Consider the following 71,149-nt stretch of genomic DNA (forward strand, 5'->3'; position numbering starts at 1 on the left):
CCTCCCGCGGCTCGCCACATTTGCATTCTGACAGAGATCAGGGAAAGTGCTGTCTTGCTGGAGCTGCTATAGGGAGAGTGTTAGGAGTTATTGTAGGCTTCAAGAACCCCAATGGTCCTTCTTAGGGCCACATCTAACCGTGTGCAGTAGTGTGGAGACTGCTTTTTGCAGTGTTGCACTTTTTTTTTTTTTTTGTATATCGGCCGTGCAGAGCATTGCGTCCTGCAGTAATTTTACATAGTTCAGGGCCAGTAGTGGTGAGGCAGGGACAGAAGACATATTTAGTGTATATAGGCAGTGGGCCTTTCCAAAAACATTTGGGGAAAAAAATCTATTTGGGCTGCCTGTGACCGTCCTCAGTGTACTGGGTCTCTGCTGGGGGTAGTTGTCCTAATTCATACGCAGCCAGCTAAGTGTTACAGCAGGCTTGCGCAAAATTCTTTCCTGGCTCTGTGTTGGCTGTTACATCACCGCTGTATTCCTGTCCACAGTGCAACAGTCTGCAGTAATTTTACATAGTCCAGGGCCAGTAGTGGTGAGGCAGGGACAGAAGACATATTTAGTGTATATAGGCAGTGGGCCTTTCCAAAAACATTTGGGGAAAAAAATCTATTTGGGCTGCCTGTGACCGTCCTCAGTGTACTGGGTCTCTGCTGGGGGTAGTTGTCCTAATTCATACGCAGCCAGCTAAGTGTTACAGCAGGCTTGCACAAAATTCTTTCCTGGCTCTGTGTTGCCTGTTACATCACCGCTGTATTCCTGTCCACAGTGATACTGTCTGACTCTGCAGTAATTTTACATAGTCCAGGGACAGTAGTGGTGAGGCAGGGACAGAAGACATATTTAGTGTATATAGGCAGTGGGCCTTTCCAAAAACATTTGGTAGAAAAAAACTATTTGGGCTGCCTGTGACCGTCCTCAGTGTACTGGGTCTCTGCTGGGGGTAGTTGTCCTAATTCATACGCAGCCAGCTAAGTGTTACAGCAGGCTTGCGCAAAATTCTTTCCTGGCTCTGTTGTGCGTTCCGTAAGCAAAGTCAGCCTCCAACCACAGGCCAATAAGCGGCACATTTAATTACAGCGTTCTGTTTCTGCACTACTGGTAATACAGCATGCTGAGGGGTAGGGGTAGGCCTAGGGGACGTGGACGCGGGCGAGGACGCGGAGGCCCAAGTCAGGGTGTGGGCACAGGCCGAGCCAGTGCAGTAGCCAGGGGTAGAGGCAGGGCCAGACCGAATAATCCACCAACGGTTTCCCAAAGCGCCCCCTCGCGCCATGTCACCCTGCAGAGGCCAAGGTGCTCTACGGTGTGGCAGTTTTTCACAGAGACGCCTGACGACCGACGAACAGTGGTGTGCAACCTTTGTCGCGCCAAGATCAGCTGGGGAGCCACCACCACCAGCATGCGCAGGCATATGATGGCCAAGCACCCCACAAGGTGGGACGAAGGCCGTTCACCGCCTCCGGTTTGCACCACTGCCTCTCCCCCTGTGCCCCAACCTGCCACTGAGATCCAACCCCCCTCTGCGGACACAGGCACTACCGTCTCCTGGCCTGCACCCACACCCTCACCTCCGCTGTCCTCGGCCCCATCCAGCAATGTCTCTCAGCGCAGCGTCCAGACGTCGCTAGCGCAACTGTTTGAGCGCAAGCGCAAGTACGCCGCCACGCACCAGCACGCTCAAGCGTTAAACGTGCACATAGCCAAATTGATCAGCCTGGAGATGCTGCCGTATAGGCTTGTGGAAACGGAGGCTTTCAAAAGCATGATGGCGGCCCCACGCTACTCGGTTCCCAGTTGCCACTACTTTTCCCGATGTGCCGTCCCAGCCCTGCATGACCACGTCTCCCGCAACATTGTATGCGCCCTCACCAACGCGGTTACTGCCAAGGTCCACTTAACAACGGACACGTGGACAAGCACAGGCGGGCAGGGCCACTATATCTCCCTGACGGCACATTGGGTGAATTTAGTGGAGGCTGGGACCGAGTCAGAGCCTGGGACCGCTCACATCCTACCCACCCCCAGAATTGCGGTCCCCAGCTCGGTGGTGGTATCTGCGGCGGTGTATGCTTCCTCCACTAAACCACCCTCCTCCTCCTCCTCCTCCTCCAACGCAACCTCTGTCTCGCAATCAAGATGTGTCAGCAGCAGCACGTCGCCAGCAGTCGGTGTCGCGCGGCGTGGCAGCACAGCGGTGGGCAAGCGTCAGCAGGCCGTGCTGAAACTACTCAGCTTAGGAGAGAAGAGGCACACGGCCCACGAACTGCTGCAGGGTCTGACAGAGCAGACCGACCGCTGGCTTTCGCCGCTGAGCCTCCAACCGGGCATGGTCGTGTGTGACAATGGCCGTAACCTGGTGGCGGCTCTGCAGCTCGGCAGCCTCACGCATGTGCCATGCCTGGCCCATGTCTTTAATTTGGTGGTTCAGCGCTTTCTGAAAAGCTACCCACACTTGTCATACCTGCTCCTAAAGGTGCGCCGGGTCAGCGCACATTTCCGCAAGTCCAAGACAGACGCTGCCACCCTGCGGACCCTGCAACATCGGTTTAATCTGCCAGTGCACCGAGTGCTGTGCGACGTGCCCACACAGTGGAACTCTACGCTCCACATCTTGGCCAAACTCTATGAGCAGCGTAGAGCTATAGTGGAATACCAACTCCAACATGGGCGGCGTAGTGGGAGTCAGCCTCCTCAATTCTTTACAGAAGAGTGGGCCTGGTTGGCAGCCATCTGCCAGGTCCTTGGAAACTTTGAGGAGTCAACCCAGATGGTGAGCGGGGATGCTGCAATCATTAGCGTCACCATTCCTCTGCTATGCCTCTTGAGAAGTTCCCTGCAAATCATAAAGGCAGACGCTTTGCACTCGGAAACGGAGGTAGGGGAAGACAGTATGTCGCTGGATAGTCAGAGCACCCTCATGTCTATATCTCAGCGCGTTGAGGAGGAGGAGGAGGAGGGGGAGGAGCATGAGGAGGAGGGGGAAGAGACAGCTTGGCCCACTGCTGAGGGTACCCATGCTGCTTGCCTGTCATCCTTTCAGCGTGTATGGCCTGAGGAGGAGGAGGAGGAGGATCCTGAAAGTGATCTTCCTAGTGAGGACAGCCATGTGTTGCGTACAGGTACCCTGGCACACATGGCTGACTTCATGTTAGGATGCCTTTCTCGAGACCCTTGCGTTACACGCATTCTGGCCACTACGGATTACTGGGTGTACACACTGCTCGACCCACGCTATAAGGAGAACCTTTCCACTCTCATACCCGAAGAGGAAAGGGGTTCGAGAGTGATGCTATACCACAGGACCCGGGCGGACAAACTGATAGTAACATTCCCATCCGACAGCGCTAGTGGCAGAAGGCGCAGTTCCGAGGGCCAGGTAGCAGGGGAGGCGCAGAGATCAGGCAGCATGTACAGCGCAGGCAGGGGAACATTCTCCAAGGCCTTTGCCAGCTTTATGGATCCCCAGCAAGACTGTGTCACCGCTCCCCAGTCAAGGCTGAGTTGGCGGGAGCACTGTAAAAGGATGGTGAGGGAGTACGTAGCCGATCGCACGACCGTCCTCGGTGACGCCTCTGCCCCCTACAACTACTGGGTGTCGAAGCTGGACACGTGGCCTGAACTCGCGCTGTATGCCCTGGAGGTGCTTGCTTGTCCTGCGGCTAGCGTCTTGTCAGAGAGGGTGTTTAGTGCGGCTGGGGGAATCATCACGGATAAGCGTACCCGCCTGTCAACCGACAGTGCCGAAAGGCTTACACTCATCAAGATGAACAAAGCCTGGATTTCCCCAGACTTCTCTTCTCCACCAGCGGACAGCAGCGATACCTAAGCAATACGTAGGCTGCACCCGCGGATGGAAGCATCATTCTCTATCACCATCAAAAACGGGGACCTTTTTGCTTCATGAATCTGTGTATTCTATTCATCCTCCTCCTGCTCCTCCTCCTGAAACCTCACGTAATCACGCCGAACGGGCAATTTTTCTTAGGCCCACAAGGCTCAGTCATATAATTTTTGTAAACAATTTTTATACGTTTCAATGCTCATTAAAGCGTTGAAACTTGCACCTGAACCAATTTTTATTTTAACTGGGCTGCCTCCAGGCCTAGTTACAAATTAAGCCACATTAACCAAAGCGATTAATGGGTTTCACCTGCCCTCTAGGTTGGGCATGGGCAATTTTTCTGAGGTACATTAGTACTGTTGGTACACCAATTTTTTGGGGCCCTCGCCTACAGTGTAATCCAATTAATTTTTTGCCCACCTGCATTAAAGCTGACGTTACCTCAGCTGTGCTGGGCACTGCAATGGGATATATTTATGTACCACCGGTGGCTTACTGGTACCCACCCATGCTGTCGGTCCACACGGAGTTGTAACTGCATGTGTCCACATCTAAATAACCCCAGTCTGACTGGGGCATGCAGTGTGGGCCGAAGCCCACCTGCATTAAACCTGACATTACCTCAGCTGTGATGGGCAATGCAATGGGATATATTTATGTACCGCCGGTGGGTTCCAGGGAGCTACCCATGCTGTCGGTCCACACGGAGTTGTAACTGCATGTGTCCACTTCTAAAGAACCCCAGTCTGACTGGGGCATGCAGTGTGGGCCGAAGCTCACCTGCATTAAACCTGATATTACCTCAGCTGTGATGGGCACTGCAATGGGATATATTTATGTACCGCCGGTGGGTTCCAGGGAGCCACCCATGCTGTCGGTCCACACGGAGTTGTAACTGCATGTGTCCACTTCTAAAGAACCCCAGTCTGACTGGGGCATGCAGTGTGGGCCGAAGCCCACCTGCATTAAACCTGACATTACCTCAGCTGTGATGGGCACTGCAATGGGATATATTTATGTACCACCGGTGGGTTTCAGGGAGCCACCCATGCTGTCGGTCCACACAGAGTTGTAACTGCATGTGTCCACTTCTAAAGAACCCCAGTCTGACTGGGGCATGCAGTGTGGGCCGAATCCCACCTGCATTAAACATGACATTACCTCAGCTGCGATGGGCAATGCAATGGGATATATTTATGTGCCGCCGGTGGCTTCCTGGCACCCACCCATGCTGTCGGTCCACAGGGACTTCACAATAGGGAGTTGTACCTGCCTGTGTCTATGAATTAAAAACCCCGGTCAGGTTGGGGCATGTAGTGTGGGCCGAAGTCCACCTGCATTTAATCTGACGTTAGCTCTGCTGTCCAGGGCACTGCAATGGGATACATTTATGTACAGTCGGTGGGTTCCAGGGAGCCACCCATGCTGTGGGTGCACACGGAATTTCCATTGCAGAGTTGTACCTGCCTGTGACTATTTATAAAAAACCGCGGTCTGACTGGGGCATGCAGACACCTTGACAGAATGAATAGTGTGTGGCACATAGGTTCCCCATTGCTATGCCCACGTGTGCAGCTCCTGATGGCGGTGGCACACGATTATATTTCTCATTGCTTCTGTACAGCATTGTGGGCTATCGTCCTGCCCCTTTTAAAGAGGGTCGCTGTCTAGCCGTGCCAACCCTCTGCAGTGTGTGCCTGTGGTTCCTCCTCATGGCAGACGCACTTATAAATAGACATGAGGGTGGTGTGGCATCAGGGCAGCTGAAGGCTGCGCAGGGACACTTTGGTGTGCGCTGTGGACACTGGGTCGTGCGGGGGGGGGGGCGGTTGGGCAGCATGTAACCCAGGAAAAGTGGCAGCGGAGTGTCAAGCAGGCAGTGATTGTGCTTTGTTGGATGTAGTGTGGTGCTTAGCTAAGGTATGCCTTGCTAATGAGGGCTTTTCAGAAGTAAAAATTGTTGGGAGGGGGGGGGCACTCTTGCCGCTATTGTGGCTTAATAGTGGGACCTGGGAACTTGAGATGCAGCCCAACATGTAGCCCCTCGCCTGCCCTATCCGTTGCTGTGTCGTTCCCATCACTTTCTTGAATTGCCCAGATTTTCACAAATGGAAACCTTAGCGAGCATCGGCAATATACAAAAATGCTCGGGTCACCCATTGACTTCAATGGGGTTCGTTATTCGAAACGAACCCTCGAGCATCGCGAAATTTTCGTCCCGAGTAACGAGCACCCGAGCATTTTGGTGCTCGCTCATCTCTAATGGCACGTCAAACACGTGATGGTGCGTTCTAGTATGGCATGATTACGGCATCCTATATATCACATGACTCAAATGTCTGTTCCAAATAGCAGCACTCCTTTCTTTCGGAACTGATAGGAGCTTCACCTGATATAAAAACTGTGATTCATTAAAATAGTTATTTAAATATGGAATTTTTTACACACTCTTTATCTTGCGAGGCAAAAAGCATTAAAAAAACAACCTAAAAAAATCCTTTCTTCTCCTTGATTACTACTTAGTTGACTGTAATCTATATTTAGAGGACAAATATCTTACTGTGTAAAGGCACATTTAGACACAACAATTATTGCTCAAAATTCGCTCAAAAGCCGTCTTTTGAGCGATAATCGTTGTGTCTAACTGCACCGACATCATACAGTTTTCGTTATGCCATCGCTTATCGTTGTCTTTCAGTGTGCTGAAAGACAACGATGAGTCTTATCAGGGATTTACAGTGGGATACAGCTGATACTATTGTTTCAGCTGTATCCTGCTCCCTGATCACAGGCTGGGTATGAAGACCAGAGCAGTCCAGCTCTGTTCTCCATACCCCACATGGAGCGCTCGGCTGTATAACAGTCGGGCGCTCCATGCAGAAAATAGTGGGGACACCCCGCTTGTCTTCTGCATTCTCCGCCCCGAGTGCCTGGCTGTACAACAGCCGGGCGCTCCGAGCGGAGAACAGCTGGATGCAGCAGACAAGCGGGGACACCCCGCTTGTCTTCTGCATCCTCCTCTGTTATACAGCCGGGCGCTCAGAGCGGGGAACAGCTAGATGCAGAAGACAAGCGGGGACACGTAATTGTGCAATGCGAATTTAACATTATGTCAACCATTCAGTTCAATTTATTTGAAGTACTGAACGGTATGGATTTTCTGCTGTGGAAAATTCGCACTAAATCCACCAAGTATGAAAGCAACCTATTAGAATTTAAATCAGCCAGAGCATACTAATAAAGTAAAGGATGTGATAATTAGGAAATAGGGGATATAAAAATAAGCAGACTGCTGCAATTCTGTATTATAGACATATTGTATTACTTAATACTGTATACAACACAAAGTAACAAAAGACACAAAGTAAATACAATCATGGTCTGTTCCTGGAAATTAACCAGTGATTTAGGCCCCCGTCCACGGCAGTGATTCGCTGGCGGTTTACCGACGGCGAATCACGCCGTGTGAAGCTTTCCATAGCATTGCTATGGAAAGCGCCGGCACACTGTCCACGAGCGGAGAATCACTGCGATTCACCGCTCGCGGCGGGCAATTCGCAGCATGCTGTGAATTGCCTCGATTCACCGCGGTCAGCCTGACCGGCGGAGATTCGGCGGCGGCTCCCGCAACGCCCATGGACAGGGGGCCTTACCCTCCACTATCTGCAGCTGGTAAATCAGTATCACACTCCGGACCTATCACATGTAATTACTGGATGTTGGTCAGAAGGACAACAAAACCCTCTACTGAAAGCAAACCTAGACCCCAAGTATGGTAGACAGGGGAGCGGCTGCTGGACCACCAGCAACATGGTGAAAACAGTATAATGCATGTCTGACCCCAAGTATGGTAGACAGGGAAGCAACCGCTGAAACACCAGCAACATGGTGAAAACTGTAGAATCCATGACTGACTCCAAGTATGGTAGACAGGGGAGCGACCGCTGGACTACAAGCACATGGTGAAAACTGTAGAATCCATGACTGACCCCAAGTATGGTAGGCAGACGAGTGACTGCGGGACCACCAGCATCATGGTGAAAACAGTAGAATCCATGTCTAATATCTGACGGATGTCATTGAGAAGAATAATAGGTATACATATTAACCCACTCATGTCTGAGAGCGCGCTCACATCCTTCTAAAAGAGGCAAATTTGCTGTGAGCTGACTTTGCACCGCAGAAATGTGGAACCGGATGAGAATTAAAAGAGGCTCCCGAACTCCACGTTACCTAAACTAGAAGCCCCTGAAGTTAGGTGATGCTTATAGGGGATAACAGATTCCCTTGAAGCGTTCTGGCGCTGAATGACATGCTAACACCTGCTACATAACAGCTTGTCTACCTCCCCACCCCCTATAACGTCACATTGTACATTTACAACACAAATGGATTTACTGGAAAAGGATGGAAAGGAAAGAAGTGATCACAACTGAAGAAGACACAAGATAGAAGAAGAGGACAGAAGATAGGAGGTAATAAAGGACACAACAGGAGCTGCACATAGAGCAGACTTACCACAACTCCAAATACAACCCTCAACAGAATATTGGTGCTGCAGCTCCTTATATAACCTATGAGATGTCACAATGTGATAATGAGTGGGGGAGGGGCGAACAGCCACAACATTCCGTGACATCACACGCTGTAGCCAAGCAGCCAATCAGCTACTGCCCTGCATTGCCTTATCGCTTATACAGCGATCTCAGGCACTGGCAAGACGGGACGCCAGTGTCTGGCGTCCTGTTGCCATGGCGTCAGGCCGGGCTCTCGCGATAACATCGTGAAAGCCGGCCGAAGGCACAGAGGGAGCATGCTCCCCCTGTGAACTCCTTCCCTGCCGCAATCTACTTAGATCGCGGCAGGGAAGGGGTTAACAGCGGGGGGCGCGCATCTCCGATGCCCCCCCGCTGTTGCAGCAGGACACCGGCTGTGACTGACAGCCGGCTCCCGCTGCGGGATAGCGCGGGATCATTTGTGATCTCGCGCTATCCCCAGGACGTTAGTTTACGCCCTGTTGCGGGAAGGGTTAATGCTACGTGTTTCGGCACTTAAAACGAATGTACCTTTATCAAGCAAACATCCAATATAGAACAGTTACAGGTATTTAAATAAAACACTCACATGTAGGCGTCCATCATGTGTTCCAGTCAGAACATTCTGATGTAATCGGAATGCGGGTGGAATCTCCTCCCTTTGCGTAAAACAATCATGTGATCTGTCCCTGGAGCACAACGTGCGTTCCAAATTTTCAATCAAACTTTATTTATCCATTCTTCTTGGAAAAGAACGTTCATGCATATGTGTATGATGTGGAGTGATTTTTAGAAGCTCCTAGTTATAATTAGTGAAAAATTCTAAAAATCCAATAAATGTCTAATATCCTACAGCCAATTAACCCTTTCCAATCCTGCTTACTCTTTTTCTGCCATTATACAACAGCGCTATATGCTGGCTAAAGCCAGTACTGCATGAGGTGACACGTTGGATAGGCTCCAACAGCAGAGAGGCTGGCAATATACAGTAAGAGAACCCTGACGGATGTCTTCCAACATCGGAGCTGTACAGCCTTAAAGGGGTGGTCTCGCGAAACCAAGTGGGGGTATACACTTCCGTATGGCCATATTAATGCACTTTGTAATATACATCGTGCATTAAATATGAGCCATACAGAAGTTATTCCACTTACCTGCTCCGTTGCTAGCGTCCTCGTCTCCATGGTTCCGTCTAAATTCGCTGGCAGCTTGCTTTTTTAGACGCGCTTGCGCAGTCCGGTCTTCTCCTTTCAGCACGAGCCGCTTCAGTGTGCTCCCCGCTACAGCTCTTCTGCGCATGCGCAGTTGAGCTGTCACTGCTCGGGAGCGCGCTGGAGCGGCCATTCTGTACCTTCCTCTGTTAGAGGAAGGTGCAGAGCCGCCCAGCTGTCCGGAGAAGCCGCCCAGCTGTCCTGCCGTCCAGCTGTCCTGCCGTCCAGGTAAGTGATGGGCCGGGGGGAGGCTGCCGCTGCGCCGGGGGGGGGGGGGCTGTCGTCGCTGTCGCTGCGATGGGGGGGGGGGCTGCGATGGGGTGGCTGTCGCTAGGCCGGGGGGGCTGTCGCTAGGCCGGGGGGGGCTGTCGCTAGGCCGGGGGAACTAGCGCTGGGCCAGGGGGGTAAGTGATGGGTCGGGGGTGATGTTCACTGACAGGTGAAGGCCCCGGAGCCCAGCGCTGGGCTCCGGGGCCTTCACCTGGGCTCCGGAACCTAGCGCTGGGCTCCGGAACCTAGCGCTGGGCTCCGGGGCCTTCACCTGGGCTGAGGGTCTAGCGCTGGGGAGCCGGGAGCGTAGCGCTGGGGAGCCGGGGGCTAGCGCCGGTTACCTGCTGCCTGGCGGTGGGTGACTGGTCGGCGGCTGCGGGGCGTCTGGTCGGCGGCTGCGGGGCGTCTGGTCGGCGGCTGCGGGGCGTCTGGTCGGCGGCTGCGGGGCGTCCGGTTGCCATGGAGACACAGCTGGCAGCGTCTCGGGAGCGCGCACGTCGGGCTGCAGCGAGCGACGGGGAAAGAGCCGGCGGCCATCTTGGGGAAACTTTTATAAGTTGCTGGAACGGTAAGTACAAACCAGCTAGGAAAGTCATTTACAGGGGGGCTTAGTAATGTATGTTTAATTAGGGGGACTGGGCAAAAAAAAAAAATCACTGCTTCCTCGAGACATCTCCTTTAAATCATAATGTCTTTAGACGTCAGACAGTGGATTGGAAAGGGTTAATCATAGTACAGTAAATGTAACTAAAATATATAATATAAATTCATTAGATATATAAAACGTAAACTAATAAAGAAGGACGCATTCATAATCATGGCAAAATAATATCCATTCCATAAAAATATATATACAGGTACACATTCATAAACACGGCAAACTATCCATCAGATGAAATATGAATACCTAGAATGTTAAATGTGTGATACAATGATATAATATATACCAATAGTCGGGTGACTAAAAAGACAATATAAAAGGGACGACTATTTATTATAGTGATTCATATAATACTATTTATAGGATCAATAGCTGGATACATATTAGATCTTTTCTAGGACTTCGTTGAGTCTATAAGATGCCAAGGTCTTGGGACAAAAAATCCAGGTCTCCTTTTTATGTAGTTCGGAGATCGACCTGGATGTCAGTTTCTCCAATGGTGTGATTTTTAAGCCTTTGTATTGACAGTTATGCATCTCACTAAAATGTCTGAATAAACTATGATGTAGGAAATTATTTTTAATATTAAATCTATGTTTATTGAATCTAACTCGTAGTTTATTTTTGGTTCTCCCTATATATTTAAGCCCACAAGGGCACTCTGTTAACCCCTTAATGACCAGGCCAAATTTAGAAAATCTGACATGTGTCACTTTAACATAGAATAGCTCCGTAAAGGTTTTGCATATCCAAGTGATTCTGATATAGTTTTTTCACTGTTTGAATAGATATCTATATATATAAAGCTGAAAGCCCTCACTAACTCACTCACTGACTGACTGACTGACTGACTGACTGACTCGCCAAAAGTTCTCCAACTTCCCGATGTCGTAGAAACATGAAATTTGGCGCGAGCATAGATTATCTCCAAAATAGGAAAAGAAATTGGGTCCCAACTCGATTATTCAATTTTAGCGCAAAAGAATTGGCGTCGAAATTTAATGTACATAATCTAAATCACTCACTTCCCAATGTCATCGAAACGGAAAATTTGGCAGGAGCATTGATTATGTCATAAATAGGAAAAGTTAATGGGTCCCAACTCGATTATTCAATTCTATGCGCAAAAGAATTGGCGTCAAAATTTTACGTACATAATCTAAATCTCTCACTTCCCAATGTCATAGAAACGTGAAATTTGGCAGGAGCATTGATTATGTCATAAAAAGGAAAAGCTAATGGATCCCAACTCGATTATTCAATTCTATGCGCAAAAGAATTAGCATCCAAATTTTACGTGCGGAATGTAATTTTCTCACTTTCCGGTGTCATAGAAACGTGAAATTTGGCACGAGCATTGATTATGTCATAAATAGGAAAAGCGAATGGGTCCCAACTCGATTATTCAATTCTATGCGCAAAAGAATTAGCGTCCAAATTTTACGTACGGAATCTAATTTTCTCACTTTCTGGTGTCATAGAAACATGAAATTTGGCACGAGCATTGATTATGTCATAAATAGGAAAAGTTAATAGATCCCAACTTGATTATTCAATTGTAGCGCAAAAGAATTGGCGTCGAAATTTTACGTGCGGAATGTAATTTCTTCACTTTCCAGTGTCATAGAAACAGGAAATTTGGCACGAGCATTGATTATGTCATAAATAGGAAAAGCTAATGGGTCCCAACTCGATTATTCAATTCTAGCGCAAAAGATTTAGCGTCCAAATTTTACGTGCGGAATGTAATTTTCTCACTTTCAGGTGTCATAGAAACGTGAAATTTGGCACGAGCATTGATTATGTCATAAGTAGGAAAAGCTAATGGGTCCCAACTCGATTATTCAATTCTATGCGCAAAAGAATTAGCATCCAAATTTTACGTGCGGAATGTAATTTTCTCACTTTCCGGTGTCATAGAAACTCGAAATTTAGCACGAGCATTGATTATGTCATAAATAGGAAAAGCTAATGGGTCCCAACTCCATTATTCAATTCTGGCGCAAAAGAATTAGCGTCCAAATTTTACGTGCGGAATGTAATTTTCTCACTTTCCGGTGTCATAGAAACGTGAAATTTGGCACGAGCATTGATTATGTCATAAATAGGAAAAGCTAATGGGTCCCAACTCGATTATTCAATTCTATGCGCAAAAGAATTAGCGTCCAAATTTTACGTGCGGAATGTAATTTTCTCACTTTCTGGTGTCATAGAAACGGGAAATTTGGCACGAGCATTGATTATGTCATAAATAGGGAAAGCTAATGGGTCCCAACTCCATTTTTCAATTCTATGCGCAAAAGAAATAGCGTCCAAATTTTACGTACGTAATCTAATTCTCTCACTTCCTGATGTCATTTTATATGAAGGAAACGTCGCATGGTTACCTCCATGTGGTGTTTTCTGGGTAACGCAGAGAACTATGCAAAATGGTGAACATATGTTTTTCCTCAGTATCTCGAAAGTAACAACGACTTCATAAGATTTTCCGTGTGAACACCAGATAAACACCAGTACCAAATTAACTCGGGCGAAGCCGGGTATATCAGCTAGTTTCATAATGAATCCCAATAAAAAGTTTGAAGAAAAATATAGAGAGTTTAATCCTAATGATCCAATAGAGACAGAACTAAAACCGATCAGTAGATCTTATCAGGTAGAATTGAAGGGTCCACGATTTGGAGCGCTGTTTGCTCTATTTTGCCAGTTATAGCGCACATCATCAATGATGGCATGCGCTAAAACTCAGTATGGACCAAAAACGAAAGTAAAATTGCGGCAAAACACTGCAGTCGAATGCAGCATTCTACCGTGATTTTGAGCAGTATTGTATAGCGCTCCACACATTTTTTACGCACCCCATCATTATAATGGGCGATGAGGTGTGTTAAGTGCTTAAACACATAAAAATAGAGCAGACAGCTCTTGAAAATCACGGTGTTAGAAACGCATTATTCAAACGTCAGTCTGCGAAGCCACATTGAAATCAATGGAGGCATTGTACAGCGTTTACCGTAGTGTTTAAAACGCCGCGCTAAACACTGTAAAAAAGCGTTGTGTGTGAGAGTGGCCTAAGGGTATGTTCCCAAGTATGGAAAATGGTGCAGATTATCCTCAGCAGAGAATTCACAGCAAGTTCTGCATCAAAACCAGATCGGAAAAAAATGTCAAAATCCAGGCCATTGGTGAAGGCTTCGACGCAGATTTTTACGCATATCCACAGCAGATTTCACCCTTTCAATTTTCTTTTGTGGTTATGATGCGAAATTTTGTGTGGATCGTTGGAAGCAAACATGAGCTGTTTTCCACTACTTGGGAACATACCCATAAGGCCAGTTTCACATGGGCAGTAATGCAGAATTATGAAGCCCATGCTTTTCAATGGTTTCCTTCACATTTGTGATGTTTTCACTCATGCGATGTTGCATGGAAAAAAAGCAATGCATGCTCTATCTTTCTGCATTCTGCTCTTTTTTTTATCGACCATGTTTCCCTATGGAGCCTTCGTTTTATCGCATCGCACGAACTTGTGACTTTCGTGCAATGTGATTTTTAACATTAGAAACTTCTATTGTCTTTCTCGCAAGAAAACTGCAAGCGGCAGCGATGTTTTTGCGAAAAAAAGCATCACTTATGCTCAGACATCTCCATGAGAAAAATTGCAATATTGCCACAGTTTTACGATCACATGTAAAACTAGCCTAGGGGCATGGGTTCCAGGCAGAACTTTTGCACCTGAGCCCTTGAGCCTCAGTTATGCCACTGTTGTCTTCTATGCTGCATGAATATGATGTGTATTGCATAGCTGCGGCACTGGATGGGTTAAATGTCTGGTTTGTGTGATGTCTGAAAAATGTATCTTGTTGTATGTCATGTGATCATACTTTGTATATATATATTGCAAGGATTCTGTGCAGGTGTTAGGGCTCCTGTGCATGGCTAGATTGGAGCCTGAATGCAGAGTCCCACAGCAGAGTTCGACCCTGTGCCAGGCCAGTGAGCCCTGCGTACCTGTCTGGCATCTTCTCCCCTGTGCTGCGGATGTGCCAGCCTGCACTTTGGCATGCATGCACAGTGCAGAGGACTCCGCGAAATAGCCGCTGGACGAACTGCTTCCATTAACTTCGCATGCTGCAATTTCTTCTCTGTGAGCGGAAAATTGCAATCGATTTCCATTTGTGGGCTGGAAATCGCGTTTTTACATTGAATGCTATAGGCTGGATTTGCTGCAGAGTTAGAATCCTGCTCCGGACATCGCAATGCAAATCTGCCCATATTAAGGAGCCCTCAGTGAGAGATTCCAGCTAGCCTTGCAAGAGGGAAGTCTGTTTTGGAGTTTATGCAAGTGAGGCAAACATGGACAGTGGCTGGCAAGAGAGAGGACTTGCATTGATTAGGAGAAATTGTGCCTTGTCTTACAAGGAACCCCAGGATGGAAGAGGCTAAGCAAATGCCTTGTGTGTGCCCTGGGCCCAATAACCCAGGCCTTCATGCTACTAATCAGGAGGACTGAGAGTATTAGAAGAGCCGCCATGCAGCGTTGAGTGCCCGTCTTACAAATGTGAGTGTTGACCGGTAGAGAGCTGGAGAGAGTGAAAGAGAGTGGCCAGGAACAAAACCCCACAGATAACCGGGACTGTGGGTTCTTCTGACATCCTGTGATTTCCTTTCTGTTGCACAACTTTGTGTTCTGCACCATTTTCCTGCTGGCGTGTGTATACTGTTTTTGGACTGTAAATTATTCTACAAGTAGATATGCAGCTATTGCAGCTGCATCCAAAAATTGTGACGATCTGAAGGATTGGATTCCAATGCATTCAGATGAGCGATTTTCACATCGGGAAAAATAGTACATTGGCAACCAATTTTATACAGTGCGTAAAAAGATAGGTCTTGCACTATCTTTTGCTGAGATACGCTGACGGCTCGCATAGACTTCTATGGGAGTTGAAAAAAAGGGAGGGGAAGGGAGTTTAGCAGCGCAACTTCTAAACTCCCTCCCTCTTCTCGCCTCCCCTCCGGCTGATTCTGATGGGAGGGGGCGGGATGGGGGCAGAGCTAAGTGCTCATACATAGGAGCCCATACAGCAGCCGACATATTACGGCCCAAAAGATAGTTCCAGGACTATCTTTTGGGCCCGACATAAAAACACCTGGTGCTATTTTGGCTAGCCAGGCGTGGTTACATCACAGGAATACGGCCATGTGATCTGATGCATTGGAATACAATGCATAGAATCATAGAATGTTAGACTTGGAAGGGACCTCTGGGGTACAGGATTTACTAAATAATCCCAAACAGATATTTGTCCAGCCTTTGTTTGAACACTTCCATTGAAGGAGAACTCCGCATTAACTGGATCATATTTTCCTCCAGCAGGTTTCAGGGTATTCTGTAGCTTCCTAATTATATAGTGTGCACACATAATGAAAGAAACCAATCAGACACAATTCATCAGCCTTGAATCTCAACCAGCTCCTCTGGGCTTACCATCGCAGAGCCTCAGGTTTTATTGAAACACATTTACCTGCCCTTTATGGGCATTCAACAGATTACATCAGTAACATATACATATTCTTATTCGCTGGGTCATATAGAATTCCCCGCCTCCCTGCCCACCTTTCTCTCAAGTCCAGTGTATGTGTGGACTTTGTCCTCTCAGCATGCGGTCTCAGTGTACGTGGCAGTCTTTGTTTAAGAAGTTTCAGTGTTGTTGAAGAAGTTTCTGTGTGGGGGCAGGGCTGGGGAAACATCCAAAATGAATACAAGCAATACATATAGTATTGTGATTTAACTCTTAGAGGCTGCTGGGAAACTTTGTATCAGGCTGAAGTTATAAAACACACATCTTTCACCATGCCATTGTCCAGCAATTACCATAATGAGATTATGCAGCCATTAGCCTCTATAGAGTTAAATCACTACAGCTGCGTAATACTTCTAGTTTTATTACAAATCAATAGACATTTTATGCTAACTAACCATCATGTTGCGATAGACATGATGATTAGTTAGTATAAAATGTCTATTGATTTGTATAAACCAAATGTATTATGCTATTGTAATGACTTTTAACTTAGAGGAGGGTAATGGCCACGCAATCTCATCATGGTATTCACTAGACAATGGCATGATGAAAGATGTGTGGTGTAATGTTAGCTGAGTACATAAAGTTGCACAAACAGCCTCTAAGAGTTAAAGGTCATAGTGTTATATGTATACTTGTCCAATACTGAGTGTTTACCTAGCCCTCTTCCACCACCCCCCCATACTGAAGTTAATTAAATAATGAGTTGACACGCACACAGAAATGCCTTCAGCTAGGACAAAGCCCACGCTACATCAAGACTTGAGGAAGGGTGGGCAGAGAGGCGGGAGATTCTATATGATCCGACAAATGAGAATCTTATATGTTACTGATGTAATCTGTTGCACGCCCATTAAAGGGCGGTTATCATGTGTTATAATAAAAAGCCTGAGCCTCTACACAGTGTAGAGACTCTCCCGGTTTTAGACCAGCATTTGTGTCTGATCTGGTCGATGATGTGTGCACACTATACAATTTGGAAGCTACAAAATACCCCGAAACCTGCTGGAGAAAACCATAATCCAGATCAGTGGCGTCTCTGGGTGAGCCGAGTAGAGATTTTGATTTCTTTCATTCTGGAAAAATACAGAGATCGGCAGATAGCACGCAGAACTCAGGGGCCCGAAAATCTACAGAACACGGTAAGATTGCTTTATGTAAAATCTACCGATGTGAGCTGATTTCTGACTGCTAATCTGCCTGTTTCGGATCCAGAGTGATAAATCAATGAAAGGCAGGTAATATAGTTCTTTCTACTCGGAAAAAGCCACCGTTTTAACCTGCCTAAGGGGTATTTTGTATGCTGTGTATATTAAGTCTGAGACGGTTAAAAATTGTGTATACAAGACCAAGAGACAAATTCTGTGAGGGTTAATGTGTCAGAAGGGCGGACTCGGCTGTTTAAGTCTGAGGGAACACGCCAGAGAGACACTTACTCCTAGGTAAACTAGTGTGATGTTAGGAAAATTTATGATACGCATATTTACCTGTATGATTGAGCATATTATGTTCTCATATGTGGAAAGGTATATACGCGGAGAATTATAGCCGTGCTTTGTGACGGCCGACGTCTCCAGGATATTGTTGAGGTTTTGGTCATTGAAAATAATCGTCAATCTCTGTGTATAGCTAAATGTCCTGTCCAGACTGTGTGCAGGGAGTGCTGTTGGGGATTACTAGTAGAGGGTGAGATATATACCTTGAGCCGTTGTGGGTATTCTCCAGTAATCCTGTCTGTTCGGTATTATAGAAAGAATGTGCAGTGTTTATTATTGGGGGAGGGTTGCTGATAAGAGAGTGGACTGAAGTTAAGCCACTGAAAGCATTTCTCAATTAACCCTTCTGTTCCCTTTGTCTTGTGTTTTGTAGCGTTAATGTGCATTGTGATCTGAGTGGGAAAGAGAGGTTATATTGGAAGGATTTGAAGGAAGCAGATTTTACAAGAGGAGTTTTACTGTGTCTAGAAAGTTCAAATAGGATAGAATAAGCAGGCAGAATAGAATGAGGGATCAGTACAGGATGTTTTGGAATATGCAAAACATGTAGAAACTTTTTACAAGGAAAAGGATCAGGAAAAGTTGCAGAAAGAAATGTCAGGTTATAGACAGATAAGCAGAAATGAGTATGGTAAGATAGACTGTAGAAAGTTTTCAGAAGATGAGCAGGAAGCCCAGCAGAAAGAAAGGCGTTTTAGCTAGGTTTTTGGTATAACGTAGTTAAGAGATTCAAGAGGGGAAAGCATGTAGTGGGGTATGTGTATTGCTTATGAACAATGTAATGCCTTTGTGTTGACTACAGCCCCTCCCTGTAATGGCGGCCACACTTGCAGTGTTTAAAACCCCACATAGTGTGACTCTGCGGCAAATGTGGTGAGCCCTGCCCCCACCCTGAAGTTACTTCCCCCCATGTGCTCACTTTCAGGGTGTGTGATGTTACTTCCGGTCCCTCCCTATCCGGGACCGGACCTGGCCCCGCCCCTTCCTTCTCCAGCGGCCATTTTGCCTCACCTGGAAGTGCTGCCGCCCCTCGCCACGCCCCTTCCTCCGGCAGCCATCTTGCCTTACCTGGGAGATTTGTAGCCCCGCCCCTTTCTGCCTCTGGCAGCCATTTTGCTGCAATTGAGAGGCCTATATTCCCCAATGCCACTGTATCCAGTGCTAACCTCATGGTTGTCTGAAGTAAGGTTTTGTTTGACCGGACTTTGTTACACTCCAAGATGTGGCCACTTTGGATGTGTGATAAGTTCAGGGAAACAAACCTTTGTGAAGATGCAACTTGGGACATAGTAGATGACTAAGCTGGTTTATAGTGTATGGAAGATTGGAGTTGATGCATGGGGGACAGAGGCCAGGAATACATGACAGGGGACGCTCTCTCATGTTCCCAGGGGCTCTGTTTTCCACTGCCCGCTTCTCCAATGGATGCTCAGACAGATGATGTTATGGAAGGCTCCTACAGATGGAATAATTTCCCTATAATCACCCAGCAAACTTTTTCACGCAATTTGATGAAGTAATTTTACTTTTTATGTGAAGAAAGAGGGACTGAATTGCCCAGAGTAGGATGTTAATTCATCCGTATTCTTTAGTTTTTCCTTAAAGGGGTTGTCCCGCGCCGAAACGGGTTTTGTTTTTTTTCAACAGCCCCCCCGTTCGGCGCGAGACAACCCCGATGCAGGGGTTAAACAAGAACACCGGACAGCGCTTACCTGAATCCCCGCGCTCCGGTGACTTCTTACTTACCTGCTGAAGATGGCCGCCGGGATCTTCTCCCTCGGTGGACCGCAGGGCTTCTGTGCGGTCCATTGCCGATTCCAGCCTCCTGATTGGCTGGAATCGGCACGTGACAGGGCGGAGCTACACGGAGTCGCTCTCCGGCACGAGCGGCCCCATTGAGAAAAGAAGAAGACCCGGACTGCGCAAGCGCGTCTAATCTAGCGATTAGACGCTGAAAATTAGACGGCTCCATGGAAACGAGGACGCTAGCAACGGAACAGGTAAGTGAAAAATTTCTTATAACTTCTGTATGGCTCATAATTAATGCACAATGTACATTACAAAGTGCATTAATATGGCCATACAGAAGTGTATAGACCCACTTGCTTTCGCGGGACAACCCCTTTAAGTCTTTTGTATATTCTAGTGTCAGTCTACACTGAAGCTATAATTATATTCCGACAGGAGAATGAAAGTTAAACGCTGGACATTCCCTGAAATACTATTACACTGGGTGACGTAAAATTTTACTTGTGCTGCGCCCGCTTGTGTTAAAAAATGCTAATTGTGACCTGAAGAAAAAAAAAAATCTAAAGGATATTTTCGCTCAGACTTCGCTGCATACAATGTCACCTTGACCTACAAAGTGCTTGTTTTTGTGCCTCTTGGTTTCCTTTTTCAACTTGTACTAGTTTGAACGCAATTACTCTTTTTTATTGAGTATTCTGGTTCAAAAGGGGGGAGGCATAGGTGATCTGGGTCATAGATGATATAGGTGTTGTAGATCAGCTATTCGGTTTAAAAAAAATAAAATAAAATAAATGATTTTGTGCTACAAGATTCCGAGCCATGTGGAATAGAACATCAGCACGATTATTTAGTACTAATACAGTAAGAAACTGCAGGTATGCAAGCAGTTACCGGAACCTCTGTTGATAATGCATTTGTTGAGCTTTTTGCAGATGGTGCCAGGGTGAGGATTGATGACTCCACATCGGATATGTAGTGGTCACACAACAAGCTGTCCTAGAAGCAGAAGCTCTGCCTCCGCATGTCTCAGCAAAAGAAGCGGAATTGAAGGCCATCACTGAGGCGAGTAGAGTGGCGAGAGGTAAGACGGCAATCCTTTACACTGACTCCTGGTATGCATTTGGCATAGCTCATGATTACGGCCCAATATGAAAGGCCAGATAGTTTTTTACCTTAAAGGGGTTGTCTCGAGGAAGCAGTGAATTTCTTTTTTGCCCAGTCCCGCTAATTAACCATACATTACTAAGCCCCCCTGTAAATGACTTTTCTAGCTGATTTCTACTTACTGTACCCGCGTTTCAGCAACTTATAAAAGTTTCCCCAAGATGGCCGCCGGCTCTTTTCCCTTCGCTTGCAGCAGGCCGACGTGCGCGCTCCCGAGACGCTACCAGCTGTGTCTCCCTGACAACCAGATGCCCCCCAGCCGCCGACCGGACCCCGGGATTGAACGCCGCCGACCAGTCACCCACCGCCAGGCAGCAGGTAACCGGCGCTAGCCCCCGGCTCCCCCGCGCTAGCCCCCGGCTCCCCAGCGCTATGCCCCGGCTCCCCAGCGCTACGCCCCGGCCCCCCCGCGCTAGACCCTGACAACAGACGAAGGCCCCTCGGCCCAGCGGTAGGCCCCGGAGCCCAGCGCTAGGCTCCGGAGCCCAGCGCTAGGCTCCGGAACCTAGTGCTGGGCTCCGGGGCCTACCGCTGTGGCCCGGGACCTTCACCTGTTAGTGACACATCACCCCCGACCCATCACTTACCTGGGCGGCTTCTCGGGACGGCTGGGCGGCTTCTCGGCACTGCTGGGCGGCTCCAGTTTCTGCACCTTCCTCTAACAGAGGATGGTACAGAATGGCCGCTCCAGCGCGCTCCCGAGCAGTGACAGCTCGTCTGCGCATGCGCAGAAGAGCTGTAGCGGGGAGCACACTGAAGCGGCTCGTGCTGAAAGGAGGAGACCGGACTGCGCAAGCGCGTCTAAAAAAGCAAGCTGCCAGCGAATTTAGACGGAACCATGGAGACGAGGACGCTAGCAACGGAGCAGGTAAGTGAATAACTTCTGTATGGCTCATATTTAATGCACGATGTATATTACAAAGTGCATTAATATGGCCATACAGAAGTGTATAACCCCACTTGATTTCGCGAGACAACCCCTTTGGGCAGGACAACCAATTGAGAATGGTGCAGCGGTGCAGAGTCTCATAGAAGGCCCTACTTCTACCTGACAAAGTTGAGAGTTCGCACCGATTCCTACACTGGAGAGGCGAGAGACGACACCCTCGCCGACAGCATAGCAAAGGCAGCGGCCCTCAAGCCGTGGAAGAAAGAAGAAAAGATACTGACAGCATGAGTCAGTGGTAAGAACTTTGGACATTGACAAAAATTTGGACTTTGATATGCTAAAGACTTTTACAGTTACAAGCCAGCAAGGAAGGAAAGAATAAATGGACTAATATGGGAGCAGCAGAAACAGGACCGTGTATGGTGAACAGTCAACAGCACTTGCCCACCACAGTTCCTGTATCCCATGATGGCCCAGCTGATGGACGGAAAGACCCACCTAGTAAAGCAGCAATGACGACGACGCTTGAAAGAGGATGGGCGACTTCTGGGTTCTCTGTAGCTGCTGCATCATTTGTCCAGTTTAGTATGATCTATGCCATGGGTGAGACAGGGGAGAAGTAAATTTGCCACATCACACTTGCCGGGACCACTCTACCCATTTCAGGGATTGCAAATTGACTATGTTCAGCTCCCACTTGTTGGGAAGTATGAATACGTGCTTGTTGTTGTTGATGTCTTTGCAGGTTGGAGGCTGACCCTGTTACCAAGGCAAACAAGTAGGTAACCACAAAGAAGCTCATGAACGAGGTAAACTGTGAATATGGGGTACCAGAAGTGATTCAGAGTTAGACAGAGGTATAAACTTCGCAGGTAAATGTAACATGTCATGTCTGCTCTGGATGTATCCCAGGCCTTTTACATACTCTACCACCTTTAGAGTAGTGGAAAGGTGGAGAGACTTAGTGGCACGCTAAAAAGTAAGATACTTAAAAATGACGCCACTTTGGGAAGACTGTCATCCAATAGCCTTATACAGTGTTAGATATGAACCCAAGGGGGGATCATACATTATCTCCCTACGAGATTGTTTGGGCTAGCCCCAAGGCTAAGTTGTTAGTATCCTCAGTAGTTACAATTACAATCTGATGTGTTGACTAAGTATGTGATTTCCGTTGTTAAAGAACTAACCAAAGCCTATGCACAGGTGTTCTCTTCCAGACTTAGAGGCAGACACTGGGACACATATCTTGCAGCCTGGGGATTGGGTGTGCGTCAAGAAGTTCCTCAGGAAGCACCCTCTTGAGCCCCGATTTGATGGCCCCTACCAGGTGCTTCTGACTACTGCCACAGCTGTGAGACTAGCCGAAAGACTTACATGGATCCATGCTTCATACTGTAAGAAAGCTTCAGATCCGGGAGACCAGTCTTAGTTTTGCCAAAGACATTATTCTGGTTAGGGCTAGTGAGAGAGGGGGGTGGCAACTGGAATCCTTAGTCAGAAGAATATGAGGGTATGGTTACCTTCTGGTATAACTCGTTCAATGCTCAAGTAGCCGCATATTCCTTCGACTATTGTGCTGTGGTCCCGTGTCTAGGCGCAAGATCCCACCGCAGGCCAGATTTAGCTCAGTCCAGCTGGTTATATGACTTACATACCCGGGGAATACAATATGTTTGCGCCACTGATAACGTCTGGGGAGAAGACTGCCGTTATTGGGGATTAGTGGGATGTAACTAATTAGGAAAATCCCTAATTAGTCGTATAACCCTCCTTGAGAATAATAAGGACAGCAGGTGTTGGAAGGCTGAACTTAGTATGTTGCTTGGTTTTAATGCGGTTGTTACACTAACCATGGGAGATCCAAGCCCGGGGGACAGGGGGGGACTTACAGTCTGGGGACATACCGGTACGGGGAGACAGATCCCTTAGGGAAGTTTAAAATAAGGGGTATGGTAGATGCACCCGAATGGAAGCCTTCACTTAGTCCCTTGCCCATAATTAACCCCCTCCGCCGTAAGATAAAGACCTTGACGAACATGATGATCATAGCCGACCCTACCTTTTGAGGACACCTTGACAGTAGCGACTGGCTACTCTGACCAGAATCTCTGGTTGGAGTTGATGAGGTACAATGCTAACAGGAGCAACAAGTCTAACTGTTGCGTGTGCGGTAGTGCCCGACCACACTCGGGGATGGTCCCCCTAAATCTCCCTGTAGATGCTGAAGAGTGGTTTTTTAGTCTCTTCACGAACATTTCCGCTAATTACACTGTCCGTGAGAAGTGGAAGAAGGAATACTCTATAACTACTTAAGTGTTTTGCATCGGAGAGAGTATTACTGACTACCCTGGAAACTACACCTGCCAGGCAAATGGGCAGGGTGGAGGGAGATTTTGGGGAACTCACTAACGGGTATTGCTCCTCCTACGGTACGATAGAAGGGGAATGGATCCAGAATCAGGTCCAGTCCTCAGGAGACGTTTACTGGCTTTGTGGAGACATGAGGTAGAGGACACGCCTGGAGGGTAATTGGACAGGGGAGTGTGCCTTAGTAAAGCCCTTATGCTCCTCCACATCCTGTCAGACAGCATTGAGGATAATGAGGTTACCCCCAATAGTTAATTTATCTCGATCCAACTCAGTCTGTGTTTTGTGGTTATCCTGTCATGTTGGTCTATCCTTGTTTTCCGCATAGGTACGGCGGTTCCTTCCAGTCTTGTCACTAGGTAGTGTAGGGTCAGTGCAGGCGGCCTGAACGTGTTCACCATCCAGACTATCTCCAGGAGGGACATTGGTGTGGGTGAAGATTAGGGGGTCCTAGGCCGTGCGTACCTGTGCACACTACTAGTATTGTAATATTATACTAGAGCGAGAAGAGAGACCCCTGGTGGTAGTTTTGATCTACACGTGTACATTGACGTCATAGGATAGCCAAGGGGGTACCTGACGAGTTTTAAAAAAATAGAGACCAAGTTAAAACTAGATTCGAGTCCATTTTGCTGATCATTATGGTAAATAAACGTTGACTGGATTAATTATGTTTATTATAATTAGCAGCGGTTTATAAATTATACTAGAGACGCCTTACAGGGACTAGCTGACCAATTAGGACCTGCCTCGACTATGACTTTTCAAAATAGAATGGCCTTAGATATGACTTTAGCTAAAAAGGGGAGTGTCTGTAAGATGATAGAGCTATCAGCAAAACACAAAAATTTCTGCGCTCAATAAATAGTGTGAAACCACAAATGGTAATTAGTCAAAGAAAGTATAGGAGTTACACTTACTGGGGAGGAGGGGGGTATGATGACCATGGTAAGCTCCTCCCCAGTAAGTGTAACTCCTATACTTTCTTTGACTAATTACCATTTGTGGTTTCACACTATTTATTGAGCGCAGAAATTTTTGTGTTTTGCTGATAGCTCTTTTGTATTTCATTTCTTTGGGATCACTCTCTTATGAGAGACCCCAGTTATTTCTGCAGCTCTCCCCCGGGTATTGGAGGATCAAAATAGTGTTGATTACCACTGCATGTCAACCTTGAGGCGCTATCTGGTTTACCTTCTCGTGTAAGATGATAGGGGAGACTTGTTGTACCTACATCCCAGACGACACGTGACCCGCAGGTAAAGACGCAGTTGCCATTAAGAAGCTGACCGCACTAACTAAAAAGAGCTAACCTTTGGCACCAGCACTCGCCATGCATGAGCGGTTGGTAAAGGATCCTGGCACAGACGGGCGTCGCTGTTGTATGTGAACTGATGATTACCTTTTCTGTTCTAGTCTGCTGTGTTATCCCCTGTGACAGAGAGACCTGTGAAACGGATGCTGGAAAAGCTACTCCCACAATGAGTTCGCTGGATGCATCCCCAGAAGGAGTGGACAAGTCCTACACCCCCTTGAAGAGTCTAAAACGAACCTTCAACGCGCTCCGATTATAGGCTCATGCGCAGAGAACTGTAAAAATTAGATAGAGTGTTAGAGGATAGACATTTTAAGGGGGGATTGTGATAGACATGATGATTAGTTAGTATAAAATGTCTATTGATTTGTATAAACCAAATGTATTATGCTATTGTAATGACTTTTAACTTAGAGGAGGGTAATGGCCACGCAATCTCATCATGGTATTCACTAGACAATGGCATGATGAAAGATGTGTGGTGTAATGTTAGCTGAGTACATAAAGTTGCACAAACAGCCTCTAAGAGTTAAAGGTCATAGTGTTATATGTATACTTGTCCAATACTGAGTGTTTACCTAGCCCTCTTCCACCCCCCCATACTGAAGTTAGTTAAATAATGAGTTGACACGCACACAGAAATGCCTTCAGCTAGGACAAAGTCCACGCTACATCAAGACTTGAGGAAGGGTGGGCAGAGAGGCGGGAGATACTATATGATCCGACAAATGAGAATCTTATATGTTACTGATGTAATCTGTTGCACGCCCATTAAAGGGCGGTTATCATGTGTTATAATAAAAAGCCTGAGCCTCTACACAGTGTAGAGACTCTCCCGGTTTTAGACCAGCATTTGTGTCTGATCTGGTCGATGATGTGTGCACACTATACAATTTGGAAGCTACAAAATATCCCGAAACCTGCTGGAGAAAACCATAATCCAGATCAATGTCTACTACAGCATCTCCCGTGGTAACCTGTTCCACTCATTGATCACCCTCACTGTCAGAAAGTTTTTTCTAATATCTAATTTGTGTCTCCTGCCTTTCAGTTTTATCCCATTGCTTCTGGTCTTTCCTTGTGCAAATGAGAATAAGGCTGATCCCTCTGCACTGCGACAACCCTTCAGATATTTGTAGACAGCTACTAAGTCTCCTCTCAGCTTTCTTTTTTGCAAGCTAAACATTCCTAGACCCTTTAACTGTTGTTCATAGGACATGATTTGCAGACCGCTCACCATCTTAGTAACTCCTCTCTGAACTTGCTCCAGTTTGTCTGTCTTTTTTAAAGTGGGGTGCCCAGAACTGGACACAGTATTCCAGATGAGGTCTGACTAAGGAAGAGTAGAGAGGGATAGTGACCTTACGTGATCTAGACTTTAGGCTTCTCTTAATACATCCCAGAATTGTGTTTGCCTTTTTGGCTGCGGCATCACATTGTTGACTCATGTTCAGTCTATGATCTATTAGTATGCCCGAGTCTTTTTCACATGTGCTGCTGCTTAGCTCAAATCCTCCCATTCTGTATGTGCTTCTTTCATTTTTCTTGCCCAGATGTAGGACTTTGCATTTCTCCTTGTTAAATACTATTCTGTTAGTCGCTGCCCACTGTTCAAGCTTTTCTAGATCTTTTTGAATACTTCCTCTCTCTTCCCTAGTGTTGGCTATCCCTCCTAGCTTTGTGCCATCAGCAAATTTGATCAGTTTCCCATCAATTCCCTCCTCCAGATCATTTATAAAAGTGTTGAAGAACACTGGGCCAAGGACAGAGCCTTGTGGTACCCCACTTGATACATTCTTCCACTTGGATGTGCAGTTATTTATGACCACTCTTTGAGTACGATCACTCAGCCAGTCGTGAATCCACCTAACAGTTGCCTTGTCAACCCCATATTTAGTCATTTTTTCAATAAGTATGGTATGAGATACTTTGTTAAATGCTTTACTAAGGTCAAGATAAACTATATCTACCACATTTTCCCAATCAACCCAGTCGTGATACGGTCATAGAAGGAAATGAGATTAGTATGGCATGACTTGTTTGTTACAAACCCATGCTGCTTCTGGTTAATTACTCCATCCTTATCCAAGTACTTGCATACATGCTGTTTAATAATTTGTTCAAAGATCTTTCCCGGTATAGAAGTCAGGCTCACAGGCTTGTAGTTTCCTAGATCCACCTTCTTCCCTTTTTTTGAAGATAGGGACAACATTTTCCCTTTTCCAATCTTCTGGGACTTCGCGTGTTCTCCAGGAATTTTTAAAGATTATGGCGAGTGTTTAGCAAGTGGTTCCTGCATTAGATCACAGCGCATATCGGCCGACCGTGAAAACGGTGGCCCGCATGTAATGTCAACTGTGGGTCAGACGGGAAGCAGTCTATGAAGAACTGTGGTTCAATGGAAACAGTCCATGCAGAATCCGCAGGAAAACAGAGCATGATGCGATTTTTCATTTGTGAGCGGAAACCGCAATTAATTTCTGCTTGTGTGCATAAAGAATCAGTTTTGCATTGCATGCTATGGACGGAATATGGTGCAGAATTCTGCAATTCAAATCTGCCCATGTGCTGGAAGCCTTATTGGAAGAAAGAGGGTCACAGGATTTGGACAGTTGCTTGACTGTTTTTGTTCGGCCCGATCCAAGGGATTTACAGAAAAAGGCAAACAAGCAGCTCAGCTACTACTGACTTCTATGGGTATTATAATATTCTGCAGCAACTGATGTATGTTTTATGAAGTTCTGCAGCAGCTGAGATATATATAATAAGGTTCTGCAGCAGCTGAGATGTATCTAATAAGGTTCTGCAGCAGCTGAGATGTATCTAATAAGGTTCTGCAGCAGCTGAGATGTATATAATAAGGTTCTGCAGCAGATGAGATGTATATAAAAAGGTTCTGCAGCAGATGAGATGCATATAATAAGGTTCTGCAGCGGGTGAGATGTATATAATAAGGTTATGCAACAGCTTAGATGTATATAATAAGGTTCTGCAGCAGCTGAAGTGTATATAATAAGGTTCTGCTGCAGACGAGGTGTATATAATAAGGTTCTGCAGCAGATGAGGTATATATAATAAGGTTCTGCAACAGCTATGATGTATATAATAAGGTCTGCAACTGCTAGGATGTATATAATGAGGTTCTGCAGCAGCTGAGATGTATATACTCAGGTTCTGCAGCAGATAAGATGTATATAAAAAGGTTCTGCAGCAGATGAGCTGTATATAATAAGGTCCTGCAGCAGATGGTGTATATAATAAAGTTCTGCAGCAGATGAGATGCATATAATAAGGTTCTGCAGCAGCTAGGATATATATAATAAGGTTCTGCAGCAGCTAGGACGTATATAATAAGGTTCTGCAGCAGCTGAGATTTATATAATAAGGTTCTGCAGCAGCGAAGGTGTATATAATAAGGTTCTGCAGCAGATGAGATGCATATAATAAGGTTCTGCAGCAGATGAGCTGTATGTAATAAGGTCCTGCAGCAGATGAGCTGTATATAATAAAGTCCTGTAGCAGATGAGGTGTATATAATAAGGTGTTCTGGATCAAAATTTCTCCAGCAGGGTCTGGGGTATTTTGTAGCCTCCTGATTGTAAACTCTCATTTATGTGCACGCAAAGAAATAATTCATACAATTCAGTCTGAAGTCTAAAGAACTCTGCTCCTTTATTATGCATGAAGCTCCTTTTATCTAAACACATAATACCTGCCCTTTATGGGCGTATAAGGTATGACATACATGGTGTATATTCATTGTTATAGGTTAAGCTATATAGAACCTTCTAAGTGAATGTGTTTGCCGGTGGAGAGCGAGTTTGCCGGGAGAGGAATGTTACAGATTTACAACTTGGACTGTGGGCTATACAAATGCCCCAGAATCTTCCCGGTTGCACAACTTTGACTTATTGTTTCTGTACCAAGACTGTTTGTTTGGAGCTGAGTTCAAGAGTTTACAGAAAGTGAGCAAAACCAACCATTTCCGCTTCTTGTTTAGATAGTTGCCCTATATGTGGATTACTTTATTACATCTGAAAGATCCGCCGCAGAGGACAGAACGGTGGTGTCACGCGTGACAACTGGACTTAAGATAACCCCCGGTTACTGCCTCATGATCTCCCCCATAGGTAACGTGGTCGGTTCCTAAGCTACCCCCAGGGGAGTAGATGGTAGAGCTCTAGGACAAGGCCTTTCTCTACCCTACTGTCTCCTCGGCTGAGGGCCCGCTCCTCAGATGCTGCACTTATATTTCCATTGTCCGGCTATATCAAAGGAACCAAACAGCAAAATTCACAGAAGTGCCAAATCTGGCACAAAACTGACCTGAACGGTGCTGATATCGGAGCTAATATCGGAGCGATATCTTACGTTCACTGCGTGGGCCAAATTGGATATTCAGAAGTTTGTGCACAAAAGGTAACAGATTGAGACAATGCTCTGTATCAGGCCTGTACGCTTCTGACTTATTCAAAGGAATACAATCGCTTTTACGGACAAGCGTTACATCACAAACTAGGAGTATACAAAAATAATTATTGTGCTCATACAGGATTGGTTAGTCCCAGGATATGGTAATTCACGTTAGTAAAGTATCAAAAGTGAAAGAATTTGGAGGAAACATATAGCGTTATCAGTAAATGAGAAGCTTATCCAATCAGAATGTACAACTGCTCTGTGAGAAACATGAGTGGGAGGAAGATACAAGGGCCTAAGACATTCTGAACAAGTTTGTAGATGAACACGTTTAACTGCTAACCTTTAGGAGAGTAGATATAACAGTATATATATATTTGCCTAAGCTAATATAAGAAACACAAGACAAGACAATAAATGATGTATAGCATACAAATATCATTACTATAACAGTGCCCAAAAGACTCATTCACTCTACTGGAACCCGCTGGGTTTCTGCCATGCTGCCAGGCATTTTACTGGATTTTATTTGGGCCTTCCGCACACATATATGCTGTCCCATCCTCCTAACTGTACAGTATATCTCCATAGCCCCTACCTATATACGGGTGTCAGCGCTGTATCTGTACTATTTATCCTGAGGCCGGCTGTGCGGTACGGGTCAGTACTAAAGAAGTGATCACTGACTGCGATTAAAGTCGGATATGGTCTTCCTGTGGGAGCAAATAATTTGCAGGCCTGGTTTGGCGCTGAGAGAGGGGGAGCCCGGTGGAGGCGAAGCTAACAGTTCTAGCTCTGCTGAGAACAAGTCGAGAGCATGTCAATTGGCCTAGCATGTCTGTAGGCGATACTAAACTATCTCAGGCTCGGCCTCCCTCTCTCACCTTTTTCTATGAAATTCCTCTCCTTGCAAACTTTCTCTCTCTACCGGTCAACACTCAATCTCAATTTTTCTTCTTCTCGCCAAAAAGTGGTTTGTCTTTCTCTCAGCACTCAGCAGAAGCACTAAGATCTCCTGGGTAGAAAGGGCCCAGGCTGAGTGTAAAGAAGTCACTCGGCTTCCTCCATATTTCTCCACTCATCTGCCGATCTAACGGACTCTCTGGCAGATTTTTTCCACTAACGGTCTAACTAGCCTAACCAACTGACTGACTTAGGCCCCCTGTCCCCTGTCTGCTAGCGATATTCCGCCGCTAGAGAGCAGGGAAGATAACTGTCAGTTCTCTGTAGTGAGCCTATCTGACAGAAAGGCTCCGCACCGAGAATCGTGGCAAAATTGCAGCATGCTGCGATTTGAGTCCTGCGAGCAGAGAATCGCTATGGAAAGTGTGCACTGTGTTATTCGCGGCCGGATTATTGCTGCGAGTAACGCGATGCAAAATTGCCCATGGACAGGAGCCCTTACTGACTTACTTTGCATTCTTGCAAACACATATACATAGCATGATCACATGACCACAAATGATACTGTGATAGACATGATGATTAGTTAGCGTAAAATGTCTATTGATTTGTAATAAACTAGATGTATTACGCAGCTGTAGTGATTTGACTCTATAGAGGCTAATGACTGCATAATTTCATTATGGTAGTGGCTGGACAATGGCATGGTGAAAGATGTGTGTTTTGTGACTTCAGCCTAATGTGGAACTCTGCTACATAAGGAAAGAGTTAAATCACAATACTATATGTATTGCTTGTGTTCATCTTGGAACTTTCCCCAGCCCTGCCCCCCACACAGAAACTTCTTAAATAACGCTGAAACTTCTACAACAAAGGAAATTCCTTCAGCCTGAGCACATGTTGATAAGACAAAGACTTGCTTATACACTGGACTTGAGAGAAGGTGGGCAGGAAGGAGGGGGGATTCTATATGATCCGACAAATGAGAATCCTATATGTTACTGATGTAATCTGTTGCACGCCCAAAAAAGGGCAGGTATCATGTGTTACAATAAAGCCTGAGGCTCTACACATTGTAGGGCAGACTCAGCTTAGACCCGCACTTGTGTCTGATCTGCTCGATGATGTGTGCACACTATACAATTTGGAAGCTACAGAATACCCTGAAGCCTGCTGGAGGAAAATATTATCCAGTTCAATACAAACAAAATGATATATTTACCAGACAGGACTAGACATACCAGACATTTTAACCCTCTCAGTCCTGCAAACATTCAATACACATAAATCAAATGCATGCCACAGACAAGACACTGAGAAGACATTGACACGAGACAGACATAGAACATTATAGAGGGGACCCTACTAAGGCCCCCTGCACACGGGCGGAAATTCCGCAGAATTTCCGCCCGTGCCCGCCTGCATAGGATTGCATTAGATAACGCAATCCTAGGCAGACGGACGCGATTTGTGAAAACACACGCGGAAAACAAATTGCGGCATGTTGTATTTCTGTGCAGGTCTCGCAGAGGCCCGCACAGAAATGTCAGTGGTGACGGGCCGGCTCCTTTCTGCGCATGCGCCGGCTGGCCGGCAGCTGGCACACAGCGCAGAGCGGAGATGCCGGGAGCGGGTGAGCCGCAGGGCTGTGCAGGGGCATGGGTCCGCATCCCACTGTGAGAATTCTTGCAGTGCGATCCAATCCGGCCGTCTGCAGGCGGCCTAACTCTGGGCCACTACATACACACTGCCGGCAGTGATTACTGGCCAGGGAGCAGCAGCAATGCATTGGTAATCATTATACTGGTGACCCGGTGAGCAGGACTATCAGCTCTTTGCTGGGAGCAGGATAATCAGCTGTTTGCTGGGAGCAGGACCCAGGACGATCAGCTGTCTGCTGTCCAAGGACACATGACGATCAGCTGTTTGCTGGGAGGATGATCAGCTGTTTGCTGAGAGCATGATGCAGGATGATCAGCTGTTTGCTGAGAGCAGGACACAGTATAATCAGCTGTTTGCTGGGAGCGGGACCCAGGACGATCAGCTGTCTGCTGGGAGCAGAACTCAGGTGTATGACAGCTGATGCTGCCTGGAAAACCCCTTTAGGACATGGCCAGTTGATGAAAAGTTTTTTCAAAGTTGCACAACCTCTTAAACAATTCATTAGCCAGCTGCACGGAACTGGGACTTTTAGCTGCATCTAGGGTCTCCTACGTGAGACTCTTCCCTTAAAGAGTGCATAAAACACCAACCCTGTTCATATGCCTATTAGGGCTGATGAATGTCATGGAGCGTGCTTTCCTGTTTGGGATCTCATTCTATGAGTCGACTCTCATTCTGATGGACACTGAGCTGTCATTGTATTACAGGATGGTCCTTTAATACTACATTTGTCTGTCTGGCTATGACTTCTTCAGCCAAAATGAGCTGTTAGCTGACAGCAGGACACAGGACGATCAGCTATTTGCTGGGAGCATGACCCAGGACGATCAGCTGTTTGCCGGGAGCAGGTCCCAGGACGATCAGCCGTTTGCAGGGAGCAGGATCCAGGACAATCAGCTGTTTGCTGGGAGCAGGAACCAGGACAATCAGCTGTTTGTTGGGAACCAGACCCAAGACGATCAGCTGTATGCTGGGAGCAAGACCCAGGATGATCAGCTGTTTGCAGAGAGCAGAACCCAGGGCGATCAGTTGTTTGCTGGGAGCAGGATCCAGGACGATCAGCTGTTTGCTGGGAGCAGAACTCAGGACAATCAGCTGTCTGCTGGGAGCAGGTGCAATCAGCTGTCTGCTGGGAGCAGGACCCAGGAATATCAGCTGTTTGCTGGGAACAGGAACCAGGCCGATCATGTTTGCTGGGAGCAGGACTCAGGATAATCAGCTGTTTGCTGGGAGCAGGACGATCAGCTGTTTGCACTGGGTGCCATATACTGACAGGGGTTTCCTGATTTTGGCTGCAACTGCTAACTTACATGGCAGACGTTGTATTAAATGAAAGGCAAAAAATATACGGATGAGCTGGATCATCCAAAGGCTGTTTGCTGCGAGCAGGATGATCAGCTGTTTGCTGGGAGCAAGACCCAGGACGATCAGCTGTTTTCAGAGAGCAGGACCCAGGACGATCAGCTGTTTTCAGAGAGCAGAACCCAGGGCGATCAGCTGTTTGCTGGGAGCAGAACCCAGGGCGATCAGCTGTTTGCTGGGAGCAGGACCCAGGACAATCAGCTGTCTGCTGGGAGCAGGGGCAATCAGCTGTCTGCTGGGAGCAGGACCCAGGAATATCAGCTGTTTGCTGGGAGCAGGAACCAGGACAATCATCTGTCTGCTGGGAGCAGGACTCAGGACAATCATCTGTTTGCTGGGAGCAGGACTCAGGATAATCATCTGTTTGCTGGGAGCAGGGCGATCAGCTGTTTGCACTGGGTGCCATATTCTGACAGGGGTCTCCTGATTTTGGCGGCAACTGCTAACTTACATGGCAGACAAGGTATTAAATGAAAGGCAAAAAATATACGGATGAGCTGGATCATCCAGAGACTGTTTGCTGCGAGCAGGATAATCAGCTGTATGCTGGGCGAAGGATGAATGACGATCGGCTGTTTGTTGGGAGCAGGACCCAGGACGATCAGCTGTTTGCTGGGAGCAGGACCCAGGACCATCAACTGTTTGCTGGGAGCTGGACAATCAGCTGTTTGAACTGGGTGCCATATTCTGACAGGGGTCTCCCGATTTTGGCTGCAACTGCTAACTAAGGGCCCACGCTCACTTGCGATAGCGTTTTTGCGAGGCTGCGTTTTTTTGTATGACATGTATGAAATGTATGAAATGCATTGAGTCCAATGTAGCTGTGCTCATTTGCAATGTTTTCACGTCTGTGAGGTTGCGTTTTTTTCTCGCGTGCTATGGTCCTATTTTTTTGCAATGTGCTATTTTCTTCTCGCCTATGTAAGTCATTGGAGTGCTGTAATATCGCATCACTAAACGCAAAACAGCAGTACGTCAGCAGTGCGTCGGAGGTTTGGACAAAAGCAAGACCATAAGAAAACCCAAGAGAGGCATTAAATACTGCAACCATGCGATGCGAGTTTTTAGAGAACAAAAACGCATCGCAATCGCATAAAAAACAGAAGTTCACACCTGTGATATCGCAGCGATTTTTTTTCTCGCAAAAACGCTATTGCAGCTATTGAGCCTTTCCACTTGCATTTTTTTTTAACGCTGCGATATTGCTGCGTTTTTTTAACGCGATTGTCAATGGGACTTTCTAATGTTAAAAACGCATCACACAAAGAATGCAAGTTTGTGCTTTGTGATTTTTGTGTGATGCGTTTTTAACATTATAAAGTCCCATTGACAATCGCGTAAAAAAAAAACGTAAGTGGAAAGGAGCCCTGAGGGTGAACACCCAGTGAGCTGCATCATCCAGAGGCTTCATTCTGGCCCTCACTTTAGATGGACAGTGGCTATATTCATTGTGATGACACTGTGGTGTTAAAGTGCTGTACACAAACGGACCTTAAAAATGACACCACGTTGATTGTTTTGACTAACAACGCATCGCATTATTTGTGCTTTACACGGACTATATCAAATGATAAAAAAACACTAAGCAGCAACTCTTCTATTTTATTGTAACTACAAAACCCCCAGCTAGCTGTTCTGTGACCCGCTCTGATCGATGTCTCTGGGTGCACCAAGATGGCTGACCTCATGAATAGGAAGTGTTTGTCACCTCTAGGCTGCCGTAGGCGGCGCCCGGCACCGAGTACGGTGGCCGATGAGGTTTAGAGCCCATGCGTGGAAAACATGGCCTCGCGTGTAGGTAAACGCGGTGTTGGGGGAGACGATGAGCTGCCCCCCCTGCAGGCCGTGCTGATCGCCGACAGCTTTAACAGGAGGTTCTACCCCATCACCAAGGACCGACCCCGGGTGAGCGGAGGGCTGACAGATGTGATGGCTGGGCAGGGGCCGGAGCTGCACTGTGCTGCCTCCTGATGGCCTGCTGGGGTGTCTTCTGGTTGCTTGGTTATTGCATCAGTCTCCTAGAGCGCCCAGTGCGGCTCTGCTATCTGCTCTGTATAGTCTGTTTGCTATGACATTAGTGAGACTTTGGCGTAGTGCCGCTGCTCGCAGTTAGGGGCGCTCTCACGTCTTATTATAAGGGCTCTCTTATTTGAGTGATTTCCGAGTGGGGAGCGCGCCGCAGTACGCAATACAATTTCGTGCGCGTGCTAAGATAGAGCATGGCGTGTTATTTTTTTGCGCACTCTGTGAAGCACTGTTGGCAATAATATAAAGTTAGTTACCACATATTACACGTGCAAAAGGCAGTAAAAAAACCGCCCGTGTGGGAGAGCCCTGAGGTTACGTCTCACGTCCGCTCTGTTGTGTTTCTCGTATGTCACAGAGCCGCGCCGCTCGTTATAAGACCTTATTCGTGTCAGCGTTTGGAGTTCTGTTTTCTTGCACTATGGGAATGGGAAAATGTAAGTCGCAACCTGATTGCATCCATCTAATCATGAGACCGAATGGCGCTGAGAATTCGACATTTTACAGAATGAAATATGGCTGCAAGCGCCGGTATTTTAACGGAATTCAGTAATGGAGGCTGCGAACGGAACAGGCCCTCTGTCACTGCGATCTGACAAAACATATCTGCCGTATCGCTGATCCTCTAGACGCAGACGCCATGACACCAGTGTGAGCAGCGCCAGGGATTCTTCATCGTTTGCAGCATAAGAGCGGCTTCACATGGGCAGATTTGCGCGCACGATACTCACAGAATAGAAGTAATTGATTTCAATGGGGTCATTCACATTTCCGTATTTTGCGTGTGCGTTTCGGTCAGGCAAAAAAAAAAAATAGAATGTGTTTTATTTTTCTCTACATTTGCGCAATAAAGGTTCCCATCAAAATCATTGGTGGGCGCACGAATGTGCAAGGAAAAGGTACTGCTAAATACCACGATGGACGTGCAAAAAAAACAATGTTCATGGCACAAGTAGGTTGCATTGTGGCGCTTGCTAGTGCGCTTCCGCTCATGTAAAGGCGGCCTCAACCTCTGTATTTCACATAATGAGGGGCGACACATGACATAGCTGCCATCTTGAATTCTATCTCCGTGCTGAGAGGGAGGACACTAGAAGAAAGCTGAAGAAGAGCTCCTTCACCCTGGCGATCGCAATATCGCATTGAGAAAATTGCTTCACGTGATTTTTGAGCGTCAGCGCGAATAATCTTGCATCGCTGTTGTCCACGATTTTTTGAGCGCAAAAGCCACTAGAGGTTTCTGATGTTAAAAACACATTGCTTGAAAATCGCCGGTTCGTGCGTTGCGCTAAAAAGGAGGCTCCATAGGGAAACATGGAAAAAGAAAAACGCAGAGAGATAGGACATGCCGCCATTATTTTTTCACGCCACACTGCATGAGTCAAAACATCGCAAATGTGAAGGAAACCACTGAAAATCATTGCTTTCATAATTGTGCGTTTTCACTCACTCTGGCATCGCTCAAAAAAACGTGTGAACGCACTCTAAGACAAGTTGGCTGCTTCTTCCTCTGCGCAAATCAGCATGGCAGCGCTTATTGTATATTTGGGAAAAATGGGGATGTGAGCCGGGCCGCACCGCGATGTCTTACACAAATTATGGAATCTATGGAGGAAAAAAAAGTGATCCGTCTGCGATTTTCTGTTCCGCAAACCTTTTAGATTTAGTCCGTCTACAATCTTGGGGATTATTAACAGTTGTTGCACGCAATTTACGTTGTTGTCTATGATAGAAAAGTCACTGCGACTTGTGACCAAACATCTAACCAGTTTGGATTTCTTGCGATAGTTGTGTTGCAGGAGGTTGCGTAGCGTGCCGCAGTCAAATAGACGATCATTACATGCGATGTCGCAGCTTGACATTTTCACCATCATGTCGCCCTCTTCTTAAAGGGAACCGGACGTGTCTTATTGGCCCCGTAAAGTACAGTTATGGGCTGATAGGCGAGAGGCCACTAAGTTCAGGGGTGTCGTGTGTGTGTGTCTATGTCTATGTGTGTCTATATATATATATATATATATATATATATATATATATATATTCCCCTGCCTCCCCGTTCCATTGCTGGCTGTCCGCAAAACCGACATTTAGCGCCTGGAGCGGACTCCACGCCGGTCCATAATGAGAGGGCAGTGTTTGCATGCAGTGAAGACTTGTCTGGTCTCCGCAGCGTTCAGCAGACTTTGCTGCCCTCCCGCAGCCCATCCAAATTAGCAAATCAGCTGCTTGTATGTGCAAAATCATCTTGCTTGCAGCAGACTTTCTCGCGAACACAAGTATAGCGTAGTTTAACTTCTCTGTCTTCATCATGGCTGACGTGTCCCAGGGCACTAGACTTGCATGTCGTGTCAGCAGGCATATGCATATACACACAAGACTGCTTTGAATGCATAAAATTGCTTGTTCATACATTATTGCAACCTCAGATATAGGTGATGGGTTTGTTTTTTGTTTTTTTTTCAAAAACGCAGCATTTATGACAGGCCACCCTCACACAAGCGTTTACTGTTGTTTCAGCAGCATTAGCATGCATTTTGCCATCCGGGTCTCCAGCTTTCCTGCAGGCTTCAATGAAGTTGTCAGCCTCCAACAGACCATCTCTGAAAACCCCCGCTTCCAGCAAGAGAGTGCTCTGATTGGTTCTCAAGCGCTGGCTCAGCCAATCGGAGCCAGCGCTCGATGCACAAATCACAGCCGTCCGCGGTCGGGCAGACGTGTTAGACTACACAAATCATTTTTGTTCGTCCTTCAGTCGTTGGCTCGTGTTTAACCTGAATGATTATCATTCGGCGTTGCTTGTTTTAACGATTTTCTGAATGATGTCGTTCCGCCTAAAGAAGTCGCTCTATACAAAGGGCTGCATTAAACACTTGTTTGGCTGCTCACACAATGACATTCAAGGCCGCCTGCACACGAGCGTTCCGGGTTCCGCTAGCGGATTTTCACGCGCGTATGGTACCTAAGGGCTCATGTCCACGGGCAAAATATGATTTAAGATCCGCAGCGGATCTCCCGCATGCGGATCCGCATCCCATAGGGATGCATTGACCACCCGCGGGTAGATAAATACCCGCGGATCGTCAATAAAAGGGATTTAAAAAAAAATGGAGCATGGAAAAATCCGGACCATGCTCCATTTTCGTGCGGGTCTCCCGCGGGGACGGCTCCCGCGGGCTTCTATTGAAGCCTATGGAAGCCGTCCGGATCCGCGGGAGACCTAAAATAGGAATTTAAAGTATTTACCATCCGGCGCGGGCGGGGAAGGTCAGCTGTTCCTCACGGCCGCATCTTCCTTGCTTCGGCTCGGCGGATGTGCCCGGCGCATGCGCGCGGCACGTCGGCGACGTGCCGGCGACGTGCCGCCGGCGTCAGGAATTCATCCGCCGGCCGAAAATGAAGATCCGGCCGTGAGGAACAGCTGATCTTCTCCGCCCGCGCCGGATGGTAAATACTTTTAAATTCTTATTTTCGGCGCTCATGTCCGCGGGGCAGGAGGGACCCGCTGCAGATTCTACATGGAGAATCTGCAGCGGATCTGATTTTCCCCGTGGACATGAGGCCTAAATGTGCTTGCGGATGCGTGAAAAATCACGCGCGGATATACGTGGATGTGTTGCGGAAAAAAACGCGCAGAAAAACCAGCAGACACCACTTATTGTAAACCCAACCCCTAGAGAACTGCCCATTCCTTGGAAAACAGCTTAAAAACCAACACCCAGACTCCGTTTTGTCCCTCTTGCTTGTGCGAGCACCGTTAAGTTATTCTGGCAACATGCTTTCACCCGGTGAGCAGATGTCGTTGTGGGCATGGTTGATCCATGTAACTTTTTTCAGGCGCTTCTCCAGCGTGACTTTATTTCAGTCACTGCAAAAAAATTCACAAGAGGAATTCATTACTACAGATTTTGCATTCTTACATCCTGCATTGGCAAGAAATACTACCTATCTCCCTCTACAAATTTGCCTGTGAAGCTCTGCTGTGTGTTGGGACGCCTCCTACCATGCCTACTTCCTGTAGTCATAGCAACCAGTGACTCCATCCGCAGCTGCACTGCGGATGTACTGCGTGAAAAAACGCACCCATTCACTTGTATTGGAGGCTTCACGCGCAGAATCCAACCCAAATTAGAACAGGTCGCAGATTTTTTCACGCGCGTGAAAAAACGCGATACAAATCCGTCCGTCTGGGGACAACTGCGGATCCTCATAGGAGTATATTGGCTGCGGTCTGGGGCAGATAATGTGCCTAAAATAACGCACTGGAAATTCCGTTCGTGTGCAGGCACCCTGTCTGAAGGCCCATTTAGACACAACGATTATCGCTCAAAATTTGCTCAAAAGCAGTCTTCTGAGCGATAAGCGTTGTGTGTAAATGCACTTACAGCGTGCAGTTTTCGTTAAGCTGTTCTGCATCCTCCGCTCGGAGCGCTCGGCTGTTATACAGCCGAGCGCTTCATGGAGAAAACAGCTGGAGCGCAAGGTGATCGCTCAACGTTTGAGCGGTCATCTTGCGCTGTAAATGACATGACGACTATCGCTCAAAAGACATCTTATAATCGTTGTGTGTAAATGGGCCTTAAGGCCAGATTGACATGAGCAGATTTGTGCCTGCAATACGCAGGGAATAGAACCCATTTTTTCAATGGCCTTATTCCCACACAGATAATATGCAGACGCATTTCGGTCGCACAAAAAAATATGCACCATGAACTATTTTCCTGTGTAGGGAAAGAACACATATTGAACTCATTAAACTAACTGCCATTCCATGGCTGAGGGCATCGGTTAGTGTTTCTTTTCTATCCAGTCATTATTCAGACGCCTCTGCATTATGCCAGTCGCTGCATTGGCTGCCCATCCACTGCAGAACAAAATTTAAACTCCTCTACCTCACTCACAAAGCTCTGCATGGCGCTGCACCAGCATACATCGCCTCCCTACTGTCAATATACCACCCAGCCCGCTCACTCCGATCGGCTAACACACTCAGACTAAACACCCCTGTAATACGAACCTCACATGCTCGCCTACAGGACTTCACCTGAACAGCACCCATCCTCTGGAATGCTCTACCCCAAGGCATCCGGACAATTCCCGATGCACGAAATTTCAGACGTGCCTTAAAAACGCACCTCTTCAGGGAAGCATACCAAATCCCCTGACCTAGTCCCTCGCCCCTCCCTATGGTGCTCCACCCTGTTTGCCTTCTGATAAATGATCTGTACATAAAATTTCCTATTGCCTGTGTTCCCCACCCCTGCACCTCCTGTACGACCCTCAACCCATTTGTGTCTAACCCAATGTACCTCACATTGTATTTGTTGCAATTGTTGTATTGTTTTGCATTTATCCATGCCTGAAAGCGCTGCGGAATAAGTTGGCGCTATACAAATAAAGATTATTATTATATTATTTGTGCGCGCAAATGTGTGGGTTTTGCATAGGCAAAAAGTACAGTAAAAAAACACACTTGCATGTAAATGCGCATACAATCGTGTGAATGCAGCCTAAGTATTTTTAAAGCCACTACCTAGCAGACATGAGGGGGGGGGGGGGGGGGGGGGGGGAATTGGCCAGTTGCCCTTTAAGGAGTTTTCTGAGTGTTAAAAATCCATTGGTGGCAGTGGGAGGGGTGTTATAAATGTTATAAAATTAAAATAAATACTCTCCTCCTAATCATCTGCCGCACCAGCGATGTCACAGTGTCCTTTGTGCTAGAACTGTGACATATTTGTATACACACACGGCTGTTGCAGTCTTCCAACTGCTGGCTGCAAGCGGAACGTCATTGTGACATCCTATATTAGACAGGGCAAGGAGTATCTGCTCCTAGTATATGTGACCTGTATACGGGACATCACTGGACCGCACAGAACATTCACAGTTTATTACAGTACCGAACCTTTTAACTCCTTTCTTTGATTGGGGTGGAATCTGCAGCAAGATTGACATGTTAGACTTAGGCCACATCCACACAGGCAACACGATATGGACACAGCGATATCGTCTAAGAGGCAGTGTCCTCTCCGGCGCATCTTCCCTGAAGCTCCCCATCACTCGTCTTCAGTCTTCTGCCAGCCCTTCCTTGATTGCAGGATCAAAATCCCTGCCTCTAGGAAGGGCTGGCTGTGATTGGCTGAGCCACGGCGCTCGTGAACCAATCACAGCCATTCATTGAATGCCTGTGATTGGCTGAGCATCGTGCTTGGATACCAATCGGAGCCAGCACTCGAGGAACTAATCAGAGGCAGAGCTTCCTGGAAGCATGGATTTTCAAAGTCCTGACCAGGAAGCTCTGCAGGTGAACTTCAAGCAACTACTGGGGAGCTTCAGTCAAGACATGCGGGAAGATGACAGTGCTGGAGAGGTTTTTTTTAAATGCAGCCAGGGCTTAGTTTAGGGCTTTTACAGTCGGATTTCCAACTGTAAACGTTGCATCGCACCACACGAAAACCGCTTTTTCCTGCGATGCAACATGGCTCCTTAGGGCAATATGGGATACAAAAAATCGCAAATCGCATCAGTATAGAGCATGCTGCGATTTTGTTGCAGGCTACAAAACATTGTGTGGAAGAACCCATAGGAAAGCATGGGCTCTAAATACATGCAGTTTGTAGCACCGTCTCATTGCGACAAAATCGCCCATGTGGATGCGGCCTCCAGGATTTTGCTGTAGATTCGTTGCCGATTACTAGTCTTGTGATGCCAGACAGTAAACGAGATGAGACTGATTTAAATGCAGTATAGTAGCTGATGGCCCTGTGATTGAACATGGGGAGATGGTCTCTGGGTTTTATTCTTGTTAGAGCCTATTACTGGTATAGTCACAAACAATCGCCTGGCATCGGTGGAAATTTATCCTATCTGTCAGAAACGTTACCGGACGTGCCTAAACGTTGTTCTTGGTTAGCAGTCAAAAGTGTATCTTAGACTGGAATTTCTTGTACTGTTACATGTCTTTGATCTTCTGGATAACGGTTTCAGCAGAATCATGCCATTTGCTCATTTTTTTTATTTGTTTTTCGCAGGCCCTTATACCCGTGGCGAATGTAGCTCTGATTGATTATACCTTGGAGTTTCTCACTGCCACTGGTGTTAAAGAAACATTTGTGTTCTGTTGCTGGATGGCAAATGATATAAAAGAGCATCTAAGGTAAAAATGAAGTTAAAATGACTCTAAACTCAAAATAAAGGCAAAATCCGTCTTTTCTATCAATATTTTCCTTTGCATGTTCTAGAACTACAATGCCATTTACTCGCATGTTGACCTCGTTGATATTAAGCATTTGATTGTATGACATCAAAATGATGCAAAGTGCATAGCCGACCTACTCTAACAGGCTCTATATATAAGGGCTTCCGCACACGGACGGATATTTGCTACGGAATCCGCAGCAAATAGCGCCCATAGCATGCTATGGGAAGTCGATTCTTCCTGCACACTTGCGGAAACCAATTGCGGCTTCTGCAAACGGAGGAAAAATTGCTGCATGCTCCATTTTTTTCACAGATTCCACGTGGACGGCTTCCATTGAAGTCAAGTAATGAGTAATGCTTTGATGATTTCCATTAAATTTAGGTATTACCCACATAACTACCAGCATATCTTAAGATGCCTTTTAAAATGATTTGTTTCTTGGCAGGAATTCCAAGTGGTGTCAGGCTACAAGCTCCAATATAGTTCGTGTGGTGACCTCCGAACTTTACCGCTCTCTTGGAGATGTCCTCCGAGATGTGGATGCCAAATCCTTGGTGCGCTCAGACTTTTTGTTGGTCACGGGGGATGTGGTTTCTAATATAAACGTTGAAGCAGCTCTGCAGGAGCACAGGTCTGAAATTGAAATTTCTTTCGAAGTCTTCGATTTGATTTTAAGAGCATTTTCTAATTTGTTTCCGTATTTTCTTTCAGGGCTCGACGGAAACTGCAAAAGAATATTTCAGTTATGACCATGATTCTTAAGGAGTCCTCACCAGTGCACCATACAAGGTGTCAAGAAGATGATGTCGTCATTGCTATGGATAGCAAGACCAATAGAGTGCTCTTCTACCAAAAAAGCCAGGACTTGAAGCGTTACCACTTTCCAACGGTTAGAGATCATTCATCCATCTGCTTATAGAAATAAGGGGATTAAAAAGAATGGTGGAAAAGGAAAGCAGGTTTCTTCACACGTGAATTGACGTACAACAGCCAGAACGATATAAAAAAAAATATAAAAACTCTTCCCAGTTTTTATTGCACCCTACAGGTTTTCGATGTTGGTGACACAAGGCGACCTAAAACGATGCATCTTCGCTGCAGTGGATTTGATAACGGAGGATATGCTGGAATACTACTTTGCAGAACTGGGCTACTGACTTAACATCTGCTGTGTCGCCAACAGTGTCCACCTCAAACAACGCACATTAAACACTTGAAGAGTTCGTCTGTTTTATCATGTCATTCTGGCTATTGTATGTCAATTCATGTATCATTCTTTATGAATCACCCTGTATTGGGCATGTAATCCAACTGGTCTAGTTATATCTCCCTAGTAGTCTATAAAACTGCCTTGTATTATCTGACTGTCATCACAATATATAGTGCTTTATGACATTTTATATCAGTGCATTCCACCTAGTTTTTAGGTGCTGGCGTAGAGTGATACATTTTGTATGATTCTTACTTTAATGTTCAGTTTTCTCTATTTTAGAGCATTTTCCAGAGTAAGGCTGATGAGATAGAGCTGCGTCATGATTTGCTGGATTGTCACATTAGCATCTGTTCTCCACAGGTAAGAATTTGTTAGGTAACATGACAATTGTAAGCAAACCAGAGATTTTAAATATTGATGTGCATCAGGATCACCAGTCCCCTAATACACCCTTACTAGTTGTATCCATATTCCCACCAACACGTTACGGATAGAAAGCGGGAGATTAGGGTAAAATAAATTAGGTTGATGGAAAGAAGGGCAGTGGGCATTTGATTTCCCTGCTGCTGATCACCTGTAGATTAGTTATAAGATTGTGGCTAGTGAGATTATATAGTGAATTGCTAGCAATGCAGTAATCCAAAGGCCTTTTTATACGCAACGATTGTCGCTCAAAATTCGTCCAGACGGCCAAAATTGAGCGATAATCGTTACATGTACACGCGGGCATTGGGCACTTTTCGTTTGAACGATGGATTTTGGTTCACTTAAAATCCATCATTCAGCCGCTGAAAGACTGAGCAAATACGTTCCATTTGAATGCATTTCGTTCATCTTTCAATAGACTGCAGGATGTTCTCCCCGCGGCATGTTTACACTAGCCAGGAGGACAACCATGCAATCGGCTGGTAGCCAGGAGGAGAACAATAGAATGTGTCGGCAGCTGTTTAAACAGCTGGACGTGTGTTTCAAACACATGCTGGGCTCTGCAAACAACTCCTAGAGGTCCTTTTACATGCAAATGAAGATGATAAAGTGTTAATGGCCATTAACACTTTTTGCAAATAGATTGCTAAATCTTTCATTAGTTCTAAAGATTATATTTGCGTGTAAAAGATAATGTATAATCCCGTTTACAAATAACAGAGCTGCATGTTGATCCCTTTGATTAATGTGTTTTTAATTGTCTACGCTGCTGTATTAAAATTATATTTGCTCTCCATTTTACTACATTGTAGGTTGCAGAGCTGTTCACAGACAACTTTGACTACCAGACTAGAGATGACTTTGTTCGTGGCATTCTTGTTAATGAGGAGGTGAGCAGTTTTTACGGTAAAAAGTGGGGACCGGTATCAGATGTTCTTCTACATTTTTCCCCAATCCCATATGTTTGGCAATTGCCTTTAAGAGTTTGGGGTGCACATATCACAAGTTGAGTGCCTAAGTGTTACTTGCCATTTCTCTAGAACAGAGGTCCACAACCTTTTGGAAGTTGTGTGCCACTACATGTATGATGGGTATTGAGCTCCAACTGACTGCTAAATTGGAAAAATATCAGTGAAGATATGGTTTGAACTTTTACCCTAGTATTAGCTACCCGTGAAATAGTTTGAGTATAGTATTAAGTTCTAGCAATATTATGACATCTCTGGTGCCACTAGTCCTCGATGGCATATGCAGCTGCCAACAGCACATGCAGTGGGCCCAAGAGCTGCTGGTTGTGGAATACTCCCTAGAGGATACTTGCACCGTCTTAATGCTGTGCCTGTAATATGCAGCACAGTACCTGCTCATAGTCTTGGGGTTCTTTGGTGTTTTTTTTGTTTGTTTTTTTAAAGGCTTATCTATTAAAGGGATTTTCTGAGTACATTGGTGGCAGTGGTGGGTGCAGAGTAATTAAATAAACTCAGTACTTTCCTCCTGTTGCCGCCATGCTTCCCTGGTCCTTTGGCTTTCTATTGGCAAGTGCTGCAGCAGTTAAATGGGTTGTTTAGCCATGTAACTGCTTTAGCCAATCAAAGGCCCAACGGGTATGTTATTGATGACGTTCCATAAACCTACCATGGGCGTCTACATTAGAAGTCTACTTGACAGGTTTACAGGATGCCACAAGGCCTTCTGGCTGGATGACGTCTGATGCCGTAGCGTCGCTTCCAAAATCTCAAGTGGATCAGCAGCAGAAGAGCCAAAAAAAACTCCCAAGGTGTAGTAACCCCTCAGGGCAAGGAGAAAGAAAAAATGCAAAAGCCACAGTCGGCTCAGGACCAGACCAGACTTCATCCAGCAATAGTATATATATCCATGACAACATGCAATGTATATAAAACTTTCAATTTTTATTCCTCCATACAATAAAAAACTGGCGACGTTTCGACCAAGAAACTGGTCTTTATCAAGCTCAGCTATGACATGACAGGATGCTGTGGCGTCAGACCACCGAAACTGCAGCCCGGTGCTGCTGTGGGTATATTTTATTTTATATTGTTTTGGGTTTACAGGGCCCAAAACTATATAAAATAACTCTGAAAACCCCTTTTTAAAGTATTCAAACAAGAACCGACAAACTGAATTTATATCAGTCCACAGTTAAAGCAATGCATAATATATTGATATCGGCAATAGAAAATCATAAATTTGATGTGATTTATTTGGGTTATAGGGTGCTTGTACTAGCCACCCTAATATAGATTGAAAAAGCTCATTGGTGGCCTCCATGTTTGCTGTTCAGGGAAGCAGCTATCCCAGAGAAAAATACAGCTAAGGAATGATGGATGCAATGACTTATGATCTACTTGGGACTTTTTTTTTCTCTTAAAAGGCAAAATATACTTGTACATGTAACCAATTGTTACAATTACGTCTTGTAAGACATCTGTCATTTATGCAGATCTTAGGAAATCAGATACACATCTATGTGACTCAGGACGAGTATGGTGCTCGTGTATCCAACCTGTCAATGTACGAGGCCGTAACTTCTGACATCCTGTGCCGTTGGCTATATCCTATAACCCCTGAGACGAACTTCACTGACCAGAAGGAGCAGAGTTATACACACTCCCGTCACAATATTTACAGAGGGTCGGAGGTCAGCCGTGGCCATGGCAGTGTCTTGTGTAAGAATGTATTAATTGGGAGCAACACGACAATTGGATCAGAATGCAACATCAGCAACACCACTATTGGGAAAAACTGCAGAATTGGTGAGCTATGACTGAAGAAAGGCTTGAGAAAAGACTCTTTCAAAGGGGTTTTCCAGGGAGAATACTATTGATGATCTATCCTCAGGATAGGTCAATAGTTGCTCGGCTTGGAACACTGACTGATCAGCTGATTGTGCGACCGCTGACAGCGCTGCAATTACACAGGGGTCGCAGCAGAAGCCTCTGCTCATACCTCTGTGTAGTGGCCGGCGCTTGTAACTGCAGGCACGGCTCCCATTGATTTCACTAAGAGCTGCACTATCCTGAGGATAGGTCATGAATAGTATTCTCCCTGGTAAACCCCCTTAATATAACTTTTTTAGCAAAGTATTCTGAATATAGCAGCTTATTCAGTGCATGATGGTGTTGCCAGTTTGTAAATAATTGGTAGCATCATTTGCCTCTGCTATTAGCAGATTGGAGATGCAACGGCCAATAGCCTTGTTAGTACTACTAATACATTCAGCTGTCTCCCTATTTTCGTTTTTTTTCCCTAGGTGATCGAGTAGTTTTGGATAATGTGTATATTTGGGATAAGGTTCGTATTGAGGATGATGTCAAAATTAGAAAATCTGTGGTTTGCAATAATGTTGTTGTGAAGAAGAGAGTAAAGATTAATGAACGTTGCGTCCTGACCTCAAAGGTAATGGAATTACTTCTCACTAGTCTCTGACCTAATTGTAAACTCTATTTCCCCATAATTAGCTTTACTTTACCAACCTTTAGGTCATAGTTGGCCCTGATTTAGAGCTGCCAGAGAACACTGTTATTTCTCTGCATCATCCAGATGACGACAACGAGGATGATGATGAATTCAGTGATGATGCAGCGCCTGGCAAAAAGGAGGAACAATCAAAGGTCAAAGGTAATAAATAGACACAATATAAGGTTTTTTTTTTGTTCTAATGAGCATAATGCATTTGAGCCTCCTTATGGCTGTATTGGCTCGACCACATTTTAATTCTGGTGTGTTTCCTTTGTGTGATCCTAAAAGTAAATGTAATTAAGCTTTAAACCCTTTCCAATCCAGTGTTGGATCTTTTCTGACATTGAGATTTCCATGCATAGCAGCCGCGTTGGAGGAGGGACGACACATGTTTCTAACACTATGCAGGAGAGAAGACAGTTATTTGAGTTCTCTTCGGCATATGTATATTCTAGTATGCAGAAGAGAACTCCGATGTCTGAGCCCTCCTTGGCATAGTGTTAGAAACACATTGTATGCAGTTCTAGAATGCCTCTGTGCTGTTAGCCGTTTAGTCGTTCACGACCCTAAAGGCGAGCTCCCTCCATGTTTTGTACTGCTTCATTCAGTTGGATGATATCCGTGCCAGTATCAGCCATTGTGTTCTTTGGCAGCTGGGTCGTCTTTTGTCATTGATCTGTCCAAGCATTATAGATTTTTCTAGCGACTCTTCACATTACATGGCCAAAATACTTGAGTCTGAGTCTGGCCTATGGGGCTGTATTACAGAGACAGATATCATTAAAGAAATTGGAGATGAATGGTCTTATTATATAAATGTATGTAATATCAATTTACATATATTTACAGGATTATTACAAATGATCTTCCTGATGTGAAACACTCATAACTCGGGTTTATTTTTTAATTGCTAATAAAATCATCATGAGGGGTCATTTGTATGTGTTTTTGTTGAGTAATTCTAAGGAATCCACAATGCTCTTTCCCACGTGACATCAATAAGAGCTGGGAAGTGTGCAGTGGCAGGGAGATTGGATTGGAAAGGGTTAATGTTTGCAGTGTTGGTGGATAATATCTGCTGAATACAATCAAATGCTTGGCACTTACCTTGCCTCCATTGTGCAGGCTTTACTTGTACTGGTTTTCTGTAGGGTACTGCATACTAAATATGAAGTGGGAATAATCTGGCTATGCGTTATCATAGCTCTAGGTGCAATGCGCCCCAGTCCACGTTTCTGCATATTTATGTGTATGTCTATAGACTTGCCACGCTATTTTGTGTAAGAGAACTTTTATTTTGATACTCAACTTTTTATAGGGTTCAACAAAGCAGAAGTTGGATCACATGGTGCAGGTTATGTGTGGAAGTCTTCAGCAATGCCAGATGAGGAGGAGGAGGAGGTGTTAGAGAAAAGCCTTTGGGGTAAGTTGTTAAAAGGCATTTTTGCAATTGCTGTTTGATTTAAAGGTCCCATATACATGGAACAAAAGTCGTCTGAGCCCACTGATTTTGGCAAGATCCGACATCTGTTGGAATGGGCCTCTTGACTTTGCCCTGACAGATTATGCCAGTGGGTGGGAAGAAGAATCCGGGCATTTTAGATTTCAACACCTGAAACTTTCTTTTCTCCCTGGAGAGAAGTCGTGCCCGACTGCAGCTTCATCCACTGTCCCTGTGGAAGACACATGAACAGTTGGCTGAACCGAGTATTCATGTGATAGAGAAGGCAGGAGAAATGTTATCATTAGTGAGGTATTTAGTGTACTAATATGAGCAGCCGAAATGAAAACCTCTCGCTGTTTCCTACTTCTTGTCGTCTGCACACTAGCATGTCTTTGAGAGGTGCAGGACTTCTAGCCTTAAGGCCTCCTGCACACGGCGGATTTACATTGCAAAATCTGGAGCTGGATTCCGCCTCCAGATTCTACAGCAAATCCAGCCCATAGCATGCAATGACAATCTGCGATTTCCTGCCATGAGCGGAAATCAAATGCGATTTTCTGCTTACGGGTGAGAAATCGCCGCATGCTGCGATTTTGTGCGGGCTACGCATGGCTGGCTTCCATTGACGTCAATGGAAGCCATCCGTCCCGTGGCACTTCCGCAGTGAGCACTGATGAAGTATTGCGGGACCTGTGTCATTGCAGAGCGCCAGCGGCTACTGCGCATGCGCGACGGAGTGCCAGTGGGCACATCCGCAGCGTGTGCAGAAGAGACCGAACAGGTACACGGGTCACCAGCCGGGCATCGGGTCGAACTCCGCTGCGGGAATCCGGTGTGTTGTCATGCAGAATTTATTAGACAGAAGCAAATAAGAAAATAACGGTCATAAACTTGTGCGTTCCTTTTTTTCCAATAGAATAGTTTGTTTTCATAGTGGCCATTGTCATTGGATAGCTGTCAATTGGTTATACGGCTGTCATCAGCGCCTCTTTCCCCATTAACACTCTGCACAAAAGCGTATGTTGCAGTGACAGCGAGACAATTCTGGTGTTTCTTAACTTGGGGAATCAAAAGGTCTTAGTAAAAATCTAACATGTTCGCTGTATATCCTGGAGGATGATTGCAGTGAAGAGGATCTTGAATGGAGCAGCGGCTGAGCATGCACAGTGCCGTTCCATTTTAGATGGGCTGCTGGAAATGGTAGCGTGCTTGTACTCAGCTATCTCCGGCAGACCCATTTAAAATGAATAGAGTTGCATTGCACATGCAGGGCTACCCCTGCATCCAGACTTTTTCTCACAGGAGGTGATGCAGTGAAGGGATCATGGGACCCCAGTTCTCGGGATTGGTTGGCGGTTTTGGTCATGAGATCACCCCGTTCAATTTTTTTTTTTTTTTTTTTTAAATCGCCTAACCTGTTGATACATGCTAAACATGATTCTGGGATAATTACTTTAAACAGGTGTTTCCATATCTACTTAAAACTGTTCTCTCTCTTCAGGCCTTAGAATTACTAATGAAGAAGACAGTGATAGTGAGAGTGGAAAAAGTGCATCCTCAGAGCACTTAGACAGCCGCTCTGCATCTCCCCTTCTGGACGATGTTAAAGGTAGATTTAACCTGAATGTCTATTACCATGTAGTCCACAAAATTTGCTACTATGTGTACCGAATGAAATGATATCTATGGAAGTCATTGAAATATTAACCCTCACTCGAGGGTCTTTAGCTACATAGGTTCTTTCCTTTAATCTAGTTCTGTTTAGTGACATTGTTTCACTCTATATGTAGTTTTTCAGAATGAAGTTTTGGGAACGTTGCAGAGAGGTGTGGAAGAAAATATCTCCTGTGATAACCTGGTGTTGGAAATCAACTCTCTCAAGTAAGTTGGAAAGGAATATTTAACTGAGAAACAAGCTGTCTTTTTTTTTAAAGGGGTTGTCCAGAGATGCTTAACACTTGGGTAGACTTCCACTTCCGACCAGGTTCAGACACTGGGTCAGATGGTATGACTCCTCTCTGTCATATCGTCAAGAGGGCTGGCTGTTTGGCTATTTAACTAACTAAGCCAGCCCATTTCTCTGTTATGGCTGATGCAGAGGATCCAACACCGTGGGTCCATATAAAAGTATCTAACCTCCCTGGACAACATATTTGAAGACCTGAAGACATCAGGCATTTATTATATTATTGGAATGGTTGTGGTTTTATCAAATGAGAGTTAAATGAGAATTGCATTCATGCAGAAAATGTTACTTTTAAACTTTGAAATGTCTCTTTCCTGCAGATATGCATATAATATCACTCTTGTGGAAGTGATGGAAGTTTTATGCAAAGTGGTCCTGGAGTTCCCATTGCAGCAGCTGAATGGCGTGCTTGATGTGAATCCGTACTGCAGTGTAGTACTACCTGTGAGTGTTATGTTTGCTCGCTCTCTCAAGGATTGAGAATTAGGGGCTTCTTCCCTCGCCTACTTCTCATCCCAACCTTAGCGTGTAGATTGTAAGGACCATGCCATTGAGAGCCATCTGCCTCTGTCAGTTGAACCCTTGTAGTTCACGTTTTATTGTACTTGTTTTTTCTTAAGCAATGTATTTAAACCCCTGTTCTCATATGTATAGCGCCCTTGAATTACCAGCACAGTATTTTCTAGCTTTGAGACTAAAAGTATTAGTTTCTTATGGTCTTAGTTTGTCTGATTTTGAGAAGTCGAAGTGGCAACCGATATAGCAGCTATTTACTGTTGTCCTTCAGCTTTCTCAGACATGCTCCACTCCCATATTGCTGAGTAACTTAAATGTTGACCAGTGCTTGACTAATGCGCTGAAAATGTTTAATTGGTTTCTAGGTCACTGTATAGATAACGTTTAATATTTAAGACCCTGGCAACAAAGGATAGTAGCATACTGTGCATTCCAGTGAATGCATTTCATGTTGATACTTTTATTTACCCAGCTCCTGAAAAGATGGACCCCAGTTTTCAAGAACTACATAAAGCGTGCATCTGACCACTTGTGCTGTCTTGGTGCAATGGAAGAATTCTTTTTGGAACATGAACCACTTTGGGCAGCAACTGCAAAGGTAACAGTAGCAGAGTGAAAGATAAACTGACTTGGGCCGCCTGCACACAAACTGGTCGGATTCCAGTTCATAACAACGTAATAACATCTGCAGAAACATGTGTATATATTTACAGTCAAAATGGACATTTAGTAATTTCATTCTTTATTGTGAAGGGGAAACCGTACTGTTAATCAGAAATCTTTTTTTTTTCTCTTGTATACACCACCTAAATTAAATTTTAAGAATGTGGATGCCTTTTCACCCAATCCAAGTAAATTAGATTTTTGTTAATCTACTAGATCTTGAACATTAACCCTTTGCAATCAAATTTTGGATTCAGGGTTTCCTAGGGGGCTTTCTCTTTCTGCCATTATACAATGGTGCCATCTGCTGGCTAGAGCCAGTACTGTGGTATGGGACATGCTGGAGAGGCCCCCGACAACAGAGCGGCCAGTAATATACAGTAAAAATACCCTGCCAGACGTCTTCCAACATTGGAGCTGTATAGCCTTCAAATAGAATGTCTTTAGACGTCAGACAGTGGATTGGAAAGAGTTAAAGGGGTTGTCCCGAGAAAGCAAGTGGGGTTCAGCACTTCTGTATGGCCATATTAATGCACTTTGTAATATACATCGTGCATTAAATATGAGCCATACAGAAGTTATTCACTTACCTGCTCCGTTGCTGGCGTCCCTGTCTCCATGGTGCCGTCTAATTTCAGCGTCTAATCTCCCGATTAGACGCGCTTGCGCAGAAGGGTCTTCTCCCTTCTCTTGGGTCTCGGCACGAGCGGCGTTCTGGCTCCGCCCCCTTCTACGCGTCATCGCGTAGCTCCGCCCCGTCACTGATTGGCTGGAATCGGCAATGGACCGCACAGAGCCCACGGTGCACCATGGGAGAAGACCCGCGGTGCATCGTGGGTGAAGATCCCGGCGGCCATCTTGGTAAGGTAAGTAAGAAGTCGCCGCAGAGCGGAGATTCGGGTAAGTACTAAACTGTTTTTTTATTTAACCCATCCCTTGTGTTTGTCTCGCGCCGAACGGGGGGCCTATTGAAAAAAAAAAAAAGCCGTTTCGGCGTGGGACAACCCCTTTAAGAGTCCTATCCTGTGTATATGCAATGGACTGTAAACTATCACTTTCTTAGTTGTGGAACATAGACATTTTTCTGTTGCTAAAGAGCATGTATCAAAAAGTACAGTAAAGTAGCACAAGAAAAGGTTTGGCCGTTCTATAGAGTATTGTGCTTATGAATCAGCAGATATCCATACTTGCGGCCCCTCTACTATTAATGTCTTATGACTAGAGATGAGCGAGCGTACTCGCTAAAGCAAAGTACTCGAGCGAGTAGTGCCTTATGTGAGTGCCTGCCCGCTCGTCTCAAAAGATTCGGGTGCCGGCGGGGGAGAGTGGGGAGGAACGGGGGGGGAGATCTGTCTCTCTGTCTCTCTCTGTCTCTCTCTGTCTCTCTCTCTGTCTCTCTCTCTGTCTCTCTCTCTGTCTCTCTCCCCGCTCCACCCTAATCACTCCCGCAATTTACCGCTCTCCCCTGCCGGCACCCGAATCTTTAGAGACGAGCAGGCAGGTACTCGCAAAAGGCACTACTCGCTCGAGTAGTTTGCCTTAGCGAGTACGCTCGCTCATCTCTACTTATGACCTGTTCTGAAAAATGTCCGGAGATGTTATCCCGGATTTCCCTCTTAAATTTCATGCAGCCGTTATCGCGCTGAGAAGAGAGTTTTCCACTGACATGTAAAAGTGATTCTGGAGGTTTAATATTTCTCTCAATGTTCTGGGTTTTTTTTTTGTTGTTTTTTTTTCCCCAACAGGTTCTAATGGGATTTTACCAGCAGGATGTGCTGGCAGAGGAGATGATTCTGCGTTGGTTTTCACAAACAGAAATAACAGAAAAGGGACGGCAGCTACGTAAAAAACAAGCAGTAAGATTGGTGTCATTTATGATCATCTTTGTTTTTACCTGTATAGTGCAATAATCTTGCTGAACCCACCTATTTCAGCAGGGGCACCCAACTATCTAATGTGCATGGGAGTGTCCCAACTCTCTCACAGTAGCAGATGTCGAAGGAATGGAGCATGTTCGATTCCAACAAGTCCCCCATCTTTTGTTCTTGCAGGAGACAATTACTCTCCCCATTTAAAGGCCCATTTACACGGAGCGATGATCACTCAACTGACAGTTTGAGTGACAGTTTTGAACAATCATTTTGCATAAACTATTAAGTAGCTACTCAGCTACTTAATAGCTTATTAGCGTGCAAATGAAGCCATAGCTGGAGGTCTCTTATCTGCATTCAGCTCCTTTGTTCTCTGGAGGGTTACTAGCAGCACTACCCACGGAGAACTCAGCGTGCGGTCCTGATAAGACCGCACAATGATTTTTAAGCATGCTTGAATTTAACGATCAATGAACAGTGCACGAAAAGTGTGCGATGGCCGCGCGTTTAGATGCAACAATTATCGCTCAAAAGATGGTTTTTGAGCGATCATCGCTCCATGTAAATGGGCCTTTAAATATATGTACATTCGTTGCTAACGAGTGTGCAGGTCTATGGGGAGTCTCCTTCTGCTAACAGCTATGTAAGGTATATGACCACCTTTTAAAGGGATTTGGGAGGGGACACGGCAGACCTTTTATAGCTCTTGCCAGTAAAACATAGACACTAAGCAAAGAAAGACTTAGTCCCACCTATCAGCAATACCCCTCCTATAGCTTCTACGTTGGCAAACCATGGCTGGTGTGGGGTTCATTCTATGTTTCTTTTGGCTCAAACACGCAGACCTGGTGATATTATTTAGGCAGTCATTAGTCTGCAGCAGTCATCTGCTTGATATCCTATATAGCTACTATCAAGCACTGCAATACAGTATTTTGCTGCAGCATTGAATCATATATACTATAGGTGGTTTAGGGCTCCCAAGTTTGCTAGGCAGGGGTTTGTATTTTTAATTCCTTTGCCACTTAGTATTTTAAATTAGTTCAATAAAAGTTAGATTTTAATGAGGGTATTCAACTGGAGTGTTTCTGGTCTTTTGGGCAATTTTGCTGTTCACTATCAGGTACGCTAACCCCTTCCATTACTTATTGTAGGGAATCCTATGCTTTATTGCTTCCCTTCCAATTCCAACTTCTTTTCAGGTGTTTCTGACAGCCCTCTTTTCAGCAGTCTCTAGCCATATTCAGATTTTTTTCTAAGGGCTTCCTTTTGGCTCCCTGTCCTCTTGGTCGTTCATTGTTCTGGGGCCGTCTCATTTCCCTATGCAGAAGCCTAGAGGCGCGACACGGCCGTGATTAAAAATATCCCAGCTTTTGTGTAGCATACCAGCAGCAGCTGGTGCCTTTTTCCCTTTCCCTCCAGCGTACGCTGTCCGCGCCTCTGCGGGCTCCGGTCCCATGTCACGGTTCCCCCTCATTAAGGGGAAATTCCCCCTAATCTAGGCCCCGACCTCTCGAGCCTATGCAGGCCAATATCGGGACTTCTGTTGGCTGCGCTGATTAGACGCCAGTCTTCCGGTGTGTGTGCGTGCGTGCGTGCGCACTAATTGGAAGGCAGGGCTTCCAACGGATCGCATTTATGGGAGATGGGATTCGCCACTGTGATTCCTATGGCTCTCTAACTCATATGAGCATCAGTCTACCTCATTACCTTCCTTAGAAGGAGTAATTTAGGAGACCTTGATGAGCATAGCTGTCTTATTACCCCCTTTCATAGGGTGGAGTAATGTAGAGCTAAGCGAAGATCCCCTACATGACTGGCATATGCTGACAGACTCTGTGCCTGGCATGGTTATGCAGCGCTCGCTAACCTCAAACACTTAGGATCTCATCCTGGAAGGAATAACAGCAATTCTAACAGAATTATACAACAACTGCAAGTCTCAGCCATCCACATTCTCCTAGACTCTGTTCTCGCAACTACTGGACTGTTTTCTGCCTCCTCTGGCAAAGTATCAGACCACCTTATTACCCTCCTTCCAGGGACAGAATTCCTGTAGTTTTCTATACGCTGCATCTGATATAGTTCTTGTTGCAAACCACCTCCCCTCTTCCCTCCCTAGCACGGCTAATTGCACATGGCAAACCTACGGTTATAACCCTGCTATTCAGGCCTTGGCCATGCTTCTACCTTACACAGGTGGGTAGTTATATGATTGTCCACTCTGGGCAAGCTGTAGAACTACATGAAGCAGCCATTACCCTGTCTCTGCATTAAAGTTGTCCTTACAGCCATTTGTCAAGTTCTGCTGGGTACACGGCTCAGTGAGGGCAATTTTACAGGTGGCACGACACTGAAGGTACCTATACTATGCAGATTATCATCTGGTCTCATAATGGCATTCCATCTTTACCTCAGTCCCATGTGTCTGGTACAAGTTCAGTGGCTAACCTTCGTACATTTAGTGCATAATTTACCTTTCCCATTCACCGCCAAGCTTTTTCAAACTGCATTCGAGCCCCCCAGCAATCCCAATTTGATAGCCAGCTCCCTGGCCAGGGCTAGCATTCTGGCAACCATCCCGCTTGGTTGGTAGAATAAAACAGACACTTGGAGCAGCCGGATCCTCATTCTTTTCTGTCGCTCTTTAATGGAACTATTGCCCCTCCAAGGGGAATTCAGTCATTCACCCTTTTCCTCTTTCTCTCTGTCTCTCCTACAGAAGTCACTTATCCTTGGCATGTACAGCTCTGATTGTACCTACATTCGGCTAGTCTGTCCATACCTATTAAAAGGCCAAGGGGCATCACCCTTCCTATTTAATACCACCCTACAACATTTGCAAGCGCTTTTTTGACATTGGCAACTGTTCATGCTGTTCTAAGGATAGGTATGCTTTCCAGCCTTCATTATTTTTTTTTAACCTACAAAAGGCCTTAGTTGCCAGCAGCTAGTGGACCTGTTGCTTACTTGTGCCCACTGGGAACAACGAGCTGCCCCACACTACTTTTTCTTTTTTTTTCTACTCCACCAGCTTGAGTACTGCTCTAGAGTGTCTCAAGGTCTACTGTTTCCCCCAATGACACGGACAAGAGAACAAGCTTTGTTACTTGCCATAAAAACCCCTTTCTCGTCACTCTCATTGGGGGGGACGGCATCCAGTCTTTTTTTTTTTCTCTTCTTTTTGCAGGCACTGGTGGTGTTTTTTTTTCAATCAGGGACCCCCAGTCTGGCCTAGTTCTTACCCAGCTTTATTTGTTTCTTGTTATGGTCTGCATTGGTCAACTTCATGTGCTAGTTTTGTTCTCTCCTTCTGCTTACGTACAAACTGATTTAGCTTAGTCCTTGCAGGAGGGCTATAGCTTGTAGGAGGGACTAACTCTTGCCTTGCTTAGTGTCTGCCTCTTTGTGACAAGAGCTATACCCAAGACTTGAGGACCCCAATTAATGTGATGAGAAAGGCATTCTACAGTAACTGTTGTATGCTTGTCTCAGGTAGTACTGAAGTGGAGGGTATTGCAGATTTATAGTTTGGCCCCCTGTCCATGGGCGTTGCGGTATCCCGCAGCAGATCGCCGCCGCCGGGGAGCAGGAGCCAGCAGACGGATCTCTGCTGACAGCCTATCTGACAGATAGGCTGACCGCGGAGAATCGTGGCAATTTGCAGCATGCTGCGAGTGGAGACTCGCAATGCTTCTCCACTCGTGGTCAGGGGGCCGGCGCTTTCCATAGCAACGCTATGGAAAGCTTCAGATGGCGTGAATCTCCGGCGAAATCACGCTCGTGGACAGGGGGCCTTCATTTGTGATTGCAGCATTTTGTTAACTTTCTTATTTGTTAATACAGCTACAGAAGTTTATACAGTGGTTGGAAGAAGCTGAAGAGGAATCTTCAGATGACGAGTGATGTGACCATACTTCCTACTCAAGTCCCATATGCTTTTGTTGGCTAGTCACTACTAATTGATAAACCAGAAGGCGAAGACCCGCTTTCAGACAACGATGGGCCATTGTGCCACAAAGTGCAAATACATCCATTAACTGCCAAGGATTATTTAGACCGACCCTTTCATATACGCATTACATCAGGGTAAAAGAATATGCAGGCTTGCATGGTTCTTCTGTGCTGCTCACTCTGGGCTCCTTTTTAAACAACCCTCTTAAACATACAACTTTGATTTCTCTTATGACATCTCATTTACAAATGTCTCGAAGGTTGATTAGCTGACGACTGCTCCATACTTTTGAATCAAGAGTAATGTGACGGGAGTTTGCTCTATGACCAACTGAGTCAGTACCAACTTTCACAGGACTAAAACCTGATGTGTTTGAGTGCAAATATTTATTTTGGGGAACAAATAAAGACTATATGGATCCTAACTTTTTTGATTCTATGGTTTCTACTGTTTTTCATGTAAATGTATTAATTTGGTAGTAAATGTGTTCTATTTTAGTGTCCTATACAGTAATAGAAGCAATCGGTTGTCAAACAACTAAGTCTCCCAAACAGTCATTCTTGGATCAACAGTGTGTGTGTAATTTTATTTGATTTTCAGCAGGGATGCTGAAGTTCTCACGGAGAATAAAGAATCTATCAAATTGAAACTTTTTTTCCCCACGGATACCAGTTTGCTTGCCCTATTCACATTTGGTAATAAACATGTTTGACAATTGTTGATGTATATGGCTCACAATGTGGGCTCTGTGCTGTGGTTCAGGCAGTGTGATTAACAACTTGGCCTAAAAAGTTTCTTTAAGGCCTCTGACACCCTACTGTATTTGGGACCGTGTTAATCCAGGCAGCACACTACCCCATTATAAACCTATGAGGCTATGCACATTGATGTTTTCACGTGGATTCATCCTGCATGGTATGTTGGTTCTCGTGTGTGGCAGAGTGTTAAGGCAACAGTATGTAGTCCTAAGCTCTCGCTCATGACCTGAAGGTTGCGATTTCAATTCTGCATGGTTCAGGTAGCCCGCTTAAGATTGACTCAGCCTTCCATCCTTCCGAGGTCGGTAAAATGAGTACCCAGCTTGGTGGTGGGTAATAAATAAATTACCTGAAAGCGCTGCGGAAAGTTGGAGCTACACATAGTTTTATGTGGGTTTTTTAGAATATTGCTCATTGCTGATGGGTTGTGAGCAGAAATAGTCTAACAATATTGCAAGATGCGTGTGCACAACACCACCAACAGGCAGTAACTGGACATCTAAGATATGGCAATCATTTATTTATGTATCTTGAGGTCACTCTTGGTACTAATAACACTTAATTTTTTTGATTGAAGTTTATAGGTATCTAAGCCGAGATACATCTAAAAAAAAAAAAAAAAACTTTTATAAGTCTACTCTGCAAAAATAGTGAGTAAAAACCATCAGTTGGGGGAGGGGGGGGGTGGCTCACAAAAAACCTACCTATATTAGACAGGGCTCAGTTCATAGTCTCTGTCTATCTGCTCCATTTTTGGAGGAGAGAAACTGATATAAAACCGATTCTCTTTCCCCTCCCCCATTGATTTTAGTGAGGTTTCAAAAAAAGCGGAAAGAAAATGGAAAGGTTTCCGTTTGCTTCCAATTCATCAGGTTTGGGCTTTTTTTTTTTAACTAAAAAACGCTGCAAACTGTGCAATTTTTTTTTTTTTTTTTTTCAATCAAAAAAAAAAAAAGCAGAGCCCTGACGGAATGGAAGCAGACGGAAGCCTTTCTGTATATTTGCAACCCTATTGAAACCAATGGGGGGAAAAAACGGATGTGGGTTTTTTGTTTTTTTAGTTTTAGTTCAGTTTCTCTCCTCTAAAAATGTAGCAGAGAGACAGAAGCCATGAACCGAACCCTAATGCAGGTGTGAAAGCAGCTTAACAAGGCCTCACAAAGTTCCATAGAAGGAAAAAAACAGATATGGATCTCTGAGTATAGCAACGAAAAATGATTTTATTTTGCAAAATCTAATTAGTAAAGTGGAAAAATTTGGGAATAAGATGCAACCTGATGCTGTAATATGGAAGCACAGATGCACAAGGTTATTGAAGGGGTAAAGAGTCAACTTTTATCACCTAGCCATAGAATAAGTGATAAAAGTCTGAACTGTGGGAGTCTCACTGCTGGGATCACAACCAATCCCCTGACTGGGGACCCATGTACCCCTTTTTCTCCTCACTGCGGCGATACTTCTTCCACCTGCAGTGAAATCAGATTGAATGCAGTGATGGCTAAACATTCAAAGATGCCATTCATTTCAATAGGGCGGCCGAAAATGGTTTGTACTCTACTCTATGTTCAGCAGTTCCATTGGAAATGCTCCTCATTGTGGGGAGGGATATGGGATCTCTGTTTTCAGGATCGGTGGTGGTCTCAATGGTGAGATTCCCACAGATCACACTTTTAGCACCTATTATGTGCATATGGGGCACTTCTACTCAGGGAAATTTTTACTTGGCAATTTGCGAGGGGCTTTTTCTTCTGTAGCCACTCATGAAAAAGTTTGAGCAAAACCTACGTATTGGGGCTCGCTCACACGGCCGTATACGCACAACTCTGCGAGTCTCTTACAGTGTTGTACGCATTACAGCCCATGTGCTCTGCCGCCAGAGACCGCATATGGGCTGCGATTGGCACTGCGCATGCCCAGGGATCTGACATCACAGACATGCGCAGTGTGATTTCCCCGCTCTGTTCAGAGTGGGGATGCGTATTGAAAAGCTGCTCATAGGCAATGCATGCGTATGGACAGCATTTCATACTCAGCCCATACACAAGCTGTGTATGATATGCAGAGGCATAGAGCATACTCCGTTTTATTGCTTCTGCATATCGATACACAGTTTCCCACACAGGTGTGCATGGCAGAATGGAAGTCCATTGACTTTCATTGCCTCCATTCACCACATGTTGCGTAGGGATAGACAGGTGCCTAATACACAGTGACAATATGCCTCTGTGAATGAGCCTTAGGTCGTATCCACCCGGGCGACTAGATCGCATGATTTGTCGCAATGAGACAGTGCTACAAATCGCATGTATGTGGAGCCCATGCTTTCCTATGGGTTCTTCCACACCAGCGATGTGTTGTAGCCTGCAACATTGTGAGACTACAAAATCGCGTCATGCTCTACACAGCGATGTTTTGTAGCCTATGTTTCCCTATGGAGCCTTTCTTTCTGTTGCATTGCACGAAAGTGCGGGTTTTTTTTGCGCGATTCAACTTTTGCAATAGGAAATCCTACTTGAAAAGCCCTAAAATAAGCCCTAGCTGCATTAAAAAAAAAAATTACCTAAGAGGCGCTGTCATCTCCGGTGTGTCTTCTACCCTGAAGCTCCCCGACACGTCTTTTCAGTCTTCTACCAGCCCTTCCTGGATTGGAGGACCAAAATCCCTGCCTCCAGGAAGGTCTGGCTGCGATTGGTTCACGATCGCCGTAGCTCAGCAAATTGGAGCCAGCGCTCGAGGAACCAATCACAGCCATTCATTGAATGGCTTTGATTGTTTCTCTATGTCAGGCTCAGCAAATCATAGACGGCGCTCGATGAAGTAATCAAAAGCAGAGCTTCCTCGAGGCAGGGATTTTCAAAAACCTGGCCAGGAAGCTCTGCAGGAGACTTCAAGCGACTGCTGAGGAGCTTGTGGGGTGCTGCAAGGTCTAAAAGGTGATGTATACTTTCTTTTAAAAAATGTATGTGGCTAGGGCTTATTTTTGAGGGTAGGTCTTATATTTCAAGCCCTCCCCCAAAAATCCTCACACATGGTGCTACAAAGTTACGCGACTTGCAGTGACACAAAATTGCGTTATCACCGTGAGAAAATGCACTGATATTGCACGGACCACAGATTTTCTCGCGTCGCCCGTGTGGCTGCAATCAAGTGGAAAAACTGCAATTTTTCACGGTCCAATGTTAATAAATTCCACAGGGAGGAAGTGCCACCGCGCCACTAAACCCAGAAGCTCATTTTAAATGTCTCGCTGTTAGCTCCTGATAGTCCCCGCGGGGATGAGTGGTTCCCTTCATCTCTCCAGGGCTTCCTTTCTTCCCAGCAGAGACAAACAGTAGTTTACAGCGGGACAACCTAAACTTGCTGTTCAGCTGCCCCCAAATTCTGAACATAGTGGTGAGAGAAGGAGGGAATACCTGCAGCGAGGAGAGAGAGAGGGGGCGGGGTTAAAGGGCTTCTGCTGATAGCGGGGGACGGATGGCGGGGCTCAAGGGAACCGCCCACTGTCCCCACCCCTCTAGCCCTGCCCCCTCTCTCCACTATGGGGGAATCCCGGGGTGTTCCTTCTAGCCCCACCCTCTTTCGCAGCTATGGCGGAATTCCCTTGTAACGGGCAGATAAGGGTTCCCCTGTAGGACGCAATTACATGGACTGTCATGTCTTTTAGCCTTTACCCATTATTGTCTGTGCCGCTAATCTCTTCTTCTCCTCTGCAGGGGAATCTCTATTTCCCTGCAGCAGGAATATCCCCCCAGTCCTGCTGAGATGAAGGGAGTCCCCAGAGATGAAGGAAAGCCCCGCGGGGCTTTCCCTCATCTCTGTCTCTCTCACCTCCTGGCACAGCAGCGCTTGTTTTCAGCGATGTACAACTCCCAATCGTGTGGGCAATTTCACTGCTAATTAAGATTGGGATCTGATAGCAAGAAATCGCCCGTTCACGCGATTATTAGCGCAGTTAGCTGCAATTTTTTTTTTTGCATGGCCAACTTTTGCACGATTTGCACACCTGTGTGAACGAGCCCTTAGGTTGGTATAGCGTGTTTTGTTTGCGTAATCCACTGTTGCAATCTCGCATAGGCTGCAGCAAGAAAAATCGCAGCATGTTCTATTTTGATGCCTATTCGCGCATACACGCCAAGATAGTATATGGTGATGGGTGGCACGCAGCAAGTATTTAGTGTTATTGCATACTTGCTGTGTGCCTCTTGCAGACGGCACAACGCAAATTACGGATGTCTTTAGAATCAGTTTTTATTTCCTTATCTCTTAGGAGCATCAGAAGACAGATTCCTTCCCTGTTACGAAGTGTCTACAATAAGGAATTGTTAGTAGGATTTCATCTCTACTTTCCAGGCCGTATTCAGGGGGATCACTGTCCCTCCGCCTGAAGGATTTCATCTACTTTCCAGGCCGTATTGAGGTTGTGATTCCTGTCCCTAAGGGCTGTTTCACACGAGTGTATATACGGTAATGGTGCTTTTACGTTTTCACGCCTACTCCGTATAAGCGCCTGAATTTGTGTTTCTCCGCAATCACGGACAGCGTTTTCTCATCCATTCACACGACCGTGAGCGTAGTTCGATGCTACAAAAATGCCTCTTCCCCCCTTCTCTTTCCCTGTTCCCATAGCAGGCTATAGGACCCGCCGGCGTAGATTGGCCAAACATAGTTCCAGAGCTGTCTTTTGGCTGAGCGGTTTTTCCCCCGTCGTGTATATGTTCTATTTTTCACGCTGCCGGCGTATATATGTGCCATATATTCGCCCATATTGGAAACTAATGCTTCACATGGCTACAATATATGCACCCGGGGGTTAAAATGCGGCGTATATGTGCTCGTGGGAATAAAGTCTTAGTCTGAAGGTGTAGCTTGTAGGTGACTGTCTCCTTTGTGTCTAGCACAACATCTTAAGCTCACTACTGCTGTCTTATTCCCTCTGTCTATAGAAGTGTTTCCCGTCGCTAGCAGAGGGGGGAACCTGCTGTGGAGGAGAATCCAAGAAATTCCTTGCTGCTTCAAAGATTAGTTGTCATCAGTTTTAGAAATGGAGATCTTCACAGAGACAAAAAAAAAAGAAGTTCTCCGCACTATTCCTCACCGTCAGTTACAGATGATCAGTAGAATCAGAAATCCATGTTTCACATAAATCTAAACATGAAAGATAATTTCATTTTCTAAAAATTGAAGAAAAATCCATAGCTCCTTCTGAGGAGTCCTCTCTTTTGAAGGATACTATGGACCACGAAGCAGAATCCAGTATAAAGAAAGCTTATGCATCTGATTCAACTGCAGCAAAGGTAACATAGTATGTTAGGCGGAAGGGAGACAATGTCCATCTAGTTCAGCCTGTTTCCCAGTACCTAGTCAACTAGTACCACCAGGTCTTTTTCCATATCACTTTTTCCTAGCAGTACCCCATTTAGTGTGTATTGATTACATCCATTTCTCCTGCCCGTGTGCAGAACCCTACATTTAGCATTATTGAACTTCATTTGCCAGTTTTCTATCCAAGCCCCCAACCTATCCAGGTCCATTTGCAGCCATACATTATCCTCCAATGTATTAATTACTTTGTGTAATTTTGTATCATCTGGCTATAGACCTCACCTCTCTCAACCAATTTATTTACAAAAATTCAAAATGGAGACCATACACTCAGTCATCAGTACAGATTAAAGAGATTTCTTTGCCATCGTAGACCTGACAGATGCTTACCTTTATGTGCCAGTCTTGCCCAGCCACAAGATGTTTTTGAGAATTGCAGTTCAAACAGACACTGGATTCCACCATTTTCAGTTCACATGCCATATCACCTCCGCTCTCAGAATAAAGGGTATCATACCATATCTAAACAATTGGTTATAGAAGGCCTCCTCAAGTTACTTACTTAAGCAGGATCTTCAGGTAACAATTCAGCTCCTCCAAGACCATGGATTTTTATTGATCTCAACAAGTCAGATCTCATTCTCTATCAACAATTGTAGTGCCTAGGCTTCATTGTGGTCTCCCTTTGGTTCCTAGTGTAAATGGACTCCAGGCAGCGGCGTAACTTTGAGGGATGCAGAGGATGCGGTTGCATCCGGGCTCAGGAGCGTTAGGAGGCCCATAAGGCCTCTCCATATAGCCCAATACCATGAATAAAGCATTATAGTTGGGGGCCCTCATACAGATTTTGCATTGGGGTCCAGGAGCTTAGAGTTACGCCTCTAACTCTCGGAAATAGAAGTTTCAGCAAGCAAATTTATACTATATGTGTTGCACATAGTATAGTTAAGCACTAAAGCAAGGATGATATTTTCTGTTCCTGTTTCGTCCAAATGCCTTGAAATGGTTCTTCTTCCAGATGTGCTCCTTACTTGATTGGGTTGCATCCGTAGTCAACCAGGTCTAGACATGCTGGGCTGTGAACTGCCCATCTTTTACGAAGATCTATCACTTGAAAGAGTGACGAGTCTGCCATGACAGGGAGCACTGTTAGTTTTAACCTTTCGGGGGTGGGGGGTATGGTTTCACTGACCTAAAACTTCATTCTGTACAAGCTATAGATGCTAGAGAGCCTAGAGTGCTGAAACTGCCACCATCAGTCCTGATACCTTCATTAAGTTTCTGATAGTAGCCCCTAGTGGTACTTCTAGAAATCTTGTGACTGTCATACTCTTGGATTTCCTTGCAAACATGAGGGGAGATCTTCATACAAATGGAATTCACAGTGAAGCCTAGGAATTTCTTCATGCCACCAGGAACCACATCTGATTTCTCCCAGTTCACAATCCAACCTACACTACCGTTCAAAAGTTTGGGGTCACCCAAACAATTTTGTGTTTTCCATGAAAAGTCACACTTATTCACCACCATGCGTTGTGAAATGAATAGAAAATAGAGTCAAGACATTGACAAGGTTAGAAATAATGATTTGTATTTGAAATAACATTGTTTTTACATCAAACTTTGCTTTCGTCAAAGAATCCTCCTTTTGCAGCAATTACAGCATTGCACACCTTTGACATTCTAGCTGTTAATTTGTTGAGGTAAGCTTGAGAAATTGCACCCCACGCTTCTAGAAGCATCTCCCACAAGTTGGATTGGTTGGATGGGCACTTCTGGCGTACCATACGGTCAAGCTGCTCCCACAACAGCTCAATGGGGTTCAGATCTGGTGACTGCGCTGGCCACTCCATTACCGATAGAATACCAGCTGCCTGCTTCTGCTGTAAATAGTTCTTGCACAATTTGGAGGTGTGTTTAGGGTCATTGTCCTGTTGTAGGATGAAATTGGTTCCAATCAAGCGCTGTCCACTGGGTATGGCATGGCGTTGCAAAATGGAGTGATAGCCTTCCTTATTCAGAATCCCTTTTACCCTGTACAAATCTCCCACCTTACCAGCACCAAAGCAACCCCAGACCATCACATTACCTCCACCATGCTTAACAGATGGCGTCAGGCATTCTTCCAGCATCTTTTCATTTGTTCTGCGTCTCACAAACGTTCTTCTTTGTGATCCAAACACCTCAAACTTGGATTCATCCGTCCACAACACTTTTTTCCAGTCTTCCTCTGTCCAATGTCTGTGTTCTTTTGCCCATCTTAATCTTTTTCTTTTATTGGCCAGTCTCAGATATGGCTTTTTCTTTGCCACTCTGCCCTGAAGCCCAAAATCCCGCAGCCGCCTCTTCACTGTAGATGTTGACACTGGTGTTTTGCGGGTACTATTTAATGAAGATGCCAGTTGGGTACCTGTGAGGCGTCTGTTTCTCAAACTAGAGACTCTAATGTGCTTATCTTCTTGCTTAGTTGTGCAACGCGGCCTCCCACTTCTTTTTCTACTCTGGTTAGAGCCTGTTTGTGCTGTCCTCTGAAGGGAGTAGTACACACCGTTGTAGGAAATCTTCAATTTCTTAGCAATTTCTCGCATGGAATAGCCTTCATTTCTAAGAACAAGAATAGACTGTCGAGTTTCAGATGAAAGTTCTCTTTTTCTGGCCATTTTGAGCGTTTAATTGACCCCACAAATGTGATGCTCCAGAAACTCAATCTGCTCACAGGAAGGTCAGTTTTGTATTTCTGTAACGAGCTAGACTGTTTTCAGATGTGTGAACATGATTGCACAAGGGTTTTCTAATCATCAATTAGCCTTCTGAGCCAATGAGCAAACACATTGTACCATTAGAACACTGGAGTGATAGTTGCTGGAAATGGGCCTCTATACACCTTTGTAGATATTGCACAAAAAAACAGACATTTGCAGCTAGAATAGTCATTTACCACATTAGCAATGTATAGAGTGCATTTGATTAAAGTTAGGACTAGTTTAAAGTTATCTTCATTGAAAAGTACAGTGCTTTTCCTTCAAAAATAAGGACATTTCAATGTGACCCCAAACTTTTGAACGGTAGTGTAGATCTCGGAGGAAGAAAGAGGCTGTCTTCAGATATTCTTTTAGTAATTTCTATACTCTATGCTTTTATCAACCAATCATCCAAATAACGTATGATTGACAGACCCTGAATTCTGAGAGTAGTAATGACAGCAGAAATAACTTTCATGAATATGACAAAATCCCAAAAGTAAGAGCACATGAAAATACCTGACTTTAAACTTGATCAGAATTCTGAGGTACTTCCTACACCTATGTGCTATGGGAATATACAAATAGGCATCCTTCAGATCCAGAGGGATCATAAAACCCCTGGCTGAAGAATGGAGGAGACAAATTGTTTCCATTCAAATTTGTCGATTGAGGAACCTTGGAACTGTTATTATCCTTCAATCCCCTGATGGCTTCTGTATTAGAAATAGGGATGAGTAAATGCCTGATCTTTTCTCTGGTCAGTGAAATTGCTCCAGAGCTTCATTCTTTAGATATTGTTCAATGGAACCCTCCACCATTATTGGCTCTCGGTGGGGAGATGGCCTGTCTGGATGAATTTGATCTATTGAGCAATGATCTCGAATAATGTTTAGGACCCATGGGTCCTGCATGTCCGCCAGATGGGTAAAAAACTGAGATAATTGACCTCCAGCAGGGATTTGAATGTTCCAGCAGTGTTCAGGAAGCCCCAAGCTAAGAACCATGTCCTTACAAGACACCTCACATTACATGTCCAATTCTCATGCGAGAATAAAACAAAAATAAGACATGAAGTGATTTTTAATGCTCATTTTTCTTGCAAGTTCTGTCCGTCTCGGACCTGGACAGAACTCACGCAATATAAAGGGATAATATATAAACCGAACAATGTGGTCATCTTCTATTCAGTTTGAGATTTCTTCAGCTATTTATTCGATTGAGCCGTTGGTTGATTGCTTGCTTACTGCTGTTTAATTGCTTTTTCTATCTGAGTAGTAAAAGGGTTATTGACTAGAGATAAGCGAGCACGCTCGGATAAAGCAGTTACTCAAGCGAAAATCGGTCTTCTCAAGTAACTGCTTACTGGTCCGAGCAGGCTCGGGGGGGCGGGGGTGAGAGTGAGAGAGATTTCTCTCTCTCTCTTTACCCCCCCCCCCCCCCCTCCGCTAACACCTGCCGCCCCCTGCTCACCCTCACCACCTCCTTGAGCCTGCTCGGACCAGTAAGCTCGAGTAACTGCTTTATCCAAGCGTTCTCGCTCATCTCTATTATTGACCCATTTGTGTGCTGCCCTAGAAGGATCAGGAAAAGCCTTCTAATGTCCTGAAAATATAAAAAGGCATTTAAAATATATCAATATGAAGTAGACATACGGTAAACATAATTTATTATTTATTGTGTATGGTATGACTATGTGTCTTACAAAAATACTAATGTTTCCAAATAGACTCTAAATTGTGGAATATCTTTTTATAAATTCAAAACATATTGACTAAAATGTACTACTAACATAAAGTACAATGTGTCATGAAAAAACAATCTGGGAATCACTTGCATAAGTAAAAGTACTGAAAAGTTATTACCACATATAGGGACACATGCCAAATTTGAAAAATGTGGCTGTGGTGGGAAAGGATTATAATCATGTCTCCATGGTGCATCTGGTAGCAGTGTGCTTCTCAGTAATTGTAATTTTCTTTTCTTTAAGGGTAGCTTTACACATGGCTTATTCACTGCGAGCTTTTCTGCAGCAGGAAACTCGCACCTAAATGATATGAATTAGGATACGATATTAATTGCGGATCTGCTGCGGGATAGAATTCCATAGAAAAATCTGCAGTATAAATAGACATGCTGTGGATTTAGGTATGTCCACACGCAGAAGAAATCCTGGGGAGCTTCCACAGTGGAAAATTCCACAGCAAAACCGTAACAATATCCTCACCATTGGTGCGGATGTGTATCTGCTGCGTATCTACAGATGATTTCAGCCTTTCAGGAGCTCCTCTCACCTCAGTTCCTGGACACCGAGAGCGCAGCGCATTATTTTGTTTCTTAGCTGCACGTTTGCTCTGCCTCCTCACCATAAGTGCCTCTGGTCAGGCTTTGTGGAACTTACCTGACCAGCGGTGGTGGTGCTCAGGAGCAGTTGACAGCTGCTCTCTTTGTGTGCAGGCAATGAGGTGAGAGGAGCTAGAGAAAGGTTGAGATCAGCTGCGCAAATGTAGCAGATACCAAGTCAAAATCAGCACCATAAGGGCTTTTACCCACTAGCGTTTTTTTAAACCCTGCGATATCGCAGCGTTTTTTTCAATGGGACTTTCTAATGTTAAAATCGCAAAAGCACAAACTTGCGATTTTTGTGCGATTTTAACATTAGAAAGTCCCATTGATAAAAATGTAGCCATATCACAGCGTTAAAAAAATGCTAGTGGGTAGAAGCCCTAAGTGTAGACTTTGATGCGGTTTGCGAGGCTGAAATGCTGCGGAATTTTCTGCTGTGGAAGATCTGAAGCATTTACGCTCTATGCGAACACACTCTTAGAATCCACAAAAATGTTGCGGATTGGTTGTGGAAAATTTCCACACCGTGTGAAGGAAATTTCTGAAATCTCCTCCACATGTAATATAAATTCCGCAGTGTTTACGGCCAAGCGTAGCCGGCTTCCTCAACACCAACCATTTTTTTCTCAAGAAAAAAACATGAAAAATTAACGCAGTTCTTTTTAATATTATATGCATTATATCTGGCAATTCTATGCAATTTTTTGTAGCATTTTGCCAAAGTTTATGTATTTGTGTTGCAAATTGTATATTACTGCTAATTTTTTCATATTAAAAATTATGTGATCCCTATATTCCTCCTTGAATTAAATGATTATTAAAGGGGTTTTCCAGCACTATCATATTGATAACCTATCCTTTGAATAGGTCAATAGTAGAGATGAGCAAGCATATTCGATAAGGCAAACTACTCGAGCGAGTAGTGCCTTATGCGAGTACCTGCCCGCTCGTCTCTAAAGATTCGGCTGCCGGTGTGGGTGACAGGTGAGTTGCGGCGGTGAGCAGGTGGGAGCGGGGGGGGGGGGGGGGGGAGAGAGAGATCTCCCCTCCGTTCCTCCCCGCTCTCCCCCGCCGCTCCACGGCCCCTGCCTGCACCCAATTCTTTAGAGACGAGCGGGCAGGTACTCGAATAAGGCACTACTCGCTTGAGTAGTTTGCCTTATCGAGTATGCTTGCTCAACTCTAGTCAATCGGCAGGTATCCACCGCTCGGGATTCATAATGATTAGCTGATTTAAGTGACAGCAGCACCCAAAGCTTAGCACTGTTTAATATTTCCCTATTGACTTGCACATCACATATTTCCCAGGACTACCCCTTTAGGCCGCCTGCACACGGGTGGATTTGCATTGTGAAATCCGGAGCAGTCGTCCGCCTCCGGGTTCCGCAGCAAATACAGTCCACAGCATGCTCTGGAAAAGCGATTCTTCCTGCACACTCAGGGAAACCAGTTGTGGTTTCCGCTCCTGGAGAACATATCGCAGCATGCTCCATTTTTGCGTGAATGGCTTCCATTGAAGTCAATGGAAGCTGTTTGATCTGCGGCCCTTCTGCAATTGACATTGCGGAAAGGTCACAGATTCCGTGTCATCGCTAGGCGACGACACGGGAAAAGCAGGAGTTTAAGAAGAAAAATCTGTACAGCGAGCTGTGCGGACCATCTGTAGTACAGAAAAGGGAAAGAAACTAGAGGTACACGCGGATGCTGCTGCTGTCAGGGCTGGATTCTGCATGCTACAAAGAGCAGGTGATTTTAAGTGTTTTTATTATATTTTAATTAACCTATTCTGT

The 71,149-nt window shown here is 45.5% G+C and overlaps 1 protein-coding gene across 2 annotated transcripts; it reads left to right on the forward strand.

The window, feature by feature from the left end:
* Positions 1–35,174: 35,174 nt before the first annotated feature.
* Positions 35,175–58,616, forward strand: EIF2B5 (eukaryotic translation initiation factor 2B subunit epsilon). Of its 2 annotated transcripts, XM_066603051.1 has the most exons (16): positions 35,175–35,340; positions 42,489–42,613; positions 43,104–43,289; positions 43,370–43,547; positions 44,151–44,231; positions 45,110–45,187; positions 46,759–47,071; positions 47,569–47,714; positions 47,798–47,936; positions 49,096–49,200; positions 50,723–50,830; positions 51,012–51,102; positions 51,508–51,631; positions 52,176–52,301; positions 54,112–54,222; positions 58,084–58,616. In XM_066603051.1, the coding sequence occupies exons 1-16, from the start codon at positions 35,218–35,220 to the stop codon at positions 58,141–58,143; spliced, it is 2,094 nt and encodes a 697-aa protein (XP_066459148.1). In that variant the 5' UTR covers positions 35,175–35,217; the 3' UTR covers positions 58,144–58,616. The 2 variants fall into 2 exon arrangements, with proteins under 2 accessions (XP_066459148.1, XP_066459156.1); XM_066603059.1 differs by lacking the exon at positions 54,112–54,222.
* The last annotated feature ends 12,533 nt before the right edge of the window (positions 58,617–71,149 follow it).

The sequence above is a fragment of the Eleutherodactylus coqui genome, chromosome 1 (genome assembly GCF_035609145.1).
Source record: "Eleutherodactylus coqui strain aEleCoq1 chromosome 1, aEleCoq1.hap1, whole genome shotgun sequence".
Classification (NCBI taxonomy): Eukaryota; Metazoa; Chordata; class Amphibia; order Anura; family Eleutherodactylidae; genus Eleutherodactylus; species Eleutherodactylus coqui.

What these genes read in the sequence shown, in the direction of transcription:
- EIF2B5 (XM_066603051.1), top strand. Translation starts at nt 35,218, where the DNA reads ATGGCCTCGCGTGTAGGTAAACGCGGTGTTGGGGGAGACGATGAGCTG. An exon ending in GCAGCTCTGCAGGAGCACAG is followed by an intron (nt 43,290 to 43,369) that starts GTCTGAAATTGA and finishes ATTTTCTTTCAG; the next exon opens with GGCTCGACGGAAACTGCAAA. An exon ending in ACTGCAGTGTAGTACTACCT is followed by an intron (nt 51,632 to 52,175) that starts GTGAGTGTTATG and finishes TTATTTACCCAG; the next exon opens with CTCCTGAAAAGATGGACCCC.